General features: G+C 45.5%; 4 protein-coding genes across 4 annotated transcripts in view; all 4 read left to right on the top strand.

The window, feature by feature from the left end:
• Positions 1–21,422: 21,422 nt before the first annotated feature.
• Positions 21,423–38,859, top strand: Glod5 (glyoxalase domain containing 5). Its single transcript, XM_048335670.1, has 4 exons — positions 21,423–21,545; positions 26,878–27,015; positions 35,980–36,135; positions 38,558–38,859. The coding sequence occupies exons 1-4, from the start codon at positions 21,462–21,464 to the stop codon at positions 38,681–38,683; spliced, it is 504 nt and encodes a 167-aa protein (XP_048191627.1). The 5' UTR covers positions 21,423–21,461; the 3' UTR covers positions 38,684–38,859.
• Positions 29,569–30,106, top strand: LOC125344038 (S-phase kinase-associated protein 1-like). Its single transcript, XM_048336647.1, has one exon. The coding sequence runs from the start codon at positions 29,651–29,653 to the stop codon at positions 30,104–30,106; it is 456 nt and encodes a 151-aa protein (XP_048192604.1). The 5' UTR covers positions 29,569–29,650.
• Positions 38,860–62,485: 23,626 nt separating the features above from the next.
• On the top strand, positions 62,486–62,992 carry LOC125343329 (small ubiquitin-related modifier 2-like). Its single transcript, XM_048335672.1, has one exon. The coding sequence runs from the start codon at positions 62,486–62,488 to the stop codon at positions 62,771–62,773; it is 288 nt and encodes a 95-aa protein (XP_048191629.1). The 3' UTR covers positions 62,774–62,992.
• A 2,208-nt stretch (positions 62,993–65,200) lies between these two features.
• The window catches only part of Gata1 (GATA binding protein 1), a 7,994-nt gene continuing 2,615 nt past the window's right edge, over positions 65,201–70,579 (top strand). Inside the window, exons 1-3 of the mRNA XM_048335648.1 lie at positions 65,201–65,298; positions 69,320–69,555; positions 70,254–70,579. The exon at positions 70,254–70,579 is cut by the window's right edge and continues 52 nt beyond it. Coding sequence (XP_048191605.1) covers positions 69,339–69,555; positions 70,254–70,579 — 543 coding nt within the window. The 5' untranslated portion in view covers positions 65,201–65,298; positions 69,320–69,338. The remainder of the gene's footprint in view (positions 65,299–69,319; positions 69,556–70,253) is intronic.

Here is a 70,579-nt window from a genome sequence, read left to right as displayed (position 1 = left end):
TAATGCCTAGTGGCAAGAGTGCCTGCCTCATATACATGAAGCCCTGGGTTCAATTCCCCAGCACCACGTATATAGAAAACAGCCAGAAGTGGTGCTGTGGCTCAAGTGGCAGAGTGCTAGCCTTGAGCAAAAGGAAGCCAGGGACAGTGCTCAGGCCCTGAGTCCAAGGCCCAGGACTGGCAATAAATAAATAAATAAAATAACTAGGGCTGGGAATGTGGCCTAGTGATAGTGCGCTTGCCTAGTAGCATGCAAGAAGCCTTGGGTTCCATTCTTAGTACCACATATACAGAAAAAGCTGGAAATGACACTGTGGCTCAAGTGGTAGAGCATAGCCTTGAGCACAGAGAGGCTCAGGGACACAGCCCAGCCCAGAGTTCAAGCCCCATGACTGGCAATCAACCAATCAATCAATCAAGTAAAATAACTAGCATAAATCAAGCTGGAGGAGTGACTCAGTAGTAATTGTGCCTGCCTAGCAAGCATGTGGACATGAGTTCAAACCCTAGTACCAATTTTAAAAAATAAGAGTTCATAACCAATCATGTAACTCCCACTTGGCATATAGAGTAGGATGCCGGTGGATCACACTGGTAATCCTAGCTACTTAGGAGGCTGACATCTGAGGATCATGATTCAAAGCCAGCTTGTCCAGAAAACTCCATGAGACTCTTTTTTTTTGGCGGGGGGGCTGGAACTCAGGGCCTGTTCACTGTCCCTGAGCTTTATTGCTTAAAGCTAGTGTCTACCACTTTGAGCCACAGAACCATCTCTGGTTTTTGAGGTGTTAACTGGAGATAAGAGTCTTTCCTGCCCAGGCTACCTTTGAACCGTGATCCTCAGACCTCAGCCTCCTAAGTAGTTAGGATTACAGGCCTGAGCAACGAGCACCAGGCTTTCCTGAGACTCTTTATCTTCAATTAAGCACCAAAAGAGCGGAAACTGGAGCTGTGCTCAGGTGGTAGAGCACTAGCCTTGAGCAAGAGATGTCAGAGTGCCCAGGCCTAGAGTCCAAGCCCACACACAAAAAAGTTCTGCCACATGTATAGGATCACACTGAAGACTAAATCAAAAGATGAACAAGCCAAAGCATAATACCAATAAATGAATTAAATATATATGGAAAAGGCAGACTAGAGGGAGAGGCCAAGGCTGCAATTGGCTAAGAGACAAAAGTCATTCATTTTAACCAAGTGTGTGTGTGTGTGTGTGTGTGTGTGTGTGTGTGTGTGTGTGTGTGTTGTGAATGAGAATGAATTTGTTTTTGTCCATGCTAAGACAACATCATAAAGAAGCCTAGTTTTGTCTCATTTCTTTGCCAGTCCTGGGGCTTGAACTCAGAGCCTGAGCACTATCCCTAAGCCTCTTTTGCTCAAGGCTAACGCTCTACCTAAAAATTAATCTGTTGCTAGGTGCCAGTGACTCATGCCTGTAATCCTAGCTACTCATGAGACTGAGATCTGAGGACCAGAGTTCAAAGCCAGCCCATGCAAACTCACATTTGTAATTCTAGCTACTTAGGAGGCTGAGATTCAGAGAACTGAGGTTCCAGCCTGGGCAGAAAATCCAGTAACAGGGGCTGGGGATATGGCCTAGTGGCAAGAGAGCTTGCCTCGTATACATGAGGCACTGGGTTCGATTCCCCAGCACCACATATACAGAAAACAGCCAGAAGTGGCGCTGTGGCTCTAGTGGCAGAGTGCTAGCCTTGAGCAAAAAGGAAGCCAGGGACAGTGCTCAGGCCCTGAGTTCAAGGCCCAGGACTGGCCAAAAAAAGAAAATCCAGTAACAATTCTGGACTGAAGCCAGGTGCCAGTGGCTCACAACTATAATCCTAGCTTCTCAGGAGGTTGAGAACTGAGGATTGCAGTTCATACCCAGCCCAAGCAGGAAAGTCTATGAAACTCTTATTTCCAATTAACCACCAGAAAACCAGAAGTGACATTGTGGCTCAAAGTGATAGAGTACTCGCCTTGAGCGAAAGAGCTCAGGGACAGTGCCCAGGCCACGAGTTCAAGCCCCAGGATTGGCCCCCCTTCCCACCAAAATTTTGTGACCAAAGACAGCTCTAGGCCCAAAGAGTTCAGATATTTTGCACACAGGACACAGACACAGGAGAAATGGATAAGAAGTCACAACCAAAAGTATCATCTACACTCAAGCTGTAAAAATTACACTGTGGCCAGGCACTGTTAGACTCATGCCTGTAATCCTAGCTATTTAGGAAGCTGGGATCTGAGGATCAAGGTTCGAATCCAGCCTGGGCAGGAAAGCCCAGGAGACCCTTCACACTAATTAACCACTAAAAAGCCAGAAGTGGGACTATGGCTCAAGTGGTAGAGTGCTAGCCTTGAAAGGAAAAGTTCAAGGACAGCACCCAAGCCTGAGTTCAAGCCACAGGACTGGCACAAAAAGAGTTCATGAGATCCCCATTTCAGTCAGTAAAATCTGGGTGCAATGATAGTCATGCTTGTCATTCTAGTTCCCCTAAAGGGGTAAATATGAGGATTGCAGTCTAGGCCAGTCTGGGCAAAACTGAAACCTTATCCAAAAAGTAAATAAATCTCATATCACTTGTATAAAATCTAAATCTGATTTTTCCTTGCTTATTAAAATGAATAAAAATAGCTGGGGGGCTAGGAATGTGCTTAATGGTAGAGTGCTTGCCTAGCATGCATGAAGCCCCTGGGTCCAATTCCTCAGTACCACATAAACAGAAAAAAATCTAGAAGTGGCACTGTGGCTCAAGTGGTAACATGCTAGCCTTGAGCAAAAGAAGCTCAGGGACAGTGCTCAGGCCAGCCCTGAGTTCAAGCCCCAGGACTGGCACAAAAAAAATAGCCAGGTGCTAGTGACTCATGCCTGTAATCCTAGCTACTTAGGAGGCTGAGATCTGAGGATCTGGTTCAAAGCCAGCCTGGGCAGGAAGGTCCATGAGACTCTTTATCTCCAATAAACCACTCTAAAAATGGAAATGGCACTGTGGCTCAAAGTGGTAGAGCACTAGCCTTGAGCAAAAAAGCTCAGAGACAGTGTCCAGGCCCCATGACTGACTGACAAGAAGAAAGAATAAAAATAAAATAACAACAACAATAAGAATATGTCTGTGTCCCCCCCAAAAAGCTAGCAGCTACTGAAAGTATTGATGCATGCCCCACCAAGTGCCAGATGTTATACTGTGCTGTTGCACATACACCCAGAGCCTGATTCTATCCTGATAGCAACAGAAAGACTAACCCCAGTTTTGAGGTGATGATATTGAGATCTGGAGCAGATAGCAGCCTGTCCAGTAGGCACCATGTGTTCTGGGAGAGCCAGGAGACCTATTGGCACATTGGCAGCTGTTGTTCTCCAGGCCTCTCCAGGCAGGGGTCCATAGCACTTGCCTTCAGCAATCAGCTGCTGCTGCTTTTTTCTGTGCCAGTACTGGAGCTTGAACTTGGGGCCTCACATATTTGCTTAGCTTTTTCTGTTCAAGTTGGTGTTCTACCATTTGACCCACACCTCAACTTTGAGTTTTCTGCCGGTTCATAGGAGATAAAGACTCTTGAGGATTTATTTCTCTACTAGGGTTGGCTTTGAGCTGCCATCCTCAGATCTCAGCCTCCTGAATAGTTAGGATTACAGATGTGAACCATCAGCACTTGGTAGCAATCCACTTCTGACATGAGCTCCCCCAAGACTGTCACTAGATTGTCCTCTAATTTGTCCCCATCTTTGGCCTAAATTTCATCACTTCCTCCTTTTCCTGCATAGATTTGTTGGACAATTTCTAACGTGTACCAAATACTCCACATTTTTTTTGTCAGTGATGGGGCTTGAATTCAAGGCTGGATGCTGTCCCTGAGTTCTTTTGCTCAAGGCTAGCACTCTACCACTTTGAGCCACAGTGCCACTACCGATTTTCTGGTGGTTAATTGGAGAGGAGTCTCACAGACTTTCCTGCCCAGGCCGGCTCTGAACCATGATCCTCAGATTTCAGCCTCATGAGTAGCTAGGATTAGAGGCATGAGCCACTTGGCATCCTCCACATCTTTTTATTTCTCTGTCTTGTCATTGTAACCAACTGGTCAAATGGCAATCTGGTAAGAGTCTAGCTCCTTGATTTGCCTGTACCTACCTGGCAGTGGAAACAGAGCAGAACTTGCCCAGTAGAGAGTGAACTTACCCTAGAAGTCCTAACCACCAAGCTACCACAGAGGCCTTAGGCCCTGCCCACTGTCTCCACACATGTTGCGCTTCATTGACCTTGCTTGCCCTCTCCCCATCCACCTCCCACTCAAGTGCCCTCCCAACCTCCCAACAGTAGGTCCAGCCTCCTGCTTCACAAAGAAAAGAGAAACGATCAGACTGCATGCTAGCGTTTCCAGGCACAGAGCTTTTATAGCCATCCTACCTTCCACCAAGGCCAAGCTCGGCTCCTGGAACATTCTCACAAACCTCATAACCACAAAAGTTCTGTCCATTGTTGGCAGGGCACCAGTGGCTCATGCCTATAATCCTAGGCATGAGCCTTGGGAGGCTGAGATCTGAGGATCATGGCTTGAAACTAGCCTGGCAGAAAAGTCCATGAGACTCTTAACCTCCAATTCACCAGCAAAAAGTCAGAAGTGGAGGTGGGCTAAGCAAGAGCCTTAGGCTTTGAGTTCAAGCCCCAGAACTGGCACTAAAAAATTGAAAAAGGAAAAATGATCAGAGGACATAAAAGATAATTTATAAAACCTAAACACACCTTGCTTACAGAGAACAATGTTGAGCTTGTCTACAGGAGACATGTGAATAACACAAAAAAATTCAGTTTTAAAAACTTGGAAGTTGCCAGACCATCTGGGTGCAGCTCCTCAAGAGGCTGAGATCTGAGGATTGCAGTTCAAAGCCAACCCAGGCAAGAAAGTCTATGAGACTCTTATCTCCAATAACCACCAGAAAACCAGAAGTGGTGCTGTAGCTCAAGTGGCAGAGTGCCAGCCTTGAGCTGAAGAGCTCAGCAATGGCACCCAGACCCTGAGTTCAAGTCCCACGACTGACAAAAAGAAAACCTTGCCAGGCATTGGTGTAATCCTAGTTGCTCAGGAGGTTGAGATCTGAGGATCACAGTTTAAAGCTAGTCCAGGCAAACAAATCCTCAAGACTCTTATCTCCAGTTAACCAGCAAAAAGCTGGAAGTGGAGCTGTGGCTCAAGGCCTACAGTTCTAGTTTTGAATGAACAAACTAAGGGTTGACAGTGGCCAGGTCTAAGTTCAAGCCCCAGTATCAGGTGCACACATACAGATTCACGCATGCACACACACACACACACACACACACACACACACACACACACAATTCAGTCATAAACCAAGAGTAACCACAAACATCTATAATTCTTGGGAAGTAGAGGCAAGAAGATAATTTCGAGGCCACTAGGCTACACAATCAGACTCCTTCCAGAAATAAAACTAGTAATTCGTAGTAAACCTAGTCCCCAGTTACCCTACTACACACATACAGACACACAGACACACAGATATACCATATTCTTAGTCAGGCCAGGTCCAGAGTAGGCAGAAATCTGCCTCTGTTCCTATTATTCTCTTCTGGAAGGGAGGGGCTAGCCCAGAGGAGCATCATGAAAAAAACTTTTAATTTTTTTTTGTCCAAGATTGGGACTTGAATTTTGTATCTGGCACTTTTTGCTCCTTAGCTGGCACCCTACCACCTAAACCACGGCTCCACCCCCATGAATCTTATTTACTGGACTTGATGTATTGCTAGCCTGAAAGACAGATGCCAGCAACTTTGAATAATCCTTCCTTCCTTCTTTCCTTCCTTCCTTGCTTCCTTCCTGCTGTTGTGAATGGTGAGTGGCTTCTTAAATCAATATACTAGGATGTGATTAGCATTTTTTAAAAAGATGAGAAATAAAAAAGGTTTCCCAACACACTCTGTACCAGCCCTTGAACACAAGCCAATAATGCCAGTTTCTCTTACGGGTTTGCAAGTCGAAGTTCCTAGGCGGGATTCTAATTTACATGGCCTTTCACAGCCAAAGCACTGCCTCCGTAGCACCCAACTCAGACCCAGAGGCTACAGCGCATGTGTACAACCAGCAGCCAATAGGAACACGATCCGGAGGCGGAGCCTATTCTGTGTTCCGGAAAACCCTGGCATCTGGGAAAAACTTGGCTAGGCAATCTCTCGGTGACCAATGAGAGCTCAAGAAAGGAGTTAATCCCATTCACCACCTGGGAGCCAATCACCACTCAGCGCCCTTCCACCTTTAAACCCACGCCGGTAAACAGTGTAGCGCCAACCCTGGCAGGGCCGGATATGAAGTCATGGCCTTGGGAATTTCCAGGCAGGGTGAGACTTTAGACGAAGGTGGTATCCACCCAGGGCTGGGGGCCATCAAAGTAATGCTCTAGCGCGCGCTCGCACTCGTCTCTGCACTTTTTACATTTTCTTTTTTTGTCAGCTATGGGGCTTGAATGCATGGCCTGGGTGCTGTTCCTGAGCCTCTCTGTACTTAAAGTTAGTGCTCTACCACTTGAGTCACAGCATTACTTTTGGTTTTTGAGTGGTTAATTGAAGATTACAGTCTCACAGACTTTCCTGCCCAGGCTGGCTTTGAACTGTGACCCTCAGATCTTAGCCTCCTAAGTAACTAGGATTACAGGTATGGCCCAGCTTCAGTCTCATCTCAAATATCCCTTCTCCAGAGGCAAGTCCAAGTCCCCTGTCAGTCTGGGCCACATTACTCTACTCCTTTCTTTCTGTTTGTTCTTCCTCGCAGCGAAGTATTCTGTGACTATGTCTTTAAATGTCTGTTCACTGATTATCTGTTTCATCCCTAGAAGGATAGTCTCAGGCACACCAATATCATATGCACTGTTCTCTGGCTCATCCAGCTCCAGCACCTTGCTCACTGAGGGGCAACTTTATTAGATGGCAGTCATTTGTTCAAAGCTTTGGTTGCAGAGCTCTGGGGACAGGGGCCTTTCTCTTGTGGTATATCTCTTTTTCTGGATTCCATGAGCAATAAATGATAGCTAAGCTCTTACTGAAAAACACAGCGAGTAGAATCTACTGAACAAAAAGACTTTATCTTTTTCTATTTCTCTTATTATTTCTCTCCCTAGGCCTCCCTATTCCGGTCTTCCCAAGCGCTCTCTCTCCCTCCCTCCTTCCCTCCCTCCCCCCCCTCTCTCTCTTTCCCTCCACACATATGATGGTATCTTTCAAAATTGCCAACAAGCCCTCGCTGTGTACCCCCCCCCCCGGACTGTTTCATTCCCCAATCGCTCTGTATTACTTCGGGGAGCTGCAATGTTTGTGCATTACCTCTTTCCCACCTGCATGCCCTCTTGGTGTGTGCTACATTTAAATGGTTGAGTCAGGGCAATGCCGCTTGAATCATTCGAATTTCCGTTCGCGTGAACACAGCTAAATAGACTTTCAGATCTTCCTCTCACCCACCAGTCTTCCTTCCCAGCCTCCAACGCCCCCCCACCATCATTAGCGTCCAACCCCTCGCCAAGCCCCACCCAGAAATGGGCATTGATTGCCGAAGCCACAAAAGGAACTTGTGTGTAGCTGCATTTATTACAGGAAAATATTCTCACACAATCCCTCATCCCAAGGGATGTCTTTATCACCAGGATATAGTTCTGTGCATTCCTAAATTTCCATCATCTCTCCAGCGACTGAAATGGTCCTGTATATGATAGGTGTTCAAAAAGGGCTTATTGGGGTTGAAAGTATGGCTCAGTTGTTAGAGCACCTAGCCCAAGACACAAAAGCATCAGGTACCAAATTCGAGTCCTGGCCTTGAACCATAACTAACTAAATAAACAAGTAGATAAATAAAATGATAGCATGTTGAGTCATAACAAATTTGGCTTGGCAATTCCACTTGTGCTGTCACTCAATTCCCTCACCCCATTTTTTGGAGAAAGAGTTTTGCTATTTAGGCCATGGTGGCCTATAATTCCAGATTCTCCAGTGTCAGCATCCTGAGCGCTGGAAATACAGGTGTGCCCAACCACACCCAGGTGACAAAGCCACTTCTAAATATGTATTCTAAGAAAATAGAATGGGAGGGATTAACAGCTAAGGGGAAAGAGTGAATGAAAATGCTGGTTAGCTGTGAAAAAGATTAAGATTGTTACAGAGTTCTAGAGGTTCCACATATCATTTGTGGCCACTCACCTCAATATGCTAAACAAAGGGTAGTGGTGAAGGGTACTTGTGAATACAGGATAAGGACACCACTGGAAGAGGCAAGCCCACCTCCAAGGTATAGACTTTCGGGGCTGGGAACATGGCCTAGTGGTAAAGTCCTCGCCTCATATACATGAAGCCCTGGGTTCGATTCCTCAGCACCACATATATAGAAAAAGCCAGAGGTGGTGCTGTGGCTCAAGTGGTAGAGTGTTAGCCTTGAGCAAAAAGAAACCAGGGACAGTGCTCAAGCCCTGAGTGGCTCAAGTGGTAGAGTGCTAGCTAGCCTTGGACAAAAAGAAACCAGGGACAGTTCTCAAGCCCTGAGTTCAAGCCCCAGGACTGGCAAAAACAAACAAAACAAAACAAGGTATAGACATGCATATAAAGTTTAAATAGAGAAAGAATAGATGTATGCATAATTAAACAGGCCCAGGCAAAGTGCAGCCTGGTTGATCTTTTTCCCAGTTCTAGTTCTGAGGGGAAAAAATCACTAATGTCATCATTTGGGGGAGTAATTCAGTTCCCTCGAGTTGATGCCTCTTGCTCCAGGGTGCAGCCTTAATTATTACATTTAATTGTCTTCATTTTGTGTGTGGGGGTGTCCTTCAAGGCTCTGCTGTTTCTTAGAGGCAATTTCTGCCCCTTGTCATAAAGATGTTAATGCCAGTGACTTACATCTGTAATCCTAGCTACTCAGGAAGTTATCTGAGGATAGTGGTTGGAAGCTAGCCTGGACAGGAAAGTCTTGGAGACTCTTATCTCCAATTAACCACCTAAAAACTAGACCCTGTGTTCAAGCCCTACAACTGACAAAAAGAAAAAGGATTAGGTTGACGATCTGGAAATATCATCTAGCTGGGCCCTAAATGGAATCCCAAGTATTGTGTTTTTTGCTTTTTTTTTGCCAGTCCTGGGGCTTGATCTCAGGGCCTGAGCACTGTTCCTGGCTTCTTTTTGCTCAAGGTTAGCACTCTGCCAACTTGAGCCACAGCGCCACTTCTGGCTTTTTCTGCATATGTGGTGCTGAGGAATCGAACCCAGGGCTTCATGCATTCTAGGCAAGCACTCTACCAGTAAGCCACATTCACAGCCCCTTTTTCTTTGTTTTGTTGCAGTGCTGGAAGTGGGAGATGCAGCCCTACACAAGTATTCATACATAGGGAGGCAGAGGGAGACTGATGCAACAGAACTATTGAAGACACACACAAAAGCTGGGTGCCAGTGGCGCATACCTGCAATCCTAGCTACTCAGAGGCTGAGGTTTGAGGATCATGGTTTGAAAGCAGCCTGTACAGGAAAGTCTATGAGGCTCTTACCTGCGATTAATCACCGAGAGAGAGAGAGAGAGAGAGAGAGAGACCAGAAGTAAAGCTGTGGCTCAAGTGCTAGAGCCCTAGTCTTGAGCAAAAATGCTCATGGATAGTGCCCAGGTCCTGAGTTCAAGCCCCAGGACTGTCACACACAAATCAACTGTTGACCCCTAAAGTAGCTCCCACCCCCCCCTGGAAACATACCTCTAGGCAATGTCCTCCTCCTCCTCCTCCTCCTCCTCCTCCTCCTCCTCCTCCTCCTCCTCCTCCTCCTCCTCCTCCTCCTCCTCCTCCTCCCCCTCCTCCCCCTCCTCCCTCTCCTCCCTCTCCTCCTTGAATTCATTCAGCCTTAACAGTTTGGACTTTAAAGCCCAGCAGTCTATCTTGACTAATTCCTTCACTGATCTAATAGGGAAATGGAGACACAGAGAGGGTCAGAGATCTGTCCATGACATCTGAGAGAGGCTAGATGAATGAACACCTCTGCTTCAGGAATCCCTTGTATAGGGTCACAGTGCCCTCTACAGGGCAGAGTAGGAAACGCAAGCTAAGCGACTTCTATGCCTTCCCCTGCAAGTCTCTGTCATTCACCTGTGCATGGTGGCCTTCTTTTTTTGGCCCGTACTAGGGTTTGATCTCAGAACATGGGAGCTTTCCCTTACCTGTTTTTTTTTTTGCCAGTCCTGGGGCTTGAATTCAAGGCCTGAGCGTTGTCCCTGAGCTTCTTTTTCTCTCTCTCTCTCTCTCTCTCTTTTTTTTTTTGCCAGTCCTGGGCCTTGGACTCAGGGCCTGAGCACTGTCCCTGGCTTCTTTTTGCTCAAGGCTAGCACTCTGCCACTTGAACCACAGCGCCACCTCTGGCCATTTTCTATATATGTGGTGCTGGGGAATCGAACCCAGGGCTTCATATATACGAGGCAAGCACTCTTGCCACTAGGCCACATTCCCAGCGAGCTTCTTTTTCTCAAGGCTAGCACTCTACCATTTGAGCCACAGCACCACTTTGATCTTTTTCTGCATATGTGGTGCTGAGGAATCGAACCCAGGGCTTCATGCATGCTAGGCAAGCACTCTACTACTAAGCCACATTCCCACCCCTTTTCCTTAGCTTTAAGCTCAAGGTTGGTATTCTACTACTTGAGCCACAACTCCACTTCTGGCCTTTTGGTGGTTAGAGATAAGAGTCTTACAGAATTTACTGCCCAGTTTGGCTTTGAACTTCTATCCTCTGATCTCAGCCTCCTGTATAGCTAGGATTAGAGGTGTGAGCCACCAGAACTCTGCTCATGATGTGTCTTTTTTTTTTTTTTTTTGGCCAGTCCTGGGCCTTGGACTCAGGGCCTGAGCACTGTCCCTGGCTTCTTCCCGCTCAAGGCTAGCACTCTGCCACTTGAGCCACAGCGCCGCTTCTGGCCGTTTTCTGTATATGTGGTGCTGGGGAATCGAACCTAGGGCCTCGTGTATCTGAGGCAGGCACTCTTGCCACTAGGCTATATCCCCAGCCCTCATGATGTGTCTTTTGAGATCACTAAGTTTAGTTTATCCTGGTACAGAAGAGAAAACGAATGTAGAGAGGACGAGGGACAGAAGCCAAATTACACAGCAACACCAACCCCGAAGCAGAGCTAGAAGTTGGCTCACCTTGCCTCCCACCATTTGGTTTTACAACAGATACTTTCCATTGCTCTCTTTCGGTTGTGGCCCCCATTCTCTGCCTCTCTACTGCCCCATCCTCACTCTCTTCAGATGAGTATGGAGATCCCTGTTTTATGGAGAAGTTCCTCCCCCAGATTAAAGGGGTTCATTATGATTGGTCTGCTAGCAACTGTTGCTTTCTCTAGAAATTGGTATGGGGGGGGCATTTGATGCAGCTTTGGCCAATCTGATATAAATGATAATCTATGGGAAGGGTGTGAATCTGTTCCTGCTTCCCCCTCCCCCCCAAACCCAAACAATGCCTTATTAGGAGAAGGCCTTTGTCCTGGTCCTTTCTTCTGCATTGGATAGAGATGTGCATTATGGAAATATAGCATCTGTCTTGAAAGACAAAAGTCTGCATAGTGAAAGATAGTCAAAACTAAAGAAGAAAGGAAACTTCATGCACAACACAGCGCTTAAGTCTTCCTTCCTTCCTTCCTTCCTTCCTTCCTTCCTTCCTTCCTTCCTTCCTTCCTTCCTTCCTTCTTCCCTCCCTCCCTCCTTCCCTCCCTCCCTCCCTCCTTCCCTCCCTCCCTCCCTCCCTCCCTCCCTCCCTCCCTCCCTCCCTCCCTCCCTCCTTCCTTGCTTGCTTTTCTTTTTTTTGTCAGTTATGGAGCTTGGACTCCAGGGCTAGGTGCTGTCCTTGAGCTCTTTTGCTCAAGGCTAATGCTCTACCACTTTGAGCCACAGTGCCACTTCTGATTTTCTGGTGGTTAATTGGAAATAAGAATCTCTCATGGACTTTCCTGCCTGGACTGGCTTTTGAACTATGACTGTTAGCTCTCAGCCTCTGGAGTAGCTAGGATTACAGGCATTCTTTTCTTAGTCTAAGAGTGGGACTTACACTTTTCTTAGTCTAAGAGTGGTACCTGACACTTTTCCTCATTGGCTAGCACTCTACCAACTGAGGCATGCCTTCAGCCCCATTGAGTTTCTCCTATTTTAATTTAATTTAATTCCAAAGGTGACATACAGAAGGCTTATAGTTACATAAGTAAGGTAATGAGTACGTTTCTGTTGAACAGTGTCTTTTTTTTCCTTTTTGGTTGGTTGTGGGGCTTAAACTCAGAGCCTGAGCACTGTCCATGAGCTTTTTCACTCAAGGCTAGCACTCTACTACTTTAAGCCACAGCCCCACTTCCAGTTTTCTGGTGGTTAATTGGAGATAAGAGTCTCACAGACTTTCCTGTCTGGGCTGGCTTTGAACCGAGACCCTCAGACTTCAGCTTCCTGAGTACCTGAGATTACAAGCATGAGCCACTAGCAACTGGCTCTTTCTTTTTCTTTTTTCTTGGGGACAGTACAGAGCCTTAAACTCGGGGCCTCTGAACTCAAAGCCTCAGGCTCTTGCTCATGCTTTCTCTCAAGCTGATGTTCTACCACTTGAGCCACATCTCCACTTCTGGCTTTTCATTGGCTAATTGGAGATAAGAGTTTTAAGGCTTTTCCAGATTGGGCTAGCTTTGAACCTCACTCCTCAAATCTCAGCACTCTAGTAAGACTTTCTATTACCTACAAAGGGAAAAAGCCTTTTTCAAATAGTCCTTCCTTACCTTCATTTCTTCCTTCACTTTTGGTGGGACTGAGGTTTAAACTTGAGGCCTTGCACTTGCTAGGAGCTGTACCACTTAAGGCAGGGCCCCTCCAGATCGTTTTGCTTTCAGATTATTTTTCAGGTAGGGTGACAATTTTTGCCCAGGGCTGGCCTTGAACCTTGATCCTCCTGATTTCTGCCTACCAAGTAGCTAGTATTTCAGGAGTGAATTAAGGCCCCTGATACGTTATTTTTTGAGGCAAGGCTGTGATTCTTCTACTTATGCTTCTCTGTGGACCTGGGGATGGCAGACACATGCTACTTTACCCATTCATTGGTTGAGACGGAGTCATAACTGACATGTTTAGTAACCTATCAGCCAAGTGCCCGTCCCTGTCTCCAGGGATTCAGGTATCCCCATCACCTGGTAGAGGGCTTCACCTTTCCCCACCATAACAAGATGCCAGACCGTAAGTGGACATGCTCAGGTACCAGCAGAACTTCTCCATCTAGGGAAGACAGGCCTCAACCTTCCATATAAGGAATATTTAGAGGCTACTCAGAGGCTGGTGATTGGAGCCATTTAGCGAGTTAATTAAGGCAGAATCAGAGCATTCTCTATATGCAAATTGTTCCTAAGGCTATGACATCTGCATTTCTCTGGAGCAGAGCCCTCTTAGCTCACTTTGAGCTGGGCATCTGCATTCAATGAGTGGCCCCTCACATCGCTAGGCTTTTCAGCACTAGTTGGAGAACTCCCTCCACCCTCCACCCAGCAAGAGGCACCAGAATGGCTGCAAGAAGTTACTGACACTCAGCTTCCCTACTTCACTGAGTAGCTAGAATGATAGCCATAAGGGGCACCCCAGCTCCAGGTGGCTGTTTGGGGGAAAGGTTGTGGGGATGGAGCCCAAGGTCTTGTACATGGTAAGTAAGTGCTGCGCCACTTAGCTCAGGCAAGCCCCCAAATGCCAATCTACATGACTAAGTTGTACCCATGCTCCAGAGTGTGTGACCCAGCATAGTGCTGGGAACACAGTTGTGTGGAGCTCAAAGTGGCAGAGTGCTAGCCTTGAGCTGGAGAGCTGAGGGACAGCACTCAGGCCCTGAGTCCAAGTCCAGCAATGGATCAAGAGAAATGCCAAAGGTGCATTTACCTCAGAATGGAAAAGTCACTCCTGGGACAAAAGTGATGGAGCATCCAGAGGCAGTAAGCCACTGCTTGGATGGCAGAGATGGTGTCAGATCCTAGAGTCACTCCTGTTTGGCCTTTCAAAAGTTAATCAAACCCGGGAAGTCCTAGAAGAATAGTTCGTAAGCATGCCTTTCTAATACCCATGTCTGTCTACTGGGAAGGAACTTGTCAGTCATCTCTGATAGTGGGTAGTAAAGGTAAGATTGTCAAATGGGAGGATAGTTCAAAATTCCAACCCCCTGCATCTGCTCAAAGCTCTAACTGGCAGTAAAAATTCTGAGTTGGCATATCTGTTCAGGAAAGGAAACTTGTGTACCTGAGATTGTGTCCTTATTGAGACCTACCTGAGGCCTACAAAAGTAATTTAGGCATTGTTAGGTTACCAGAGATCCATTTCCCCAGCCAGTCAGGAAAATGCTTTTGCAAACTAAAATGTTAAAAGGTTACACTGATGTAGCCCAAAAAAGTCCGTATAGTTGTTAAAAGTTAAATGTTGAATGTAATTTCCAGTTTGAAGTAAAGCTCCTAATAGACATCTAATCCTGCCACCTCTTGGTAAAGTAGACTAAGGTTATAGGTTCCTGGCTAGGTAAGGTCAATGCCCCTCAGCCAGCCTGAAGAAGTTACAGAAGATGAATGATCTTTGCCCATCAGCTCCCTTTAAAAGATGAGGCAGGATAAAGTAGGGAGCCCCTTCTCCCCCTGCTGTACTCCCACTTCCACCCTCCCTTCTCAAAGAAGCCTCAGGCACTAGATGTCCTCTTCCCCACTGAATTTGTTGGCAGGTAGGGTGTAGCTAAAGGTTTATCACCAGGCTCTTCTGGGGGGGGGGGGTCTCCAGGCCACCGGAAAGCGCCCAATCAATTTGTCTAAGGTAGGGGAAGTTAGATAGGCAATGGATGAGTCTCCAGCAGCCTTTTTAGAAAGGCTGCTTGGTGCTTACTGTACTTATACTTCCGTAGATCTAGAGGCTGAGGAAAATTTAAAAAGCGATTAATGTAACATTTGTGGGACAGGCAGCTCCAGGCATTAGAAAGAATATTAGCACCCGGTAAGTGCCATACCAGAGGACAAATGCAGCTGGCGGAGTAGCCGCCAAGAGAAAGAGGGAAAGAGGAACAGTGCCAGGAGCCTATTGGGAGATAGACTTTACTGAGGTAAAAACAGGCAAGTTTGGATATAAGTATCTGCTAGCTTTTGTAGACACTTTGTCAGGATGGACGGAAGCTTTCCCAACCAAGTGGGAAACAGCACAGACAGTAGTGAAGAAGCTGCTAGAGGAGATAATTCCCAGGTTTGGACTCCTGGTAGCCATAGGGTCAGACAATGGCCCCTCTTTCATCACTCAGGTAATGCAGCTATTAGGTAAATCATTGGGGATTAATTGGAAATTACATTGTGCCTATCACCAAAGTTCAGGTCAGGTAGAGAGGAAAAGAGACCTTAACCAAATTAGCCCTTGAGACTGGCGAAAACTGGACGGCCCTCCTACACCATACTTTAAGGGCATCATACCTTATGAAATAATGTTTGAGAGGCCTCCTCCCTTATGCCCTAAGCTTGGTTCTGAAGCAATAGCTAAATTGTCTAACCAACATTTGCTAAAAGGCAACCAAGAAAATATTAGGGGATTTCACTAGTCAGGCCTTAGGATAAGCTTCTTTAACCAGTCTGTGCAGAAAGTTGCAGGCAACCCAGAAGAAGGCATAAAATTCCATTGGAGCCACTGAGAGACACTGCTGCCTGTTGCTGTCACATCCCCTCCCATCCCATTTGGGTTAAGATGAAAGACGGCCTGACAGTCATCTGGAGCCATCTATAAACTTCTCACTGCTCAAGTAGATTTGGACATCAAGGAATGCATGCATCCATTGATAAGCTGAAAGCATGGGATGATATGAGTCTTTGTTTAACTGGTCCCCTTGGCTGACATCGTTAATAACCTCAGTAGCAGGACCTTTGATGTTGGTAATATTTATTTTAATGGTTGGTCCTTGTATTCTTAACAGGTTCACTACATTTGTAAGAGATTGTGTCAGTACGGTACAGCTAATGAGGCTCAGGTCTCAGTATCAGCCCCTGGACACAGAAGACATAGAAATGTATAATAATGAGGCCATGATTGGCCCCCTCAGTAACCAGTAGAAGAGGAGGGAATGTTAGGGCTGACCTGAAAACTGTAATAACTAAATATAAGTTTTAGTGTTAAAATTATAGCAGCTTCTAAACCCTGGTGATGACTCCATGACAGAGGGCTGCACCCCGCCCGTGAGACTAGTTTCTTATAGTTTGACATTTAAAATTGTAGGGAGCACTTGTTCCCTTCTGTACCTGGGTAGCAACCATGGTCATGGACAGTAAAAATGATCATAGTCATAGACTATAGAAATAACCATAATAGTAGTAGAAATGCCATGGTAACTGTCAGGTTGGTTTACTTATGATTGAGTACTGGATTGTTTTAGCCCGCTCAAGCTTGCTTAGTGGTAATGGGAAAACATGGTCGCAATTGTTAAAATAAAGTTGGTACAAGGTCAGCCTGACCGCAATATTCTGCTTCTGTAAATGGCTTGCTTAACCCATTTGTGACTTGCTCTACCCCATGCACTAACCCCTGCATCAGTGCTATGTGACCACCTGTTGTCAATTCCTGATATCCAGGCCAGTTCCCGATATCAAAGCCAGAATAGTAACTGAAAGGGTAGATAGCCAATAGAAATAGGACAAGACTTGCTTGCTAAATGCCATCTAATCAAGAATCTGCCAAGTTGGAAATACCCTGCCCCTGTTGTAATCACAATAAAAACCCTGCCTATCTGAGGCTCGGGACTCTCAATCCAGATCCACTGTGTCGGTGACGGTTGGGAGTCCAGGCTCGAGCTTACAATAAAGACTCTCGTGCGTTTGCATCAGTATTGGCTCCTTGGTGGTCTTTGGGGACCAGAAATCTAGGCATAACAGCACATTTATTTTTCTGTCTGAGATTAGGTCTCAAGCTCAGTATCTGATACTGTCACTCATTTACTGGCACTCTACCACCTGAGCTACATCTCCATCCTCAAAGGTTGGCTCGTGTGTGTGTGTGTGTGTGTGTGTGTGTGTGTGTGTGTGTAGAAGCACCTATGTGAGTAGAGAATGGGACCCCATGATACCACTCACATTAAGTGGGACTCTAGGAGCACATATTGTTGAAGGTGTGTTACCTCATTTATGATATCTCAGGGATAATTTCTCCAGTATGTATGTATGTATGTGTGCATTTGTTTGGTTATTTTTTTTGTGCTGGTACTGGGGCTTGAACTCAAGGCCTGAGTGGTGTTGCTTACCTTTTTCAATCAAGGCTGGTGCTTTATCACTTGAGCCATACCACTACTTTCAGCTTTTTGCTGGTTGATTGGAGATAACCGTCTCAAAGACTTGCTTGCCTAAGTTCTTGTTGTTTTCTTTTGGTTGGTTGTGGGGCTTGAACTCAGGGCCTGCCACTTCTGATTTTTTTAAGTGGTTAAATGGAGATAAGAGTGGTTAATTGGAGATAAGTTTGGGCTGACTCCAAACCGCGACCCTCAGATCTCAGCCTCCTGAGTAGGATTACAGGTGTGAGCCACCAGCGCCTGGCTGTCACTGATTTTGTAGGCCCATCCCTAAGTCTGTGTGCAGAGGAGCGTCTAAGAGCCTTTCCGACATAGGAGCCAGTGGCTCACTGCATTACACTAGAAAGGGAGATGTCACCTGCCCCCTCAGGCTCCTCACGCCACTGAGTTCACAGACAAGGAAGGGAGTATAGGTGTCAGCTGTGGTGAGCACTGAGGAGATTTGAGTGTCACCATGTCATGGAGGTTCTGGAATACATGAGATCGCTTAGAGGCCTGGTGCCAATGGCTCACACCTGGAATCCTAGCTACACAGGAGGCTGATATCTAAGGATCACAGTTCAAAGCCAGCCTGGGCAGGTAAGTCTGTGAGACTTATCTCCAATAAACTACTCAGAAAAAGCCAGAGTGGCACTGTGGCTCAAATGGTAGAGCACTAGCCTTGAATACAAAGAGGCTCAGGTACAGCGTTTGGGCCCTGAGTTCAAGTTCTAGGACTGGCAAAAAAGAAAAGAAAAGCTTAGGGACAGTGGCCAGGCCTTTGGTCCTGCAACTAAGGTTAATGGAAGAGTAAGAACCCAATAAAAGCATTACTAGAAGTGTCCTGTGCCTTTCAGGAGTAAAAGTTTGCATCACCCCACCAGATGAAGGACTACAGCCCACTGACGTGTTTGCTGAGGGCAAAGGATTATGGAATGAGTGGAGGAAGAAAGCAGTCATGAGCCAGCTAGGCTGATGATGGCAAGCTAGGTAGTGATGGCACAGGCCTGAAATCCAACCACCTGGAAGGCAGAAGAAAGAGGATGGCAAGTTTGAAGATGGCAAGTTTGAGGCAGGTCTAGGCAATAGAGGAAGACACTGTCCAAATAAACAAATATATAAAGTAGCTAGGAATACTATCTACAACCAGGAGACCATGTAGAACCATGGTTTGTAAGTGTTATGAGTACTTCCCTTTCACTTATTTATTTTTGTGCTGGTCCTGGGGCTTGAACTCAGGGCCTGAGCACGGTCCCTGAGGTGTTGAAGGGGGGAAATGAAGAGCCAGACTCCACTTTACCACACGAACCCCACTTTACCATGTAAACCTGAGATAAGCAGGCCCTGTGAGCAAACCCAGGGCAAGCTTATTAGGGCCCAGCCGGTCGAGAACTCTAACCACCCCTAGAATGCCTCGAGCCCTGAGCCAATCAGATTTGTACTCGTAATCTTGCTTGCTTAAACACCTGATTGCTGTAACTTTGTCTTTTGCCTTTATAAGCTCTGTGTAATCGCAGCTGGGCGTGGCCTCCTAACCTCGGCTGTGTCGGTGGGTAGGACCAGGCCCGAGTTGCAGCTCGCTTGAATAAAGCCTTGCCTTGCTATTGCATTTCGGAATGTCTGAGTCTCGATGGTCTTCTTGGTGGTGGTCTCGCGACTTGGCACAACAGTGTTTTTTGTTTTGTTTTGTTTTGTTTTGTCACTTGTGGGGCTTGCACTCAGGGCCCGAGCATTGTCCTTAAGCTTTTGTGTTCAAATCTAGCCATAGATCCATTTCCAGTTTTCTGGTGATTAATTGGAGATAAGAATCTCCTAGAGGGCTGGGGATATGGCCTAGTGGCAAGAGTGCTTGCCTTGTATACATGAGGCCCTGGGTTCGATTCCCCAGCACCACATATACAGAAAACGGCCAGAAGTGGCGCTGTGGCTCAAGTGGCCTTGAGCAAAAAGAAGCCAGGGACAGTGCTCAGGCTCTGAGTTCAAGGCCCAGGACTGGCCAAAAAATATATATGTACAAAAAAAAATCTCCTAGAGGGGCTGGGAATATGGCCTAGTGGTGAAGTGCTTACCTCATTTACATGAAGCCTTGGGTTTGATTCCTCAGCACCACATATATACAAAAAGCCGGAAGTGGCGCTATGGCTCAAGTGGTAGAGTGCTAGCCTTGAGGAAAAGAAGCTCAGGGACAGTGCCCACGCCCTGAGTTCAAGCCCCCAGATTGGCAAAAAAAAAAAAAAATCTCATAGAGGGCTGGGAGTGTGGCTTAGTGGTAGAGCGCTTGCCTAGCATGCAGAAAGCCCTGGGTTTGATTCCTCAGGACCACATAAACAGAAAGGGCTGGAAGTGGCACTGTGGCTCAAGTGGTAGACTGCTAGCCTTGAGGAAAAGAAGCTCAGGGACAGTGCCCAGGCTCTGAGTTCAAGCCCCAGAATCTTCACATCTCAGCCTAAGGAGTAGCTAGGATTACAGGTATGAGCCACCAGCACCTGGCTATACTCCATTTTTCTGCCAGTACTTAAGTAATGTTAAATTTCTACATCCTGGCATTTAGGTTGTGGAGCATGGAGAAGAGTAAAGGTGGCTCAAGGCCTTTGCCTGCTGCTCTGGGGAGTGGTTTAGTGCAATTTTGGTTGTACACAGGATAGCTGTATGTCATTAGAAGAAGAATCATTTACCAAGATGCATGAATACCAAGCTGACAAGGAGTGGACTTTGACAGTTCCCTTTCTGTGTGGACTTGAGGAATCTTGATGAATCATTATTTCTGAGTGTGTCTGGGAGGCAGTTTCAGGTGAGGTGCCCCTTGAACCAATGGAGTAAGCAGATGGCTCTCCCTCATTACCCTGTCCACTAAAGCTGTGTACTGAGTGAAAGGGTGGAGGATGGGGAATTGGATCTCTCCCACTTGACTGTTGAAGTAGGACATGTTCTCTGCCGTCATCTACACTTCTAACACTTACCCTCTGGCTCAGTGATACATTGCATTCTGGAGCACAGAACTCAATATCTTAGGAATGTTGGCTCATGAATCAGGTGTGGTGGTGAATGTCTGTAATCCCAGCTACTTTGGAAGCTGAAGCAGGAGAATCACTTCGGTCCAACAGTTCAAAACCAGCACCCAAGCCAGATACTGGTGGCTCACACCTGTAATCCTAGCTACTGGGGAGGCTGAGATCTGAGGATCAAGGTTCAATGCCAGCCCATGTAGGAAAGTCTGTGAGACTCTTATCTCTTGTTAACCACCAGAAAACTGGAAGTGGAGCTGTGGCTCAAGTGGGAGAGTGCTAGCCTTGAGCAAAAGAGCTTAGGGACAGTGCCCAGGCCCCAAGTTCAAGCCCCAAGCCTGACCAAAAACAGCAACATTAACAAACCCAAAGAAGAGGTTGAGGATATGGCCTAGTGGCAAGAGTGTTTGTCTCGCATACATGAAACCCTGGGTTTGATTCCTCAGCACCACATATATAGAAAATGGCCAGAGGTGGCACTGTGGCTCAAGTGGCAGAGTGCTAGCCTTGAGCAAGAAGAAGCCAGGGACAGTGCTCAGGCCCTGAGTCCAAGCCCCAGGACTGGCAAAAAAAAAAAAAAAAAAAAAAAAAAAAAAAAAACACCAAAGAACAACAACAAAAAATCTAGTGCCTACAGCATAGTAAGCCCTACCCTCCTCTGTCTCAAAAAAGGTGGGGGGGCGGGGGGAGGAACCATGTTATATATTTATCCCTTATACTTTTACTTTCAAAGTCCCAAGGGTTTTGTTTTGGTGTAATGAGGATAAAACCAGGGCCTCTAAAGCATGGTGCTGGTCGGGCACCTTTGGCTCACATCTGTAATCCTAGCTACTCAGGAGGCTGCGATCTGAGGGTCACAGTTTGAAGCCAGCCCGGGCAGAAAAGTCCCCCTGAGACTCTTCACTCCAAGTAACCACTCAAAAAAAAAAAAAAATGGAAGTGGCGCTGGGGCTCTAGTGGTAGGGTGCTAACCTTGAGCCAAAGAATTCAGAGGCAACACCCAGGCTCTGAGTTCAAGCCCCACAACCCACAAAAAAAGAAAAGATAAAAAGAAGCATGGCACTGCCACTGAGTTACACCTCTGCCCTTGTGTTGGTGCCACCTATCTTCGTCCTTCATTTGTGCCCTCCCATTCCTGCCCTTTGATCTCTGGGCTCAGAGCCAAGATGCCCAGGCCTACCATGCTACACTGCACCTCGGTCCTTCTGGCTGTCGGAGTGAGGATGTGGGGCCAGTCTTTGCAAAGTCAGGTGAGCGCTGGGGGGTCCTGGGGACTCAGGTATTATCAGGCAAGCTGGGGATCCTAGTTCCCCAGGGTTTCCTGTGGCACTGAGCACGGTCTTGCGTGTTGTTGACTTCCTCTTTCAGACAAGCAGAGGGCAGCAGAGCCCATGGATAGGCCTGGCTGGGCTGGAGCTGAGCGGGGCTGCGTGCACGCGTCCGCGCGGGCGGTGTAGGGGTGGAGGGCGGAGGGCCAGGGGGCTCTGCACAGCCAAGTCCACAAGCGACCAGTGGAGAGGCTCAAAGGTGGCTGGTCAACAATACTCCTGAGACTGTCGTGATAGGGCAGGAGGTGGGGGAGCTGCTGGCAAGCACAGTGACCTTGAGGTTTGCCAGAAGCTTGGGGGAGGAAAAGCTGTCAGCCCGAAGTGGCCCTTGAAGACAGTGCTAGAGGAAGAGACTCTAGCCCTGTGGAGGAAGCTGAAGGAGAGAGGTCGTTGTGGCCGGGGCACCCTGACTATACCTATGTATAGGTATATAAGTACAGGCAGAAATAAAATAGGCAGAAATCTTTCTGGGTAGTTCATAAAACATGGCCTGGCACAGTGTATGGCTTTTTATTATCTCTGTCTTGGTCATCTGGTTTTTTGTTGTTGTTGTTGTTTGGGGTTGTTTTGGGTTTGGTTTAGTTTTTGGTGCTAGCTTTGGAACCCAGGAACCCAGGGCCTTACACCTGCTAGGCCAAGCTAGTGCTACACCACTCAAGCTATGATCTTTTATTTATTTATTATGTATGTATTTATTTAGACTTTAAAATAACAGGCTCCACACACACACACACACACACACACACACACACACACACACACACACACAGGATCTAGCTCTGGCCTCCAAATCCCACACTTCCCACCTTCCTTCCTGTTTACAAAAGCCATTTCCTAAGTTTGGGATGTGGCTCAAGTGGTAGAGTGCCTGCCTTGCAGGCACAAGGCCTGAGTTCAAATCCCAGTACTGCAAAAGAAAAAAGGAGGGCCATTCTGTTAGTCCTTTGACAATAGCAGGAAAGTATAAAGATAAGAGCAAAAAGTAAGAAATGCAAAGCAAACATACAATAGAGAAAATTTGGGGTTGGAGGAGTGGCTCAGCCAATGAACAGATGTGTAAGATATTGAGTTTGAGTTCCAGTCTCTGAATAAACAAAACATAAAAGAAGAAGGAAGAAGGAAGATATCACTGTATCTCATTTGAGTACCCTGGATATGGTATATACGTGTATTAGAACTAGGGAAGGGAAAGGGAATACCAAAATCGAGAGACAAAGGATAAAAAGACAAACCATTCCAAAAGCAATACTTGCAAAACCATTGTGTAAAACAACTGTACAACTCATGGGGGGAGAGGGAAAAAGGGAAGGGGAGGGAGGGTAAAAATAAGGGAGGAGGTAACAAGTTGAACAAGAAATGTACTCACTGCCTTACATATGAAACTGTAAACCCCTCTGTACTTCACTTTGACAATAAAGAGAAAAAAAGAAAGGAGAAAGAGGGAGAAGGAGGAGGAGAGAAGGGAAAAAAAGAAAGAAGAAACAGCAGTAGCAGCAGTAGCAGCAGCTGGGCACCAGTAGCTCACACCTATAATCCTAGCTACTCAGGAGGCTAAGATCTGAGGATCGTGGTTCAAAGCTAAATCAGGCAGGAAAGTCTGTGAGACTCTGGTCTCCAATAAACTACTCAGAAAAAGCTGGAAGTGCTGCTGTGGCTCAAGTGGTACAGTGCTAGCATTAAACACAAAGAGACTCAGGGATAGAGCTCAGGCCATGAGTTCAAGCCCCAGAACTGACATAATAAAAAATCAATATTTAAAGTTGGTTCTTTGAACAGATTAATAAAATAGTAGTAACTTCCGTTCTTGCTTCAGAAATTTGGAGAAAAACATAAACGATGGCTATCTGGAATGAAAGAAGCACTCTTGCAGATTCTGCAGACAATAATGGGTTAATTGGAGTTTTTGAACATATAGCTTTATTTTCAGTAGGGCCCAGATGGCACTTGTTTACTCCTTGTACTACTCCTGTGTCCCTTGTGCATTTTATGTCAGCAGCTTTGCTAATGCCTCCTCTATTCATGAAAATAGAACCTCAGTATTTTTAAGCTCCAGTTCAGTGAAAGAAAATTAAAATGTATTTGTTTCAATGGAATTATGAGACTGGAAGGGAAAAGACTAAAACATCGTAGAGTAGAATAAAAAGGAATAAAATGGGATCCAATAGAAATAGGAATAGAATAGAATAGAATAGAATAAGGCAGAGCCAAGTTTGGCCAGGCATTCATGGCTCATACCTGTCTTAGCTACTCAGGAGGCTCAGATCTAAGGGTCAGAGCCTGAGAGGAATAGCCTGAGAGACATTATCTCTGATTAACCAGTTTTAAAAAACATTGCTCAAGTGGTAGAGTGTCAGCCATGAGCACAATCAGTCAAGTGAGAAAGGCCCTGAGTTCAAGACCTACTACCTGCAAAAAAAAAGAGGCAGGGCTAGGGATATGGCCTAGTGGCAAGAGTGCTTGCCTTGTATACATGAGGCCCTGGGTTCGATTCCCCAGCACCACATATACAGAAAATGGCCAGAAGTGGTGCTGTGGCTCAAGTGGCAGAGTTCTAGCCTTGAGCAAAAAGAAGCCAGGGACAGTGCTCAGGCCCTGAGTTCAAGGCCCAGGACTGGCCAAAAAAATAAAAATAAAAAGGCAGGGGAGGGGGGAGGTTACAAGGATGGCCTTATGAATCACAGGCAAAAAACAGTAGTGGCTAGAAGGTCAATATGAGTGTATATATAGAGATTGAGGGGTGTGGATTTTAAGAACAACACATCAACAACCATCTTACATAGCACTTGATATGTATCAAACATTTTCCCAAGCTCTTTAGTTTTTTTTTAATTTATTTATTTTTGTGCTGGTGCTGGGGCTTGAAATCAAGACTTGGGCACTGTCCCTGAGCTTTTTTGCATAAGGCTAGCACTCTATCACTTGAGTCACAGCTCCACTTCTGGATTTTTGGTGGTTAATTGGTGATAAGAGTCTCACAGACTTTCCTGCTGGTTTTGAACTACAATCCTTAAGATCTCAGGCTCCTGAGTAGCTAGGGTTACAGGCATAAGTCACCAGTGCCTGGCTAAGCCCTTTATAATACAACTCTTTTTTTTCCTTTGGTCCATCATTGGGTTTGAACTCAGGGTCTGGGTACTGTCCTTGAGCTCTTTTGCTCAAGGCTAGTACTCTACCAATTGAGCCACAGTTCCACTTCCGGCTGTCTTCAGGGAGGAGAGGCAGAGGATATAGGAATGTCACAGACTTTGCAGCTCAGGCTGGCTTTCAACTGCAATGCTCAGATCTCAGCCTCCTGAGTTGCTAAGATTGAAGGCATGAACCATTAATATCTGGCTTGAGTTTGGTTTTAAATTACTGTCATCTTTGTAAACTACAGGTACATTATTATCTGGTAGCTGGGAGCTGGGAATGTGGTAGAGTGCTTGCCTAGCATGCCTGAAGCCTTGGGTTAGATTTCTCAGCATCACAAACACAGAAAATGCAGAAGTGGGCTCTGTGGCTGAAGAGGTAGAATGCTAGCCTTGAGCAAAAAGAAGCTAGTGACAGCACTCAGACCCTAAGCCCAAGCCCCAGGACTGGCAAATAAATAAACCCTGTAGCAGATGTAATATAAGGGTAGAGTACTATAGAATGCACGTTAAGACCCCAGTGTAGTGCTGCCATGTGTGTAAAGCTAGCACTTAGGAGGCCCAGATAGGAGAATTGAGAGTCTCAAAAGAAGGCCGGGTGCAGGTGGTTCACACCTATAATCCTAGCTACTTATGGAGGCTGAGATCTGAAGATCCTGGTTTAAATCAGCCCAGGCAGAGAAGTCCCTGGTGAGACTCTCTCCATTTAACCACAAAAAAACCGGAAGTGGCACTGTGACTCAAAGTGGTAGAGCACTAGCCTTGAGCAAAAGAGTTGAGGGACAGCACCCAGGCCCTGAGTTCAAGCCCCATAAGAAAAAAGAATGTAGGGGTCTGGGGATATGGCCTAGTGGCAAGAGTGCTTGCCTATTATACATGAAGCCCTGGGTTCGATTCCTCAGCACCACATATATAGAAAACGGCCAGAAGTGGTGCTGTGGCTCAAGTGACAGAGTACTAGCCTTGAGCAAAAAGAAGCCAGGGACAGTCAGTGCTCAAGCCCTGAGTTCAAGCCCACGACTGGCAAAAAAAATAATGTAATTGAAGAGAAGGAGTTCTGGAGAGAAATGGACAGTGGAGGAGTTGAAGGAATGGCTCAGTTGGTAAAGCACTAGCAAATGAATGATACAGCATCAGGTACCAAGTTGGAGTCCCAGTCCCGAGACTAAAATTTGAGTCCCAATTTAAAAAAAAAGAAGAAGGAGAAGTGGATAGGAGAGGAAGTATGCCCTCCATGTGAGTTTCAAGGTGACTCAGTAAACATACATGCCAAAAAATTCTATTTTATTTGAGATGCCCCTCCTCCTGCAGGGCGCTGTCGTTGCAGCTGCACTGAGGAAAGAGCTAGGGAAATTGGCAATGGATAGCTAGTACTTAGGGTTGGCCTCTTGGCAAACTAAGGAATGCTTGCTCTGAGTTTCCACTCCCGTCTTTAATTTTCTCACTCTAGAAATAGCAAGTGAGATAGCCACTTGTGGTTCACACCTGTAATCCTAACTACTCAGGTGGCTGACATCTGAGGATTGTGATTCAAAGCCAGCCCAGGCAGGAAAGTCCTTGAGACTCTTATCTCTACTGGACTATAAAAAAATCTAGAAGTGGATCTGTGGTTCAAGTGGTAGAGCATCAGCCTTGAGAACAAAAGCTCAGGGACAGAGTCCAGGCCCAAAGTTCAAGCCCCAGGACTGGCAAAAAAAAAAAAAAGAAAAAAGAAATAGAAGAAATAAGAGTGGGTATGGCAAACACGCTCATATTTAGGAATCCATACCTGGGCAATAAGACTTTACTGTTTCTCTTATTTTCAGTCTTGGGGTTTGATCTCAGGGCCTGGGCTCTGCCTCTCAGCCTTTCTGTATTCAAGACTAACATTCTACTACTGGAGCCACAGCACCACTTCTGGATTTTTCTGTTTATGTGGTACTGAGGAATTGAACCCAGGTCTTCATGCATGCTAGGCAAGCACTCTACCACTAAGCCACATTCCCAGCCCCAAATGTTTCTTGGGGGCCTTTCATCCTTAAAATAGGGTTAAGGATTCCTTCTAGTGTTGGGAGGTGGTGGAAGGAGACAGGGAAACATTGCTGATGGCAATGTGAGTTTTTACTTACTGTATTTTTACCTTCTAGTCATGGAGGGCCAACAGTCACACACCTTCCAAGTGTTTTATCCATAGACTGGACCACATCGTGATGACAGTAAAGAACATTGAAGACACCACCACATTCTATTCCAACATCCTGGGAATGGAGGTCATAACTTTCAAGGTAACCACTTCCTCAAATGCCAACTACAGGTGGATTCAAATTTGATGATAACACTAAAATATAACTTAAGGGCTGGGAATGTGGCTTAGTGGTAGAGTGCTTGCCTAGCATGCATGAAGCCCTGGGTTCCATTCCTCAGTACCATATAAACAGAAAAAGCTGAAAATGGCGCTATAGCTCAAGTGGTGTTGCGCTAGCCTTGAGCAAAAGAAGCCAGGGACAGTGCCCAGGCCCTGAGTTCAAGCCCCAGGACTGGCACCAAACAAACAAATAAAATATAACTTAAAGCCAGGCACACTGGCATACACCTATAGGAGGACTGGGAGTTCAATGCCAACCTGAGCTACACAGCAAGACCCTGTCTTAAAAATTACATAGATAGGGGCTGGGGATATAGCCTAGTGGCAAGAGTGCCTGCCTCGGATACACGAGGCCCTAGGTTCGATTCCCCAGCACCACATATACAGAAAACGGCCAGAAGCGGCGCTGTGGCTCAAGTGGCAGAGTGCTAGCCTTGAGCAAAAAGAAGCCAGGGACAGTGCTCAGGCCCTGAGTCCAAGGCCCAGGACTGGCCAAAAAAAAAAAAATTACATAGGTAGGGGCTGGGGATATGGCCTAGTGGCAAGAGAGCTTACCTCGCATACATGAGGCCCTGGGTTCAATTCCCAGCACCACATATACAGAAAACGGCCAGAAGTGGCGCTGTGGCTCAAGTGGCAGAGTGCTAGCCTTGAGCAAAAGGAAGCCAGGGACAGTGCTCAGGCCCTGAGTCCAAGCCCCAGGACTGGCCAAAAAAAAAAAATTACATAGATAAAATAAAACATAACTTAAAGATTGGAATGTAGCTTAGTAGTATGCTGATTTCCCAGCGTGCTTAAGATCCTTAGTTCCACCCAGCACACTAAAAAAAAAAGGTGAAGTGGAGAAATATAACTTAACTCTAAAAACAAAGCACAGGAAATGGGGCTGAAAATGTGGCTTAGTGGTAGATTGCTTGCCTAGCATGCATGAAGTCCTGGGTTCGATTCCTCAGCACCACATACACAGAAAAAGCCGGAAGTGGCGCTGTGGCTCAAGTGGTAGAGTGCTAGCCTTGAGCAAAAAGAAGCCAGGGATAGTGCTCAGGCCCTGAGTCTCAAGCCTCAGGACTGGCAAAGAAAAAATAGGGAATATGAGAAATACGATAAAAGAATCAATGAAGGAGATTCCAAATTCTAAATAGGGGAACTTTCAGAGAGAAGGTGGGGAAAGACATGGCTAGGAAGTAGAAAAATGTTTTGGTGAGGAGGGCCATGTGGGGGATGTGAGTGAAGGGAGGAAGGGTGAGCAAATGTAGTCATTATAGACATGTACATTATATAAAAACTGGACTAGATAACTTGAGGGTAGGGATAGGAGGGGAAATATAGGAAAGAATGAAGGAATGATTTACACTGTCCAAGAAGCCTTGTACTCATAACCTAACTTATGGAACTGTAACCTCTTTGTACAACTACGTAACTATTTTAATTTTTGTTGCTCATGGGGCTTGAACTCAGAGTCTGGGCACTGTCCCTGAGCCCTTTTGATCAAGGCTAGTGCTCTACCACTTTGAATTACAGCTCCACTTCCAGGTTTTTTTTAGTGGTTAATTGGAGATAAGAGTCTCACAGAGACTTTCCTGCCCAGGCTGGCTTTGAACTGAGGTCCTAAGATCTCAGCCTCCTGAGTAGCTAGGATTACTGGTATGAGCCACTGGTGCCCAGCAACTACTTAATAATTTTTTAATTAAAACAAAATAAAAAGTTCAAAAAGAAAAAAAGGGTAGGGAAATCTATCATAGAAATACTGCAAGAAGCTGGACATGGTAATGAACGCCTGTAACCCTAGCATTTGGAAGCTGAAGTAGGAAGATTGAGAGCTAGACTATGTAGTGAAACCACATCTCAAAAAATAAAGGAAGATAAAATGTGAACAAAAAAATCATAATAAAGGAAGGGTCTGGGAATGTGGCTTAGTGGTAGAGTGCCTGCCTAGCATGCATGAAGACCTGGGTTTGATTCCTCAGCACCACATACACAGAAAAGGCCAGAAGTGGCACTGTGGCTCAAGGGGTAGAGTGTTAGCCTTGACCAAAAAGAAGCCAGGGACAGTGCCCAGGCCCCAAGTTCAAGCCCAGGACTAGCAAAAAGAAAAAAGAAAAAGAAGGAAGGGAAAGAAAAAAGAAAGGGAAGAAGAAAGAAGGAAGGAAGGAAAGAAGGAATGAGAAAAAAGAAAAAAGAAAGAAGGGACTTTGCCATCTTCATATAGAAAGAGTTATTCAATTATCCAGAACATCATCACTTAAATATTCCCTTACTGAATTATCAAACACATTATAGTGGCTGGCTAAGGGTGGGGATGGTAATAGAGAACTGAGAAGAATGAAATGCATAAATAAAAGAAGATGGGCTTTGCAAGGGCCAGTGATGATAATCATGCAAAAAAAAAAGCGCCTCAATTTCCTGTACTTCACATGTTAGAATGAAATTTGCAAACATCTAGGATTAAGAAAAAGTCTAGAGTGGCCTTGTCTTCGTCTTTCTCTTCTCCTTGCTCAGATGGAGCTCAGCTCCCGGCAGACTCCTGGTCTGCCATCTTTTCGAAACCAAACACCATGCCTTCAATTAAGTTACAGAGTTCTGATGGAGAAATTTTTGAAGTTGATGTAGAAATTGCCAAACAATCTGTGACCATCAAGACCATGTTGGAAGATTTGGGAATGGATGATGAAGGAGATGATGACCCAGTTCCTCTACCAAATGTTAATGCAGCAATATTAAAAAAGGTCATTCAGTGGTGCACCCACTACAAGGGTGATCCTCCTCCTGAGGATGAGGAGAACAAAGAAAAGCGTACAGATGATATTCCTCTTTGGGACCAAGAATTCCTGAAAGTTGACCAAGGAACACTTTTCGAACTTATTCTGGCTGCAAACTACTTAGATATCAAAGGTTTGCTTGATGTCACATGCAAGACTGTTGCCAATATGATTAAGGGGAAAACTCCTGAGGAGATTCGCAAAACTTTCAATATCAAGAATGACTTTACTGGAGCTGGGGATATGGCCTAGTGGCAAGAGTGCTTGCCTTGTATACATGAGGCCCTGGGTTCGATTCCCCAGCACCACATATACAGAAAATGGCCAGAAGTGGCGCTGTGGCTCAAGTGGCAGAGTGCTAGCCTTGAGCAAAAAGAAGCCAGGGACAGTGCTCAGGCCCTGAGTCCCAGCCCCAGGACTGGCCAAAAAAACCCAAACAAACAAAAAAACAAAGAATGACTTTACTGAAGAGGAGGAAGCCCAGTGGTGTGAAGAGAAGTGAAATGTACCTGACACTGTAACACTATAAGAATTGTTCCAAATACTAGTTCCACTGCTCTGTTTATAATTGTTAATAATAGACAAACAGTAGACAAATGCAACAGCACATCAATTGCATTAGCATAATATTGTCCTCATTGCATGTGCAGTTTGAATACACATCCCAAACTTACGACTGAGTTTCTTCTAGTCCAAGCAAAAGCTTCTCTTTTCTTTACTCAAAATAAAACAAACAATTGGGTTCTCTGTGGAAAGTGGCATTTTAGGATTTCTCTCTTTCTGTAGAGCAATTTCTGCCTAGTTTATTGACTAGTTGACTTTGGTTAAGCTTTTAGAAGTTGGCATTGTAAATAAGTTGCAACTAATTTCTGATAGAATTAACAAAATATGTCTCTATTCACAAATTGGAACTGGAAAAAGGCTACTTGAAGTTAATGTTCTTAGTGGGGTTTTTAGGTTGACTCTAGCCAGGACAACTGGTATGTATGAAGCAGGGCTCTTAATTGGACCTGAGGACTCTCTTTCCTGTTAATTTTTAATCTTCCCAACTTTGAATATGTTGCTGGAGACTCAGTTACTACCAAGTTCATGTGGGGTTTTTTGGGGGGGCGGGGGAGGGAGAAATGTAACTAGACAACTGGTAGGCTTTTTGATTAAAAATACTTAATTCAAAAAAAAAAAGAAAAAGTCTAAAAGGGGCAGGGGTGCTAGGTGGCTGTATACATGCTGACAAAAGAATGAAACAGATTCCCAGCAGATTTCTTATCAGCATAATCAGATTCAGGAAAGACACTGAAGTTGTTTCCTGAGTGGTTTAAAATTTTATTGCTTTGGTGGTGCTAGGCCCAATGCCTTTCAAAATGAAATTAAGCCTTTGGCTGATACAATCAATGGCTATAAGATCAACCTATAGTGATGGTTGTGGTGGTTGATGCCTGTAACCCTAGCTACTAAGGTGATGAGGTCTGAGCAACTCAGTTTGAAGCCAGAAAAGTCCCTGAGACCTCTTTTTCTTTTTGTTGCTCGTGGGGCTTGAACTCTGAGCCTGGGCACTGTCCCTGAGCTCTTCAGCTCAAGGCTAGTGCTCTACCACTTGAGCCAGAGCATCACTTCCTGTTTTCTGGCGGGTAATTGGAGGTAAGATTCTCACGCACTTTCCTGCTGGGGCTGGCTTTGAACTGAGATCCTCAGATCTCTGCCTACTGAATAGCTAAGATTACAGGCCTGAGTCACCAGCACTGGGCTCCTGAGACCTCTTCCTCATTTTTTTAATTGATTTATTTATTGCCAAAATGATGTACAGAGAGGTTATTGTTTCATACATAAGGCAGTGCATACATTTCTTATCAAACTTGTTACCTCCTCCCTCATTTCTCTCCCACCTTCCCCTCTCCCCAATTCCCTTCCTCCCTAAACCCCTTCTTATCTCCAATTAACTTTCAAAATGCAGAAGTGGACCTGTGACTTAAGTAGCAGAGCACCAGCCTTGACCAAAAAAGCTAAGGGACAACACACAGGCCCTGAATTCAAGCCCCAGTTCCCACACCCAAAAAGAGAGGGGGGGGGACAACAAATACTGAGAGGTGCAGAGGAGAAAAGAGACTTGAAGAAAACAACAGGGCCAGGCGCCGGTTGTTCATGCCTGTAATCCTAGCTAATCAGGAGGCTGAGATCTGAGGATCACAGTTCAAAGCCAGCCTGGGTAGGAAATTCTGAGAGACTCTTATCTCCAATTAACCACCAGAAAACTCGAAGTGGAGCTGTGGTGCAAAGTGGTTGAGCACTAGCCTAGAGCAAAAGAACTCAGGAACAGTGCTCAGGCTCTGAATTCTAACGACTGACCAAAAAATAAAGAAATGAAATGAAAAAAGAAAACAACTGGGAACTGGAAGCTGGTGGGTCATGCTTGTAATCCTAGCTGAGGATTGCAGTTCAAAGCCAGCCTCAGTGGGAAAGCCTATAAAACTCTAATCTCCAGTTAACCACTAAAAAATCCAGAAGTGGAGCTGGCTCAAGTGCTAGAGCAAAAAAGCTCAGGGCAATGAGTTCAAGCCCCAGGACCGGCATAAACATGCAAAAAAAAAAAAAATCACAACAGGGTGATATGTGTATCTATGGAAAAAAAAAACCTCCTCCATACTGCAAAAATAAATAAAGGTTATAATAATAGTAAATGCATGAGTTATAGAATAACTTATAAATGATCCAAAAGAAGAACTTAAATGCTGCTCCAATTCTATTGGGAGGGGTAGTAATTAATGTACATGAACAAAATTCTCATTATTATGACGGAAAATAACTTTATGGATTGTATTTGGAGTAATATAGGAAGAAACTCAACAGACATATAGCTAAATATGACAGTTTTCCTTTTCTTTCCTTAAACAAGCAGTCAGAGATAGGCAGTGAGAAAGAGGAAATGAATGAGCACAAAGCGTCAGCCCAGTGTGACAGGAAGACTGAGACCTCTACTGTTTCACTGTGAAGTCCAGCTAACGTGGCCTTCCCTTCTATAAAGGCTTCCTGGCAAAGAATGCTGGGAACTGTAGGATTCTCTGTGTGTGTGTGTATGAGAGAGAGAGAGAGAGAGAACACATGAGTGTGCATCTAGGGCTTGAACTCAGGGCCTGGGCACAGTCCCTGAGCTTTTGTGCTCAAGGCTAGCACTACCACTTGAACCACAGCTCCATTTTGGCGGATTTTTTTTTTTTTTTTTTGCCAGTCCTGGGCCTTGGACTCAGGGCCTGAGCACCATCCCTGGCTTCCCGCTCAAGGCCAGCACTCTGCCACCTGAGCCACAGCGTCCCTTCTGGCCATTTTCCATATATGTGGTGCTGGGGAATCGAACCGAGAGCTTCATGTGTAGGAGGCAAGCACTCTTGCCACTAGGCCATATTCCCAGCCCCACTTTGGTGTTTTTGGTAATTAAATTGAGACAAGAGTCTCAGGAGTTTTCCTTCCTGGGCTGGCTTTGAACTGTGATCCTCAGATCTCTGCTTCCTGAGTAGTTAAGATTACAGGCACGAGCCACTAGTGCTGTGCTTGTAGGAGGTTTTTTGTTTGTTTTGTTTTTGCCATTCCTGGGCCTTGAACTCTGGGCCTGGATGCTGTCACTAAGCTCCTTTTGCTCAAAGCTAGCACTCTACCACTTGAGCTACAACACCACTACCAGCTTTTTCTGTGATTAACTAAAGAGTCTCACATACTTCCCTGCCCAAGCTGGCTTTGAACAGTGATCCTCAGATGTCAGCTTCCTAAAGTAGCTAGGATTACAGGCAAGAGCCACCAGCACCTGGCTGGATTATTTGTATGGTACTGAGATTACAATTCAGGTCCTCTTGCCTGATAGTCAGGTACTCTAAGATCTGAGCTATGTTTCACACCCCAGCCCTTTATGCAGTTATTTTTCAGGCAGTCTTTCCTGATTTTTGCCCAGCTCTACTGATGGAGTAACTGATATTACATAATCATGCTCAGGCTCAGATTTCTTTTTGGCTTGAACTGAGGGCCTCATGCTCCTTGGCTTTGTTTGCTTGGTTGGTGATCACCACTTAAGCTATACTACCTTCCTTGCCTTTGTCTGGTTATTTTGGAAATGGAGCCTCTCAGACTTTTCTTCCTTGGCTGGCTTCAAACCTCAATCCTCCAGGTCTCAGCCTCCTGAGTGGCTTATTTACAGGTAAGTATAACTACACTCACTGATCCTTGGATTTTTTTGCCAGTCCTGGGACTTGAACTCAGGGCCTGGGCACTGTCCCTGGCTTCTTTTTGTCCAAGGCTAGCACTCTACCTCTTGAGCCACAGCGCCACTTCCGGCCTTTTCTGTTTATATGGTGCTGAGAAATCGAACCCTTTCACTGTGCATTTCAGGCTAAGATAGAACTCTAGAGCCTCCTTCCAAAGCCTCTTGTGTATTGGGATTGTTCCTGTAATCCTGGGTGCTACCATGCCCTGCTTAAAATGTAATTTTTTAAAGTTGGGTCCACAGTTGACTCTCCTGGAATTTGAGTTGTAAGAAAAAAAAAGGAACTATTCTAGAGCTTGAGGTAGGATAATCACTTAAGCCTTGGAGATCTGGGTCACCTTGGGCAAAATAGTAAGACCTCTATTGAAAACAGAAAGAATGGAAAACAAAAAAATACCATAAAGCCAGCACTGGAGGCTCATGCCTAGCTACTCTGTTTTGTTTTGGTTTTTTGCCAGTCCTGGGGCTTGAACTCAGGCCCTGAGCACTGTTCTTGGCTTCTTTTTGCTCAAGGCTAGCACGCTACCACTTGAACCACAGCTCTACTTCTGGCTTTTTCTGTGTATGTGGTACAGAGGAATTGAACCCACGGCTTCACGCATGTTAGGCAAGCACTCTACTGCTAAGCCACATTCCCAGCCCCTAATCCTAGCTACTTTGGAGGCTGAGATTTGAGGGTTGAGGTTTGAAGCCAGCCCAGGCAGAATGCATGAGACTCGTATCTTCAGCTAGCTAATAGAAAGCAGGAAGTGGAAGTGTGGCTCAAGTGGTAGAGCACCAGCCTTTGGGCATGGGGGAAGCCAAGTAAGAGCACAAGTCCCTGTGTTCAAGCTCCAGTACCAACACACACACACACACACACACACACAAATAGAAAATGCTGGGCACTTGGTGGCTTATGCCTGTAATCCCAGTTACTCAGGAGGCTATCTGAAGATCAAGGTTGGAAGTCAGCCAAATGCCAGTGGCTCACACCTGTAATCCTAGCTACTCAGGAGATTGAAAACTGAAGATTTAGGTTCAAAGCCAGCTCAGGCATAAAAGTCCATAAGATTCTGATCTCCAATTAACCACCAAAAAGCTGGAAGTGGCTCTGTGGCTCAAGTGGTTGAGTGCTAGCCTTGAGCAAAAAAGCTCTGGGATTGCACTCAGGCCATAAATTCATGCTCCCTGAAAGGTTTAAAGCCAGCCTGGGCAGACAAACCCAAGAGACTTATCTCCAATTACCCAGGAAAAAGCCAGAAGTGGAGGTTTGGCTCAAGTAGTAGAGCACTGGCTTTGAGCTGACAGAACTAAGCAAGAGTGTGAAGCCCTGGGTTCAAGCCCCAGTAGAGGGAGGGAGGGAGGGAGGGAGGGAGGGAGACAGTAAAAAGAACAGGGGAAAATATATTTTAGAGAGACAAATTGCTATCTCTGGGGGCTGGGAATATAGCCTAGTGGCAAGAGTGCTTGCCTCATACACATGAAGCCCTGGGTCCGATTCCTCAGCACCACATATATAAAAAACGACCAGAAGTGGTGCTGTGCTCAAGTGGTAGAGTGCTAGCCTTGAGCAAAAAGAAGCCAGGCCCTGAGTTCAAGGCCCAGGACTGGCAAAAAAAAAAGAAAGACTAGAGCTTACCTAGCATTTGTGAGGTCCTAAATTTTTTTTAAACTACTATCTCTGCCTTGGGTGGAGATGGGGGACTTTGAGAAGAAGCATGTACATATATACATGGCTTTAAATGCAATTGTCTCTAGGATAAGACTTGGGTGGGGAAGGGGCTGTTGTTTAGTAGCCTTGCTCTGCATTTACAAAGCCTCCTTAGGCTAGGTGGGGGCTTATGATCACACTCACCTTGGAGGTTTAACTCTAGGTTGTTTTCTTGCCTTCAAATAGGGAGACCGGAAAGCACTGTGTTTTGGAGATCAGAAATTTAACCTTCATGAGGTGGGAAAGGAATTTGAACCCAAAGCTGCTCACCCAGTTCCTGGCTCCTTGGACATATGTCTGATCACTGATGTGCCTTTGGAGGAGTTGATTGAACACCTCAAGGTGAGTGGGACATCACTCATGAAAGGTTCTTCATATGCTGGGATAACAGAAGCATGACCCAGGGAGGTCCTCCTCAAACCTCACTAGTGACAGAGTTCATCAGTCCCCATGATGCCTGAAAACAATTAGTCTCATGTTATCTATCTTGTTCTTGCAACCAAATGGATTGAAGAAGGAAATTTAGCCAGTCACTAGTGGTTCACACCTGTAATTCTAGCTATTCAGGAAGCTGAGATGTGAGGATCACAGTTCAAAGCCAGACTGGGCAAGAAAGTCCGTGAGACTCTTGCCTACAATTAAGCACCAAAAAGGTCAGAAGTGGAACTGACTCAAGCAGCAGAGCACTAACCTTGTGCAAAAAAGCTCAGGGACAGTGCCCTAGGCCCTGAGTTCAACCTCCAGGATTTGGGAGTGGGGAGAAAGAAGGAAGGAAGGGAACTTGACTGGGAATATAGCTAGCTAGCTGAGTGGTTGAGCACTTGCCTTAGCAAGGCCCTGGCTTCTATCACCAGCACTAAACAAAAAAAAAAAAAACAACAACATAAAAGGAACCTTTACATGACTCTTGTAAAAAATTATACTTGAATTGTTTCCCATTTAATGCATTTTTTTGTCAGCCGTGGGGCTTGAACCCTGGGCCTGGGTGCTTTCCCTGAGCTGTTCAGCTCAAGGTTAGTGCTCTACCACTTTGAGCCACAGAACCACTTCCTTTAATGCATTTTTTTGCCAGTCGTGGAACTTGAACTCAGGGCCTGAGCACTGTCCCTGGCTTCTTTTTGCTCAAGACTAGCACTCTATCACTTAAGTCACAGTGCCACTTCTGGCTTGTTCCATATATGTGGTGTTGAGGAATTGAACCCAGGGCTTCATGTATACAAGGCGAACACTCTACCACTAGGCCATATTCCTCCCCCCCCCCCCCATTTAATGCATTTTTATGTGGTGTGCTGGTATTGGAGCTTGAACTCAAGGCCATGGTACTCTTCCTTAGCTTTTTCACACAAGGTTGGCACTCTAACACTTGAGTCATACCTCCATTTCTATCTTTTTGCTGGTAAATTGGAGATAAGAGTTGCATGGACTTTTCTGCCTGGGCCGGGTTTGAACTGAGATCCTCAGATCTCAGCCTCCTGACTAGTTAGGATTACAAGCTACTGGCTTCCAGCACATAAATGCATGTGTAGAGAGAAAATATTCCAGGTGTGAGGGGGCTCTCTTGAAATCCCAGCACTCAGGTAGAGACAAGAGGCCAGGCTAGAGAGGGAGGAAGAGACCCAGAGAAACAGATGGGTTGGAGAGGTGACCCAGTTGGTAGAGCAATAGCCAACGAGTGAAAGCATTAGTTTGAGTCCCAGTTTCAGACTGAAAAAGCAAGAAAGAAAACAGAGCTATAGAAACAGAAAGAGGGAGGGAGGGAGGGAGGGAGAGAGAGAGAGAGAGAGAGAGAGAGAGAGACAGACAGACAGACAGACAGACAGAGACAGACAGAGAGAGCGAGAGAGAGAGCACATTTTATCTTGGCAGGGCATCTGTGGCTCACACTGTAATCCTACCTAGTCAAGAGGCTGAGATCTGAGGATCCTAGTTCAAAGCCAGCCTGGGCAGGAAAGTCCATGAGACTCTTACCTCCAATTAACCACAAAAAACAGGAAGTAGAGCTGTAGCTCAAGGAGTAAAACACTATCCTTGAGCACAAAGCTCAGGGACAGAGCCCAGGCCCAGAGTTCAAGCACTAGGATTGGTGCACACACGCACACGCGTGCGTGCACACACACACACACACACAAAAGGTGGGTTGTGGGGAGTAACTGTGAAAAGAAGTTTCAGGCTTGGCAAGCAGCTCAGTGGTGAGACACTTGCATGACCCACAGAAAGCACTGGGTTCCATTCCCAGCACCACAAAAAAACGAGCAGAGACTTTGGCCCAGACTGTCTGGGTTTGAATTCTGGTTCTGTTGCTGCTTATTGAATAACACTAGGAACTATACTTATGTCCATTTTACAGACCAAAAAACTAAGGTACTGGAGAGTTAGGCACTTTGCCCAGGACCATACATCTTGAACAGAGTGATGGAGAAAGAAATAAAGCCAAAAAGATAGAGAATGTTCTAGGTATTTCCGGGCCCCTATTACGGATTCATTACAAACTCACACTTGTAATCTTGTGCTCAGGAGGCTGAGATCTGAGTATTGCTCAGCCTGAGCAGGAAAATCTGTGAGGCTCTTATCTCCAATAAACTATCAAAAAAGCCGCAAGTGAAGTTGTGGTTTAAGTGGTAGAACGCTTGCTTTGAGCAAAAAAGTTCAGGGACAGTGCACAAACCTGAGTTCAAGCCCCAGGACAAGCACCAAAAAACAAAATAAAATTTAGTCTCACATCTGGACTGTGACAAATGGCTTTTGTTTCCTCTGTCCACCTCAGGCTTGTGATGTTCCCATTGAAGAGGGCCCAGTTCCCAGGACAGGAGCAAAAGGGCCTATAATGTCCATCTACTTCCGAGACCCAGACAGAAATCTGATCGAGGTCTCCAACTATATCACCTCTTGATGGATGCTGACACTCCTCCGTTCCATTCCTCTCCCATCCTTCCTGAGCTGCAATGATTATGGATTTTGACACTTCATACATCCTGCAAGAGGAACCTGAAATAAATTTGGGACCCAGTAAATATGCGCATCCAGATGGCCAATCCAGACTACACCAATAAATAAATAATTTCTCCATATGAGCTTCTCATTCTTGTGGCCTCAGCATCATCTCTGGGAGTTTGTCTAGGAGATAAGTTCTCTAAAATTTTGGAAGGGTGTGACCAGGATGTAACATTTCTCAGAGAATCAAATCTAGAGCTGATGCCTTGGAATTCAAGGCCCCAAACAAATTCATTCTTGTTGGTATCTGTCCTTGTGCTTGCTTGATTTCTCTTTCTTTCCTTCTTTCTCTCTCTCTTTCCTTCTTCTTCCTTTTTCTCTCTTTCTTTCTTTCTTTTTTGATGATACTGGAGTTTGAACTCAGAGCCTTGCACTTACTCAGCTTTATTCATTGGTCATGGAGCTTGAACTCAGGGTTTGGATGTGTCCCTGAGCTTTTGTGCCCAAGGCTAGCACTCTACTACATTGAGCCACAGGTACAATTCCCTTACTCAGCTTTACTTGGTAGGCTGACACTCTACCACTTGAGCTATGTCTCCAATCCTGCTTTTTGCTGGTTAGTTGGAGACAGTCTATCAAACATTTTTGTCTGAGTGTCTTTGAACTCTGATCCTCAGATCCCAGCATTCTGAATAGCTAGGATTATGGGTATGAGCCACCAGCACCCAGCCTTTTTTTAACCTCCTTCACTTGTTATTTGCTGTTTCCTCCACCCCAGGATTTCTCCAGTTCCTATTGGACCCTCCAGGACCATCCCTAACCAGACCCCTCCTAGACAGCCTTCTTTTAGATCTGGTAGGTCTACACTTATCACAATTGGCTCAGCTCCTGACAGAGTAGGTGGGACAAGGTCAAGTTTCTTCTGTTTCTGTCCCCCTCTACCACCACCACACCATTCAACCACTCAATCAAATACTCTGTGTGGTGTGTGTGTGTGTGTGTGTGTGTGTGTGTGTGTGTGTGTGTGTGTGTGTGTGTGTGGAGAGAGAGAGAGAGAGAGAGAGAGAGAGAGAGAGAGAGAGAGAAGGAGGAGGAGGAGGAGGAGGAGGAGGAGGAGGAGGAGGAGGCAGGAAGACATGTAGAGTTCAGAAATAAGAGACTCAGGAGAATGAGTCAGGAGAAGAGGAAGGAGGAGCACAGGGATTCCTGAGAACCCAGCAACATGGAAAAAATGATTATACATCATGACCAAGTGGGATTTATCCCAGAAACACAAAGTTGGTTCAATATATAAATACTAGTTAAAGTAAGACATTTTCTAGCTGGGCACTGGTGACTCACACCTGTAATCCTAGCTGCTCATGAGGTTGAGATCTGAGGATCACAGTCCAAAGTCATCTCAGAGAGTAAAGTTCATGAGACTCTTTTCTTCAATCAACTACTAAAAGAAGGAGAAGAAAGAGAAGGAGAAAGGAAAAAGTAGGAGAAGCAGCAGCAGGAGGAAGTAGAGCTATAGCTCACATAGTAGAGTGCTAGATTTGAGCAAAAGAGGCTGAGAGACCAGGCCCTGGGTTCAAGCCTCAGGACTGGCACACACATAAACACATATACAAAACAAGGACATATGATCCTAGGAAATGCAGAAAAAATCGTTTACAAAAGTCAATACCCCTTCATGATAAAAGCACTCAACAAACTAGAAATAGAAAAGAACTTCCTCAACATGATAAAAAATAATCTTCAAAAAGCCACAGCTACCATCATACTTATGATGAAAGACAAATCTTCCCCCAGATTTTAGGAAGAACATAAGGAGTCCTCTCTTCTGGCCTCCAGTCAACATTGTACTTGAGGTTCTAGCCCTCAGTTAGGCAAGGAAAAAAAGTGAAAGGCATCCAGATTGGAAAAGAAGAAATAAAATTCTCTCACTTGATCTTGTACACAGAAAATATTTTTAATTTAATTTTATTGTCAAGGTGATGTACAGAGGAGTTACAGTTACATATATAAGGTAGTGAGTACATTTCTTGTCATACTTGTTACCCCCTCCCTCATTTTCTCCCACCTTTCCTTCTCCCCCCAATCCCCCGTACACAGAGAATCTTTTTTTTTTGCCAGTCTGGGGCTTGAAACTCAGGGCCTGGGCACTGTCCCTGAGCTTGTTTTGCTTAAGGCTGGCACTCTACCACTTGAGCCACAGCACCACTTCCAGCTTTTTCTGGATATGTCGTGCTGAGGAATCGAACCCTGGGCTTCATGCATGGTAGGCAAGTACTCTACCACTAAGCCACATTCCCAGCCCACACAAAAATTTTAAGGAATCCACAGAACTCCATTAGTACAGAAGAACACAGATTTGATGGAATACTAGATCTCACACAATTTAATCATATACTTGAGCAATGAACAATCCAAAATGAAATTAATAATTCCATTTCCATTATATGATTAAGCACATTATTTTAATCCTATTAGGAGCCGATATTAATGTTTAGCCTAAGGGACTGGAGACATGGCTTAGTAGGAGAGGGCTTGTCTAGCAGGCCTGAAGCTGAACATTTGACTCACAGCACAGCAAAATAAAATTAGCATTTATAGCAGCATCAAGACCAATAAAATACATAATCAAATTCACAAAAGATGGGCAATACTTGTCTCTGAAAACTACATTGTATTATTCTAAGAATCTATAGGAAGATATAAATCAATGAAAAATATCACATGCTTATGGATGAAAAGACTTTATAGTATTAAGATGGCTACAATCCCAAAATTGATCAACAGACAAGGCAATCTCTATCAGCATTGATGCTTGTTGCTTTAAAGAAATTGACAAACAATCTTTTTTGTTGGTGGTGGTGGTCATGGGGCTTGAACTCAGGCAGGGCCCTGGGCACTGTTCCTGAGCTTCTTTGTGCTCAAGGGTAGTGCTCTACCACTTGAGCCACAGCTCCACTTCTGGCTCTTTTTTTTTTTTTTTTTTGGCCAGTCCTGGGCCTTGGACTCAGGGCCTGAGCACTGTCCCTGGCTTCTTCCCGCTCAAGGCTAGCACTCTGCCACTTGAGCCACAGCGCCGCTTCTGGCCGTTTTCTGTATATGTGGTGCTGGGGAATCGAACCTAGGGCCTCGTGTATCCGAGTCAGGCACTCTTGCCACTAGGCTATATCCCCAGCCCCTTCCGGCTTTTTCTGTGTATGTGGTGCTGAGGAATCAAACCCAGGGCTTCGTGCATGCTAGGTGAGCACTCTACCACTAAGCCACATTCCCAGCCCTACCTAAAACAACTTTGAAAAGAAAAACAGGAACTGAACATTCATGGCTCATGCCTGTAATCCTAGCTATTCAGGATCAAGGTTCAAAGCCAGCCTGGGCAAACTAATCTGAGAGACTCTTATCTCCAACTAAAGAGCAAAAGGCCAGAAATGGAGGCTTGGCTCAAGTGGTAGAGTGCCAGCCTTGGGAAAAAGTGAAAAGAACAATGTCAACCTTCAGCGGTTCTGGTGAACATGTGCGAGAACAAGGACAAAAGTGACCTCAGGAGACTCCAGACATAATCTCTTCCAGCTTTAGAAGAGCTATTGAGCTCAGGGCTTCCTTCTCCAGACTGGCTCTCAGATGATTTGTTCCTGGCCTGTCTCAGTACACCTGCCTTCCTGCTCAACTTCAAGCACAATTCCTACCCCCTCCTTCTCCTTTTACCTCTCCTCTCCCGACTCTCCTTTCTCTTCTCTACCCAGTGGGCATGGTTCAAGTCAGGACACAAGACTTTGGTCTCCACACCAAATACCCTGTGGAGTTAAGGGGCACAGGGAGACCTCCCCAGGACCAAGCATGCCAGGTTAAAAATCATCCACAAAGGATTACTCTGTTATTTAAAAGAGGTTCAAGTCCCTACTACCATGTGATGGTGGATGTTCAGACTCATAGATGATGGCTAATTGCCTCAACTTCTGTTTTTCCTTTTGAGAAAAGGAATTACTAAGCCAGGTGTGCCAGTGGCTCCCACCTGTAATCCTAACTACTCTAGAGGCTAAGATCTGAGGATCACAGTTTAAATCCAGCCTGGGCTGAAAAGTCACAGTGAGCCTCTTATCTCCAATTAACCACCAGAAAACCAGAAGTGGAGCTGTGGCTCAAAGTGGTAGTACACTAGCTTTGAGCAAAAGAGGTCAGAGACAGCACCCAGGCCCTGAGTTCAAGCCCCATGACTGACAAAGAAAAAATAATCACTGACTCCAGACGCAATCCAACTGAGCCAACTAAGTTCTTTCAGAGAAAGATCTCTGTAACCTCAGCCTTTCCAATAACTCTCCCTTCCTCCTCCTCCTCCTCCTCTTCCTCCTCCTCCTCCTCCTCCTCCTCCTCCTCCTCCTCCTCCTCCTCCTCCTCCCCCCTCTTCTTTTTGGGGGCTAGTCCTGGGATTTGAACATAGGGCCTGGACACTGTCCTTGAGCTTTTTTGTGTAAGGCTACCACCCTACCACTTAGGTTACGGCTCTACTTCCAGCTTTTTTTGCTGGTTAATTGGAGAAAAGAATCTCACAGACTCTCCTTCCCAGGCTGACTTTGAACTGTCATCCTCAGTTCTCAGCCTCCCGAGGAGCTAGGACTGCAGGCGTGAGCCACCAGTACTCAGCCTTCTTCTCCTCCCCTCTCTCTCCTCCTTCTCCTCCCCCTCCTCCTCCTCCCCCTCCTCCTTCCTTTCCCCCTCCTCCTTCGATAGCTTGCTTGTTCTTTGTGTCCAGACAAAATAGGATTTCTACAAGGTTACAGACCTTGAATAGATTCCCAAGAGCCCATCCCTTACTTTCACAGGCCACCCACACCCTGTTGTGGCATTCTGTACAGGAGCATGTGCGAAGAGCAACATCACAGTCAAATAAACACTTTTTCCTCTTCCTAGTCCTTACATCCCTCCTCAGGACCACACACCATGTATACAAGGCAAGCACTTTACCACTAGGCCATATTCCCAGCCCCAGGACCACACACCATGAGACACAAATTTTCAGAAGGCTAGTTATGGGACGCACTGAAAGAATTCCAAAGAATGATTACAAGGTCCTAGCAATCACCAAGGAAAAAGATAAGAATCCAGTCTTATTTGTCATTATGTCATATTTCTTTTGGTGGTTCTAGAGTTTGAACTCAGGAGTCCACATTTGCTAGGTGGAAGCTCTACCACTTCAGCCTCACCTAGATCCATCCAGTCATATTTCTAAACATTCTGACAGACACTTAAAATATATGTGTATGTGTGATGTGTGTGTATATGTGTGTGTCTATATATGTGTATATGATTTGGTATACACACACATATCAAGTCAGGCACTGGTGGCTTGTGCTTGTGATCCTAGATACTGAAATCTGAGGATTGCAATTTGAAGACAGCTGGGCAGGATAGTCTATGAGACTCTTGTTTCCAGTTAATCACCAAAAAGCTGGAAGTGGAATTGTGGCTCAAGTTGTAGAGTGCTAGCCTTGAGCAGAAAGGCTCAGATACAGTGCCCTGATCCTGAGTTCAAGTTACAGGACCAACACACACACACACACACACACACACACACACAGAGAGAGAGAGAGAGAGAGAGAGAGGAGAGAGAGAGAGAGGAGAGAGAGAGAGAGAGAGAGAGAGAGATGTATATACTTTAACTAAGCAAATGGGGAAGCCCTGATAGTTGTGGGTTTCATTACCCAATCTGTCCCAGACATTAGAAGATTACAAAAATTAGAAAAGGGACACCAGTCTTCTGTAGCAACTCTGGTTTACAAAGCTTTAATGGCATTTAATAATAGAAGTAAGATGGAAGAAACTAACCAGGATAAATGATTGGATTTTAAATTTTAAAAAGCCAAGTCAGCACTGGTGGCTCACACCTATAATTCTAGCTACTCTGGAAGCTGAGATCTGAGGCTGGTTTGAATCCAGCCTGGGCAGGAAGGTTCATGAGTCACTTATCTCCAAAAAACTACTCAGAAAAGGTTGGAAGTGGTGCTGTGGCTCAAGTGGTAGAGTGCTAGCCTTGAGCAGAAAGAAATCGGGACAAAGCTCAGGCCCTGAATTCAAGTCCTAAGACTAGAACAAAAGAAAAGGGAAGAGAGGGGAAGAGAAGGAAAGGAAAAATTACTGTGTTCCTATTGAGATCAAAGGAAGGACTGGGAATGTGGCCTAGTGGTAGAGTGCTTGCCTAGCATGCATGAAGCCCTGGGTTCAATTCCTCAGCACCACATATACAGAAAAAGTGGGAAATGGCACTGTGGCTCAAGAGGTAGAATGCTAGCCTTGAGCAAAAAGAAGCCAGGGACAGTGCTCAGGCCCTGAGTTAAAGCCCCAGGACTGGGAAAGAAACACTTATTTGTTGAGATCAAAGGAAGACACTATTAGGAGAGGAACATAAAGGCACAATGCCTCTGTGCATCCGATCATATGAAATAATATTTAGCAAAATGAACTCCAGGAAATAGAAATGAGGTGTTATTTTCCTTTTTTGCTGTTTTTGTTTTCTTTCCTTTTTGTTTTGTGTGTTTGTTTATATATCTTTGGGAGTGTTAGGGGAGGCACAGAATTGGAGGGACAAAGGGTGAACAAATGAAGCAATGGTACTCACAGAACACTATGTTGAAAATGAACTATACAACTTGTGGGTAGGGATAGGAGGGAAAAACTGGGAGAGAGTGAGGAAAGGGATGATACTGTCCAAAAAGAAATGTACTCTTTACCTGACTTATGCCACTGTAACCCCTCTGTACAATACCTTTATAATAATTTTTAATTAAGGCATCAAAAGAAGCTTAGGGATAGACAGTGCCTAGGCCCTGAGTTCAAACCCCAGGACTGGCAAAAAAATTAAGCCAGACACTGGTGTTTCATGCCTGTAATCCTAGCTACTCAGGAGGCTGAGATCTGAGGCTCACTTTTCAAATACAGCTCAGGCAGGAAAATCCATTAGATTCTGATCTATCATTAACCATCAGAAAACCAGAAGTAGAGCTGTGGCTCAAAGTGATAGAGTGCTAGCCTTGAGCAAAAGAGCTCATGGTACCCAAGCCCCATGAGAGACAAAAAAAAAATTTTAATTAAAAGATTACTGTGTTCCAACAACAAATGTTGGCAGGGCTGTGGGGGGAAAAGGAACCCTTTTGCACTGTTGGTGGGAGTGTGAACTAATACAACTACTCTGGAAGGCAATTTGGAGGTTCCTCAAAAAGCATAGTATAGAATTTCCCTATGATGCAGCCATACCACTTTTGGGCATCTACTCAGATCATTACAAGTCAGGATATGATAAAGACACTTGCTGGGGCTAGGAATATGGCCTAGTGGCAAGAGTGATTGCCTCATATACATGAAGCCCTGGGTTCGATTCCTCTGCACCGCATATATAGAAAAGGACAGAAGTGGTGCTGTGGCTCAGGTGGCAGAGTGCTAGCCTTGAGCAAAAAGAAGCCAGGGACAGTGCTCAGGCCCTGAGTCCAAGGCCCAGGACTGGCAAAAAGAAAAAAAGACACTTGCACATCCATGTTCATTGCTGTCAAGTTATGGAAACAGCTCAGATGCCCTAGAATGGACAAGTAGATAAAAATGGGGTACATATAACACAATGGAAACGTATTCATCCATTAGAATAATATTATGTCATTTAAAGGGACATGGATGGACCTAGAACAAATCACTGTGAGGTAAGCCAAGCTCAGAGAGAAAAATAGTGCATGTTTCCTCTCAATGTGGAAGCTAGATCTTAAATATAACTGGACATGATAACCTATCCAGGACTCTAGGCATTCACACACATACAGAGTAAAGGAGGACACCCTTAGGGGAGGAATTCAAAGTATAACTTCTCTGAAGATTTAAAATATTATTCCAGGAAGTAGAAGCATGGGTTTTTGTTGGTGGTGTTGGTTTTTTGTTTTTTTCTTTTGGGATTTTTTTTAATGGGAGTTGGACAGAAAGGGGTGCAGAAAGGGAGGGAGAAAGGGTGAACAAATGCAATCATGCTATTCCGATACACCATGTCAAAATGAGCTATGTAGCTTTGCTTGTGGGCAGGGGTGGGAGGAGGAAACCGGGGGAAAGTGAAGTAAGAGGTGACTGTGTCCAAAAAGAAGAAACAGACTGAATACCTGACTTGTGAAATGGTAACCCCTCTGTACAATACCTTAATAATAATAAAATTGTATTTTAAGTGATTACTGTGGGGCCTGGGAATGTGGCCTAGTGGTAGAATGCTTCCCTAGCATGCATGAAGCCCAGGGTTTGATTCCTCAGCACCATATACACAGAAAAAGCCAGAAGTAGCACTGTGGCTCAAGTGGTAGAGTGCTAGCCATGAGCAAAAAAGAGCCACGGACAGTGCTCAGGCCCGGAGTTCAAGCCACAGGACTGGCAAAGAAAAGGATTACTGTGTTCCAATTGACATGCTGAACTACTTGTAAATCATTTGAAAGATAATTTTGAAATTTAGCTGCATGCTGATGGTTATGCTTATAATCCTAGCTACTCAGAAGGCTGAGATCTGTGGATCACAGTTCAAAGCCAGCCCATGCTGAAAAATCTGTGAGACTCTTACCTCCACTAAGCTACCAAGCCAAAAAATAAGCTGGAAGTGGAGCTGTGTCTCAAGTGGTAAAGCACTGGTCTTGACAAAAGAAACTCAGGGACAATGCCCAGACCCTGACTTCAAGCTCCAACATCAGTACCATAAATAAACAAAATAAAATATAAACAAAAATAAATTGACCCAAAATATTACTGTATTCCAAAATAAGAGAAATATAGTACAGAATTAAAAGTGTTAAAATGAAATGGGATTCAATAAAGAGAAAAACTATTCTCAGGTCTCTATGCCTCAAAATGCTCTCAATACTCAAAGGAAATTACAACAGTTAAAATTCAAATCCATTACTTCTACTTCACGACTGGTGGAACTGACCTTCTGCATGCCCTGCTGGGCACTGGTGGCTCACACCTGTAATCTTAGAAACTCAGGAGACTAATTTCTTTTTTTCTTTTTTTGGGCCAGTCCTGGGCCTTGAACTCAGGGCCTGAGCACTGTCCCTGGCTTCTTTTTGCTCAAGGCTAGCACTCTGCCACTTGAGCCACAGCACCACTTCTGGCCATTTTCTGTATATGTGGTGCTGGGGAATCAAACCCAGGGCCTCATGTATACAAGGCAAGTGTTGTGCCAAGTCGCGAAACCACCACCAAGAAGACCACTGAGACTCAGACATTCCGAAATGCAAAAGCAAGGCAAGGCTTTATTCAAGCAAGCTGCAACTCGGGCCTCATCCTACCCACCGACATGGCGGAGGTTAGGAGGGAGCCCCGAGCTGTGATTACACAGGGCTTATAAAGGCAAAGAACAAGGTTACAACAATCAGGTGTTCAAGCAAGCAAGATTAGGACACAGGTACAAATCTGATTGGCTCAGGGTTCAATTCTAAAATGGGGTTCACGTGGTAAAATGGGGTTCACGTGGTAAAATGGGGCCTGACTTCAAAGTCTGGCACTTCATTTCCCCCTTTTTCTTTTTGGTACCTTGCGAGCCAATCATGGCTCCATTCTGTCCATTTCAATGGCTTGCATGTCTAGGGGATGATATAGAGGTAAGGCATGGGCCAGTAGGGCCCAATGTAGTAACCAAAGGGCCTGTCACCATTTCTTACAAGAATAGTCTCTGTACCTCTGTTTTGCATGTCTCTAGTTTATCCTGCCTCATCTTCCCAAAAACAACTCTGGTCCCTTGGTTTAAAGGGGGGCTGATGGGTGAAGATCATCCATCTTCTGTAACTTCTTCAGGCTGACTCAGGGGCGTTGACCTTACCTAGCCAGGAACCTATAACCTTAGTCTACTTTACCAAGGGATTGCAGGATTACTGCAAACTGAAAATTAACTTTCAGCTATACAGACTTACCATTAGTTGTATAGTGTTTAGTATCCAAATGTAAGCAACAAAATAATACATAAACTTCTCAGCTGTGCTCTAAGGGTCGGGTGGCTATACCCATATTCCTGAGCAAGCCGAAAACTACCTAAAATAAGGGGGTCACCTCACTTTGGAGTGAGCTGCCAAAATAACATCAACACTAGCCAGGGTAGTAAGGAAAGAAGGCAAAAAGAAAATTATAACAATATTCAGTCTAACTTTCTTTTCTTGAGGCGAAGGCGAAGCGGCTGAGTTGGGTGCTTGGAGACCTCCCATGTTCCACCACGGTAGTTGTCATCCAGGGCAAAGGGGTCAGCTGGCCTGGCGTGGAAGCAATGAACCCAAGTGGCAATGCCGTCTAGGGTCCCTTCCACCATGGTTCTAAGGATTTCAGTCCCCTGGTCTGAATAAATGGGGGTAGGGACAGAAGCAGAATCATATAATGCCTTAAGTTGGGGTCACATTCTTGTGCACGAGCTGCAAATAATCGAGTTTACACAAAAATTCAGCATCATCCAAATCAGCCAGCAATTCAGTCTGAAGGCTAGGGATAATGGGCGGGGGGTACCCGTACATTATTTCAAAACGAGTAAAGCCAAGCTGATAGGGAGAATTTCTTACTCTAAGCAGAGCAAAAGGAAGGAGTGACACCCAGTCTGCGCCAGTCTCTAAGGCCAGTTTAGTTAAGGTCTCTTTTAGAGTCCGATTCATTTTCTCTACCTGTCCTGAACTCTGGGATCTATAAGCACAATGCAATTTCCAATCTGTCCCCAGTGCTGCGGCTATTCCCTGACTTACTTTTGAGACGAAAGCCTGTCCATTGTCTGACCCAATGGTGGATGGGAAGCCATACCAGGGTAGGATTTCTTCCAGGATCTTCTTAGCCACTACATTCGCAGTCTCACGCTTTGTTGGATAGGCTTCAACCCATCCTGAAAAGGTATCTACAAAAACTAGCAAATATTTGTAATTTCTGTGAAATCTACTTCCCAATACACACCTGGCCTATTCCCACAGAGGCGAGCTCCTTTAGTAAACTGTTGATTGGGGGCATTGGCAAGCTGACAGGCCTTGCAATTTTTAACAATATCTTCAATAAGTTGATCTCCTTGTCTAATTTTCACTTTGGTTTGTCGGAGCAAGTCCTGCATTTTTCGGGTTCCCATGTGAGAAGCTCAGTGGATTCTCTTAAGGATCCCCTTACCCAGCCCTTGTGGCAGGATAAGTTTCCCTTCACAAGTTTTCCACCAGTCATTGTTTCCTTCTCTGTCCAGGGGTTTTGTGGGTCATGGGAATTTTATTTATCCACTCCAAGCCTTCTTGGAAATACTGGGGTACAGGAGGCAAAGCTCGTGGCCCTGGGTCTACTAAAGTCTGTTCCCAGGAACTCTGACTTGTCTGGATGATTTAGGCACAGGGATTTTCAGCGCAGTCTGCGTGCATCTGACAGCCAATGCTTTCTCTCTTTTAATATGAAGCCCAGATGGGTGACTTCAGGTTTAAAATTTGTGCCTTTTAACATTCTAGTTTGTAAAAGCTTTTTCCTGACTGGCTGGGGAACTGATCTCTGATGACCTAAAAAGTTACCTTTGCAGGCCTTTAACAGATCTCAATAAGGACACAATCTCAGGTCTACAAGCTTTCTTTCCTGAACAGATGTATCAGCTTAAAATTCTCACTGCCAGTCAGAGCTTTGAGTAAATGCGGGGGGTTGAGATTTTAATCTATCCTCTCATTTGACAAACTTACCCTTACTAACCACTATCACAGATGACTGGCAAGTTCCTGCCCAGTAGACAGACATGGGCATTGGAAAGGCATGCTTATGAACTATTCTTCTAGGACTTCCCGGCTTTGATTAACTTTTGAAAGGCCAAACAGGAGTGACTCTAGGATCTGACACCATCTCTGCCATCCAAGCAGTGGCTTACTGCCTCTGGATGCTCCATCACTTTTGTCCCAGGAGGAGTGACTTTCCACTGGACTTGGACTCAGGGCCTGAGCGCTGTCCCCCAGCTCTCCAGCTAAAGACTAGCACCCTACCACTTTGAGCTCCACACAACTCCATTCCCAGCACTCTGCTGGCTGATTAGAGACAAGTCTCTCACAGGGACCTTTCTCTGCCCCGGCTGGCTTCGAACCGCAGATTTCAGATCAGTGAGTCTTACAAGAGGCCACTTTACTCCAATTAGAAGCAACAAGGTGGTCCACACAGAAGTAGTTTTTAAGCATGCTCCCTTACGTGGAACTTATTAAGGGCCAGTATTAGATCCTGACAAACTTGTAGGAATCACCTGTGCTTCTCTGTGGGCCTGCTGGAAACTTAGAAAAAACCTACAAAGAAGCTGGAATGGCAATTAAACATTTTGGTAGCCATAATTCTCCTTTTCTCACTTTGCAATAATTATTTAGGACAATTTTACTTCCAAATTTCTTATCTAGAAATGTATTCTTGATTTCCAAAGCCTTTTTAACACTAACACAACACTTTAGTTTTTATCTGCATCGGAAAAACTGAAGCTCACAGGCATTCTGAAACCAGGTGCCGCCCTTTGCCTATGGGCTGCTTGTTTCAAAAGAGCCTCTTTTTTCTTTTCTTCAGTCCCAGTTACTGCATGGCATGAAGACCTTTGAATTTTTCCTTAATGCAAGAATTACAATTAGAAATACTTATCCATTCAGCTTTCCATTATATTAGTGAGAAACACTGGCCCATTTTGCCATTTCTTCCTACATACATAGAGTTAATGAGAGTTTACTTCTATCCCCATTAGTTTAGTATATATATATATGTCCTTTTAAATCCAAATTTCTGACACTTAGCTCTGATTTTTTTTTTAAATTTTAATTAAAGAACCCTGAGAAATCCTTTAAAGCATTTGGTAATGCCCAAACTTGATGACCATTTGAATTTAAACTTAAACTTAGTTTTGCATCAGACTGCAGTCTTGAACATGTTCACACTCACACATGCACACACACATACATACATACATTTTCAAAAGATCTTAAAGCGCGCTGAATACGCATCGGCCGTACATTTTAAGACAAAAACCTTTAACAAATGATTTTAGCATTCTCCAGCCTCATTTTCCAGGGCTTGATAGTTTTAGTAAAACATTTTTAGTCTTAGTAAAACATTTTAGCACACCAAACAATTTTCTGCTTAAGAAGGCTGGGTGGGGGTCCCCCTAGAGTTCTTTTTTGCGGACACTCTCACTGATTGACTGATTGTGGGCTGTCACCTGTACATCTTTCCAGTGAGCTAAAGTCAAGTCCAGGGGAGTGGAAGGAACGTTCCCCATCATCCGTTTGTCAGTCAGGCACAGCACAAGAAAGAAACACACAAAAATAATCAAAAGCATAAAGACCAGACAACACTTACAGACAGACTTAGGGAGCCGCGGCTTACAGGTTCGACTGTGTCTCTCCTGCCCCTGTGAGGGGGCAGACCACACAGTCTCACTGTGTCTCTCCTGCCCCTGTGAGGGGGCAGACCACACAGTCTCACTGTGTCTCTCCTGCCCCTGTGAGGGGGCAGACCACACAGTCTCACTGGGTCTCTCCTGCTCCTGTGAGGGGGCAGACCACACAGTCTTGAGGCTCTCTCTCTCCTGTTCCTGTGTAGGAGCGGAACAGACAACCCCAAAAATAGAGTGGAGTGGATGGGCGCCCATTAGAAGGGCCTCCTGGTCCAGTCCTTCAGGTTCAGGGTGGTAGTGGGAAGCCTGAGCCCCCTGTGGAGGGCTTGAGTCCTCCAGGACTGCCCATACGAGCGTGTCCACTCTGGCTGGTCCTTCACTACCTACAGGTTCAGATTCAGGCGGCTGGTCAAAACAGAAAACAAAACTACAAATCACACAGACACAGACACACAGAATGAACAGTGCTGTTTTCTTACCTTTGGAGTCTGGGGTCTCGGGGGTCTCTGAGGCCACCCCGGAGGAAACCCCAAATGTTGTGCCAAGTCGCGAAACCACCACCAAGAAGACCACCGAGACTTAGACATTCCGAAATGCAAAAGCAAGGCAAGGCTTTATTCAAGCGAGCTGCAACTCGGGCCTCATCCTACCCACCGACATGGCGGAGGTTAGGAGGCAGCCTCGAGCTGTGATTACACAGGGCTTATAAAGGCAAAGAACAAGGTTACAACAATCAGCTGTTCAAGCAAGCAAGATTAGGACACAGGTACAAATCTGATTGGCTCAGGGTTCAATTCTAAAATGGGGTTCACGTGGTAAAATGGGGTTCACGTGGTAAAATGGGGCCTGACTTCAAAGTCTGGCACTTCAGCAAGCACTCTTGCCAGCCCCTCAGGAGACTAATTTCTGAGGACTGCAGTTTGAAGCCAACCAGGGCAGGAAAGTCTGTGAAACTCTTATTTCCAATTAACCACCAGAAAAGCCAGAAGTGAATCTGTAGCTCAAGTGGTAGAGTGTTAGCTTTGAGCAGAAAAGCTCAGGGACAGTGAGTGCCCAGGCCCTGAGTTCAAGCCCCAGGACTGGCACACCATACACATACATAAAAAGAGGTCAAAGCCAAGAAAGATAATAGTGCTAAAAATATTTGGGTGCCAGTGGCTCATACCTGTAATCCTTGCTACTCAGGAAGCTGAGATCTGAGGGTCACAGTTTGAAGCCAGCCTGGGCAGGAAAGTCTGTGAGACTCTTACCTCTAATTAAGCACCAAAAAAGACCAGAAGTGGAACTGTGGCTCAAGTGGTAGAGCACTAGCCTTGAGCACAAAAGCTAAAAGGGCTAAAAAGATAGCCAGTATTTTTGCTCTTGTTCACCATGGTCATCCAGGATGCAGGGGATCTCTAAAAGGACCCTGAAACTCTGATACCTTAACTGTCTTTCAAAAAAAAATTGTTACTGTAATGTGCAGAAGGGTTACAGTTACATATGAGTACATTTCTTTTTTTCCCTTTTGACCAGTCCTGTGGCTTGAACTCAGGGCCTGAGCATTGTCCCTTTTTTTTTTTTTTTGCCAATCCTGGGGCTTGGACTCAGGGTCTGAGCACTGTCCCTGACTTCTTTTTGCTCAAGGCTAGTACTCTACCACTTGAGCCACAGCACCACTTCCGGATTTTTCTATATATATGGTGCTGAGGAATCGAACCCAGGGTTTCATGCATGCTAGGGAAGCACTCTATCACTAAGCCACATTCCCAGCTACATTTCTTTTTGAACAGTGTCATCTCTTCTTCTCTGTCCTCCTGACCAATAAGGTAGAAGAACCTGCAGAAGTTGGGCTTTTCCAGTGCATATCTGCAAAGAAAGAGAGTCACCAGAGGGAAAATGTCCACAGCATCTCAATGGAAGCCACGTGATCAGCTAGACCCTGATATATCCTGGTACATGGTACAAGTGGTAGTGTGAAAAGACTAAAGCTACACACACACACACACACACGCGCACGCGCGCGCGTGACACACACGGATATTGAACCTTCAAAGTCCCTTAACGGCCGGGTACTGATGGCTCATGTCTGTAATCCTAGCTACACAGGAGACTTAGATCAAAGCCATTCCAGGCAGGAAAATCTGTGAGACTCTTATCTCAAAAAACAAAACAAAACAAAACAAAACTACTCAGCAAAAGCTCAAAGTGGCACTGTGGCTCAAGTGGTAGAGTGCTAGCCTTGAGCAAAAAGAAGCTCAGGGACAGAGTCCAGGCCCTGAGTTCCAGCCCCAGGACTGGCAAAAAAAAAAAGTTCCTTAACATTAAAGGAATAGAGTTAAATGAATTAAGGGACATAAAGGAATAGAAAACTGAGGGGAAATGGAACAAACAGGGTTAGAGGTCCAAAATTATCACCTCAAAACTTCTCATATGTTGGATGCTGGTGACACATGCCTGTAATCCTAGCTACTCCAGAGGCTGAGATCTGAGGATAGTGGTTTGAAACTAGCCAAGGCAGGAAAGTCTGTGATACACTTATCTCCAACAAACTACTCAGAAAAAGCTGGAAGTGGTGCTATGGCTCAAGTGTTAGAGTGCTAGCTTTGAGCAAGAAGCTCAGGGACAGGGCCTGGGCCTTGAGTTCAAACCCCAGGACTGGTACCAAAAAAAAAGGAAAAATCTAGCCAGGTTCTAGTGGCTCATGCCTGTAATCCTAGCTAACTAAGGAGGCTGAGATCTGAGGATCACGGTTTGAAGTCAGCTAGGGCAAAAAAGTCCCCAAGATACTCTTATCTCCATTTAACCACTCAGAAACCAGTGGTGTCACTGTGGCTCAAGTGATAGAGCACTTGAGCACAAAGAAGCTCAGGGACAATGCCCATGCCCTGAGTTCAAGCACCACAACAGATTTTTTAATGGGAAATGTAGGTGCTGGGAATATGGCCTAGTGGTAGAGTGAAGCCCTGGGTTTGATTCCTCAGTACCACATATATAGAAAAGGCCAGAAGTGGTGCTGTGGCTCAAGTGGTAGAACACTAGCCTTGGGCAAAAAGCTCAGAGACAGTGCCCAGGCCCTGAATTCAAGCCCCAGAACTGGCACAAAAAAAGGGTAAAATCCCTGTTCTTTCTGGGGAACCAGCCTGATGCGTCCTCAGTGCTACTCCCCATTCCAATCTCCCCATCTAACCTTCATCCACTCAACTTAGCATACTGTTCCTCTGTCCCAATTTCTTCTCCCTTGTTAATAAGTGAAGAACCCTGTTCTTCAATAACCATTATTTTATTGTTGTAAGGTGAGAAATAATAGAAGCCACATTTTGAGAGGTTGAATCTTGGGAGTCTTTACTGGAGCATTAGCTTGCAGTCTAAAGGAAGCCAATTGTTAAAAAGGCCTGCAGCCCACAAATACACTTAACACGGTTAGGAAACAGGCCAGAGAGGAAAGATAGAACAAAAACAATACCAACAAACCAATTCCGCTCCAATAGAGAGCTGAAGTGGGATGTTATAGTGAATGGAGAACAGCCAGGAGACAGGACAGTAACACTGAGACACGTGGCATGGCATGATGGCGCCTGAACTGGTCCAGGCCTAAATGGGGTCAGCTCAGGGGACAGGGTCAAAGGAAAACTCCCAGTTCCAGGCACTGGACTGACAGGTTTTGTAACCTATCAGCCAAATGCTCACCCTGGTCTCCAGGGATTCAGGTATCCCCATCACCTGGAGGGGTGGGGCTTCACCTTTCCCCACCATAAAGACAAGATGCCAGACCATAAATGGACATGCTCAAGTACCAGCAGAACTTCTCCATCTAGGGAAGACAGGCCTCAACCTTCCATATAAGGAATACTTAGAGGCTACTCAGAGGCTGGTGATTGGAGCCATTTAGCGAGTTAATTAAGGCAGAATCAGAGCATTCTCTATATGCAAATCTTTCCTAAGGCTATGACATCTGCATTTCTCTGGAGCAGAGCCCTCTTAGCTCACCTTGAGCTAAGCATCTGCATTCAATGAATGGCCTCTCTCACTTCTAGGCTTTTCAGCACAGAGGCATCAGGATGGCTGCAAGAAGTTATTCACACTCAGCCTCCCTACTTCATTATTATAATTCTTCTTTGTACCTCTGCTGGTGTAGTAATATTGCTGTGACATGGGTCTTGTGACATGCTATAGTAACTTGCTATGTGCATGACCTACACTAGTAAGTCATCATAATCCAGAAAAGCTCAGTTTACTGGGGAGATTAGTTTCTTAGACCTTAAGAATACTTTGAAACTCCCACTAAAAATGCCCTAGGTGTTTTTTTTTGTTTGAGTTTGTTCCAGTCATGGGGCTAGAATTCAGGGTCTGGATGCTATCGCTGAGCTTTGTTGCTCAAGGCTGATGTTTTAACACTTGAGTTCCATGTCTGGCTTTTTGGCCAGTTAATTAGACTAAGAGTCTTACAGACTTTCCTGCTCAGGCTGGCTTTGAAATGCAATTTTCAGATCTCAGCCTCTTTAGCTCGGATTACAAGTATGACTGCCTGGCTAAAAATGTCACAGTTTTAAAGGGAAAAAAGCTTTGCTTGGGCTCGGAATATGGCCTAGTGGCAAGAGTGCTTGCCTCGTATACATGAGGCCCTGGGTTGGATTCCTCAGCACCACATATACAGAAAATGGCCAGAAGTGGCGCTGTGGCTCAAGTGGCAGAGTGCTAGCCTTGAGCAAAAAAGAAGCCAGGGACAGTGCTCAGGCCCTGAGTTCACGGCCTAGGACTGGCCAAAAACAAACAAACAAACAAACAAAAAAGCTTTGCTTTTCCATAGTTAATGCTACCTAAGAAGAACCTTAAGGTAAAGGGATCAATTTTACAAATTCTTGATTCTAAAACAATGAGTCTAGGAAGTGGAATGAAAAAGCTAAGGGGGCTGGGAATGTGGCTTAGTGGGAGAGTGCTTGCCTAGCATGCATGAAGCCCTGGATTTGATTCCTCAGCACCACATACACAGAAAAAGCCAGAAGTGGTGCTGTGGCTCAAGTGGTAGAGTGCTAGCCTTGAGCAAAAAGAAGCCCAAGGACAGTGTCCAGGCCCTGAGTTCAAGACCTAGGACTGGCCAAAAAAGAATAAGGTTGGGACACATTGCTCAGCCATAGAGCACCTAATAGGTATAAAACCATGAGTTCAAAACTCATTGACACTTTAAAAAAAAATTGAATAGAGGGGCTGGGAATGTGGCCTAATGGTAGAGTGTTTGCCTAGCATGCATGAAGCCCTGGGTTTGATTCCTCAGCACCACGTAAACATAAAAAGCTGGAAGTGGTGCTGTGGCTCAAGTGGTAGAGTGCTAGCCTTGAGCAAAAAGAAGCCAGGGACAGTGCCCAGGCCCTGAGTTCAAGCCCCAGGACTGGCAAAAAAATTGAGCAGAGCTAGGTGCCAGTGGAGCACACCTATAATCTTAGCTACTCAGGAGTTGAGATCTAAGGATCGAGGTCCAAAGCCAGCCCAGGCAGAAAAGTCCAAGACTCGTATCTCCAATAGCTACTAAAATAATTTGGAAATGGAGCTGTGGCTCAAGTAGCTGGAGCACTAGCTTTAAGCAAAAACAAAAACAAAAACAAAACCTCAAGGACAAAGCACAGGCCCTGAGTTCAGCCTCAGCACCAGCACCAAAATTAATTAATTGATTGATTAAAATTTTTTAAATGAATAGAGATTGGCACAGTGGTTGAGGCAGAAGGATTACTTGAGCCCAAGAGTTAGAGGCCAGTCTGTTCAACATAGTGAGATTTCAGATATTTTTCTCAAAACAAATAAACAAAAAAAAAAGCCAACACTAGTGGCTCACTCCTGTAATCCAAGCTATTCAGAAGGCTGGGATATGAGGATCATGGTCTGAAGCCAGACTGGGCAGAAAAGACTGAGACTCTTATCTCCAATTAACAAGCATAGAGCTGGAAGTGGAGCTATGGTTCAAGTGTTAGAGCACCATCTTGAGTGAAAGCAGGAGAGTATGACGCCCTAAATTCAGGACCTATTACAGACACACACACACACACACACATACACACACTCACGCACACACGCACACAGGCACACACAAACACACAAAAGCAACATAAAGACAATTTAACTGTTAAGCAGAAGTACTGTTGATAATTTACGCTTAATTTTTTTTCATTGCTGAGGATGGAACCCAAGGCCTCTAGAATGAATACTAAGCACAGGCTACACCACTGAGCTACACCCACAGCCCTTTCAGTTTTGTGTGCACAATATTTTTTATTTTTGCCAGTCCTAGGGCTTGCAAGGGCTGGGCACTGTCTTTGAGCTTTTTTGGCTCAAGGTTAGCACTCTACTATTTGAGAGACAGTGCCACTTGTGGCTTTTTCTGTTTATGTGGTACTGAGGAATTGAACCCAAGGCTCCATGCATGCTAGGCAAGCACTCTACCACTAAGCCACATTTCCAGCCCTTGTGTGTACAAATTTATTGTTTTTGGTGTCTCGAGGCAGAATTTTGCTATGTAGCCTAAGTTGGCTTTGAACTCATGATCCTCCTGCCTCTGGAGTGCTGGGATCACAGGTGTGTATCCTACCTATATAATTTATTTTTTTTGCCAGTCCTGGGGCTTGGACTCAGGGCCTGAGCACTGTCTTTGGCTTCTTTTTTCTCAAGGCTAGCACTCTACCACTTGACTCACAGTGCTACTTCTGGCTTTTTCTGTTTATGTGGTGCTGAGGGAATTGAACCCAGGGCTTCGAGCATGCTAGGCAAGCATGCTACCACTAAGCCACATTCCCAGCATAACTTAATTTTTCACTCTTACTTTTATTTATTTATTTATTTATTTATTTACTTGCTTGCTTACTTACTTATTTATCCAGTACTACAGTTGGAATTCAGGGTTTCATGCTAACTTGGCTTTGCTTACTCAGCTGGCACTCAACCACTTGAACCACTTGCTGTTCTAGCCCGTTTTATTTCCCCTTTGGAGATGGAATCTTGTGAACTTTTCTGCCCCAGCTATTTTTGACCCATAATCCTCCAGCTCACAGCTTTCCTAAGTAGCTAGGATTACGAGCATCAGCCACCAAGGTCTAGCAACTTAAAAGTTGTCTTTAATCAAAAGTTTGACCAAAACTACTTTTAACCAGCTTGTTTAATATGTTATTTTCCTGTATCATTAAATAAGGACACCGTGTGTGTGTGTGTGTGTGTGTGTGTGTGTGTGTGTGTACGTTATAATACACAAGCGGTTGTAAACTAGTTATCCTACTATACTGAAAAATGCTAAAATGTATTCCTCCTCTCTAATTGTATTAGGTACTGGCTACTTGGCCCTTCTACTACTCCCCCGTCCCAGCCTCTAATGACTGCTATTCTACTTTCCTTCTATGAGGTCCTTTTGTAGATAACCAAGAAATGAACATTTTCAAGAAGCCAGATGTGCTAATTATCCTGACTTGACTGTTACACATTAGCATACGTGTCAAGCAATCATGCTGTACCCCCTGAAGTATTTACAATTATTACCTCCCAAGTAAAAATAATCCTTTTTTTTTAAAAACCAACCACATGTGGTTCTGAGGTCAAACGTATGACTTCTGAGCAGGCTTTGGTTGCTGCTTCTCCTGGTGGTATGGACATGAAGGTGAGTTAGGCTCCCGAAGGTGTCCGAATGCCCAAAAGACAATGGGCTTGGATCAAGCAGGGGCTTCAGAGCCCTGGAGGATGCCAAGATGGAGGGACCAGTCAGGGAAGGCTTCCAGGAAGAGAAGACATTGGAGTGGGTCTCAAATGGCAGTCTGACAGAGAGGACTTTGTGTCCGGACACCCCACCCCTGCCCCCGCCCTTGGCTCCCCAAAGCCTGGCCTGGCCCCCGCTGATTCCCTTATCTACGCGTTTCCAGCTGCCTCCCTGATGGCTGAACTGTCGCCACAGACTTCTGGGCCTATGCCCCCTCCACAGGGATGGGGGAGGGAATAGGGTAAGGCTTGGCCTCAGAGACACCCCACTCCCCACTCTTTACTTCCTTTACTGAGCCCTTTGTCTTCTGTAGGAATGAAAAAACGGGGTATGAGTCCAGGACCAAAACCTAGACTTAGATATGCTTCAGTTTGCCCCTCCTGATGAGGAGCCCTTACTTGCCGTCAACATTACAAGTCCAGTTGCACAACAATAATAATAATAACTGGGGGCTGGGGATATGGCCTAGTGGCTCTTGCCTGCCTCATATACATGAGGCCCTGGGTTCGATTCCCCAGCACCACATATACAGAAAATGGCCAGAAGTGGCGTGTGGCTCAAGTGGCAGAGTGCTAGCCTTGAGCAAAAAGAAGCCAGGGACAGTGCTCAGGCCCTGAGTCCAAGCCCCAGGACTCACCAAAAAAAAAATAATAATAATAATAACTGGTATGAGGAGAGAATGGCCATTTACACAGTATGCCATTTATGAAGGATCAGGCAGGCCCTAAATGGTTACAGTCTAAATGTACTAAATGGTTACAGTCTATGTGGAGGAAGGGATTATACCCATTTTCCAGGTGAAGCAACTGAGGCTCAGAGAGTAGATTGCCCAAGAATCAGGCAGTCAATTGGTATAAGACCCAAGATAAGGATGTGTACTTACTCCTGGTTTGAAAGATTGGAGTGATTGCACACATTTACACTACATGGAGCTGGGTGAGAATGGAATAAAATTATGCCTGTGCCTGTTAGTGTATTTGTGCAGAAAAATACCAGTATCAGAATTACTGTTTTATTGTTCTTCAAATTATAATAAATAGTAAATAGTTTTAGGGCTTGGGGATGCAGCTCAGTAGTAGAGTCTTTGATAAACAAGAAGCGCTAGGCTCCATCCCTATCATTGTCCTAATCAAATATTATTAGTTTTAGAATTAGCAGTAATTACAGTATTTTAAAAAATTATTTGTATTGTTATTATCAAGGTGATGTACAGGGGCTGGGAATATGGCCTAGTGGTAAAGTGCTTGCCTCGCCTACATGAAGCCCTGGGTTTGATTCCTCTGCGCCACATATAGAGAGAAAGCCAAAAGTGGTGTTGTGGCTCAAGTGGTGGAGTGCTAGCCTTGAGCAAAAAGAAGCCAGGGACAGTGCTCAGGCTCTGAGTTCAAGCCCCAGGACTGGCCAAAAAAAAAAAAGTCTCATGAACTTTCCTGCTTGGGTTGGCTTCGAACTGCTATTCTCAGATCTCAGCCTCCTGAGTAGCTAGGATTACAGGCATGAGCCGCAGGTGTCCAATATGAGTACATTTCTTTTTGGACAATGTCAGACCTTCCCTTGCCATGACAGTATTAATGTTATATTAGAATTAGTATTAGATTAATATAACTATTAAAATGTAGATTTGTGCTAGTATGGATTAAGCATTTAGTATCAACTTGGTATTACTAGTAGTATCAACCCAAAACATCAGAATTAGAAGCAGTACTAAACCAGGGAATAGTGGTTTACACCTGCAATCTTAGCTATTCAGGAGGCTGAGATCTGAGAATTGAAGTTCAAAACCAGCTATGGCAGAAAAGTCCATGAAACACTTATCTCTTCAATTAACCAGTAAAAAACAGAAATGGAGCTGTGGCCCAAATGGTAAAGCACCAGCCTTGAGTAAAAAAGTTAGAGAGAGCATAGGCCCTGAGTTTAAGCCCCAGTAATAGCACACAAAAAAAGCAGTGCTAAGTGGTGCTGTGGCTCTAGTGGTAGAGTGCTAGCCTTTAGCTCAAAGAGGTTCAGGGATAGCCTCCAGGCCCTGAGTTTTAGCCCCACAACTGACAAAAACAAACAGAAAAAGCAGTGTTAGTTAGAAAGGGCCAGGACCCTCCCTTGTATACAATAGGCACTCAGCAAATAAATTAGAATATCAAGCACTGAAATTTTAGACTCAAATGAAAATACTCAACAAAATTAGAATAGTCGAAGGTTTTTTGGTGCCAGTCCTGGGGTTTGAAGTCAGGGTCTAGGCTCAAGGATAATGCCCTACCACTTTTTGGTAGTTTTTAATCGGAGCTAAGAGTCTCACAGACTTTCCTGCCTGGGCTGGCTTTGAAGCAGGATCCTTTTATCTCAACCTCTTAAACTGCTAGGATTACAGGCATGAGCCACTTGTGCCCAGCTAGAAGAGTTGAATTGGGGCTTTTTGTTGTTGTTTTGGTTTGGATTTTTGAGGTCTCAGATTCAAGGCAACTAAAACCACTTCGCAGTGATTAAAACTCATTCAGTCTCCCAGTCGGCCTGGAGAGAGAGTAGGTGCTGTTGTTACCTCCATTTTTACAAATGGGGAAAGAGGCCTGGAGGAATGTTGGTGAAGATCTATGAGGTTCACCGCTGCCACCTCCTCCAGCCGCTGTGGTGCTGCCTGTGTGCTCATTCGGTGCGGACCGGGGGGCCTCTTTTGTGAGGCAGCATCTGAGGAGACTTGGGGCTCGCCGATGACCGACGAAAAGCCCAAGGAAGGAGTCAAGACTGAGAACAACGATCATATTAATTTGAAGGTGGCGGGGCAGGATGGTTCTGTGGTGCAGTTTAAGATTAAGAGGCATACACCACTTAGTAAACTAATGAAAGCCTATTGTGAACGACAGGGTTTATCGATGAGGCAGATCAGATTCCGATTTGATGGGCAGCCAATCAATGAAACAGACACACCTTCACAGTTGGAAATGGAGGATGAAGATACAATTGATGTGTTCCAGCAACAGACAGGAGGTGTCTACTAAGAAAGGGGACCTGCTACTTTGCTCCAGAACTTTGTTCTTATAGACCAAGAATACATTCTTAATTAGAAAACTGCAATTTGGTTCCACCACATCCTGACTACTACAGTATAGTTTTCTCTATTCTTTCATTTTCCCCTTCCCCATTCCTTTATTGTACATAAAGTAACTGGTGTATGTGCACAAGCATATTACTTTTCTTTTTTCTTTTTCTTTTCCTTTTAAAAAAAAAAAAACAACAAAATGGCCAATGGTATATTTTGATGGACACCAAATGAAGATGGGATGGTGAAAAATACTGGTTCTGTGAAAATATCCCCCTTCTCCATTAGTGGCATGCTCATTCAGCTTTTATCTTTATATTTCAGTAAGTTATTTTGCTCTCACTGTTTTAACAAAAAAAGAAAAAAATCCTTGCATACCTTGTTTGCTTGGAGAATTTTAATGTTTTCATATATCATTGTAAAACCAAGGACAATTTTATAACATTTTTTATGTAGCTGTTACACATTGGGCAATCTGTCTTTAAGTAGGGGTAAATTACTCTTAAAAAAAAGAATCCTAGATAGTTTTCCCTTCAAGTCAAGCATCTTGTTGTTTAAATAAACTTCTTGTTTAAAAAAAAAAAAGATCTATGAGGTTTATGAAGAAGGGTGGGCTGACTGGCAAGCATGTGGCAGTACCCTGCCTTCTTATTGAAGAAGGTTCAACACCCAGAGGAACACATAGCAGGTGGTGGACAAATAGGAAGCTAACCTCAGCTTAGCTTTTTCCTCAACTCTCCTATTTTGCCTACTAGTACAAGGAAATGCAGACAGGTAGAATGAGAATTGTCTTCTCCCTCTAGGATGGACTGGAAAGCAAGCTGACCCCACTGACTTGGGGCTCCATGCTTGCCCTCTGCAGATCTCCAGTCTCCCTAACTGTAGAATGGATGAGGAGAGTTCCTGGTCCCATAGAATTCCAGGACCATGACAAGGGAGTCTTATGCCCTTGCCCTATGGAGACTGCAGTTCGACACCTACTGTGTGCATAGGTCAGATGCTTTTATACAGTGAAAGGCTCAGTGTGAGGCACTATGATAGTGCGAGGCACTGTGGTAATATTCAGGGGAAGTCCGGCAATGCAAAAGGGTTGGGACTGGATTTAGGGCTCAGTGACCCTCTGAAGGAGGAGGGTGAATCCCTCAGAGCAGGCTCAGGGCAGAGCCAAATAAACCACATCAGTCCATATCTCCAGCTCCCCTACACAAGGACCACCTGCCACTAGTACAGGACTTTCCCTGGACTGCCAACTAGGCTCTCAGACTGAGACTGGTCTATGAATATCTGTTTCAGAGCCCTTCTACAACATCCTCTGTCTGATTTCTTGGTTCTGGTTTCTTCACTTGTGTACTCAGCCTCTGTCATTTTCTGGTTCTCTTTTACCTATGGTCCATCTGTATCACATTCTGTCTTGGGCTCTCTCCAGGCCTCTCTTCTTTCAGTACCATCTTGCAGCCTTCATCCACCTCTCTTTTTGTTCTATGTATCATGTGCACTCTGTCTCATTTTCATGTCTGCCTCTGTCTTCATCCTTTCCACACCCTATCTCCTGCCTCAAAGATTTACAGGACAACTTGCCCTGGGTAGCACCTCAGTTTCCCGCCTCCAGTGCAGTATGGCGGGCAAGTACAGGCCAATGTCCCCGAGTGCCCGCCCACACTGTTCCCTAACCCCAAGTCAGCCTGTTACTGCAGGCACCAACAGCCACAGTGGCCTCCATCTGATAAGGGTTATCTGCTGCCCCAGGGCAGGCTGGAGCTGGCGTAAGCTCCAGGCATGAGCCCCAGTCACTGAGGGACAGTGTCCTGGCCTCCTGCTGGCCCTGAACCTGGCCTAGCCCAGGAGCCTGACTCCTCAAAGTGGCCCACAAGCTCTGTCTCAAATTCTATGAAACCTTTCTGAACCTCATTCTTGTCACCTTGGAAATGGGTATAAGCCCCATCCATGCCCACCCTGTGGCCAGGAAGGAACATATATATATATATATATATATGTATATATGTATATATATGTGTGTGTATATATATACACATATATATACACACATATGGATCCAGCGCACACATAGCTGGGCACAGAGTGGGAGCTTTTCTCACTGAAAAGCTCTGAGGAGTCAAGAACCTCTATCTGCTGTCTGCATTTATCTTGATTGCAGCCCATGTCACTTAGCTAGACCCTGAACTCCATGGAAGTCCAAAGCAAGCTGGGTCCAACAATCCACAAGGTGGACAGGTAGGGTGGAGGGCCCCCAAGTGTCCAAAGAGGCCCCCCCATAAGCAGGGGCACGCCCCCTCCCCTACACCGCCCCACCCACTGGGGCACCAGCCACTCCCTGGGGAGGAGGGAGGAGGGAGAAGAGAGAGAGGGAGGGTGGGAGGGAGGAAGGGAGCCTCAAAGGCCAAGGCCAGCCAGGACACCCCTTGGGATCACACTGAGCTCACTACATCCCCAAGGTGGCTGAACCCTCTGCACCAACCAGCCCAGGTCAGTCTCAATCCCCCTGAAAAGCCCCAGCAAGGAAACCCTAGCTTGCTGTCCCTAGACTTTTGGCTAGTTCTCCACACTGTCCAGGCTGCCCTACGCACTGCTCCCCCTAAAGTACTGGCCACCCCTGAATCCTTCCACAGTTTCTCACATCCACTGCTGTCTTTGCAACCTCATTTTTACCTCTCACCCCATCCTTCTCCGCCTTCTACCTACTCCTCCCTAGAGAGCTACGTGACCCTAAGCCTTTAGCTTCTTATGCCTCAAGCTCTGCATTCCCTCGAGATCAAGTCTACCCACCCCCATATGCCTTTACCCCAGAACTGCTACCTTTACCTCAAATTTCATGTCCAGTTACTCAAACTTGTCTCCCTGAGTTCTCCAGAAAACCCTTACTTTTGCTCCTCCAAAGCAATTTCTGTTCTCAAATGCCTTATACACTACACAATCCCCTTATCTCTGTTTCGAATTCTTTCTAGCCCCCCAAAACTGTCTCAGACCTGCCTAACCTAGCTTCATTCTCTTACCCCATTCTGCCTCACCAACCCAATATCTGCTCCCTGTCCTCCTTGCTTTCATCTCCCCAAACCACTTCTTTCTCCAGCTTCTGACTGTTGGCCAGAATGTTGATTACTCTGGACACTAACTCTATTCTCCCAAATGAACCTTCATGTCTGCCTTTCCTAAACCCTACCCTAGATCTAAAACCTGTTTGCCCCCTAAGTCCCGCTGACTCTGCCTTTTTTCTGCTCTAATTGTATTTTGACTTTTCCATCTCCTTCTGTGCACCTATCATTTCTAACCATTAGCTACATTATTGCCTTCTCAAGGTGATCTCTGCTTCCTAAACTTTACCTCTTTATATTTTTTCTTTTTTTGCCAGTTCTGGGACTTGAACTCAGGGCCTGAGCACTGACCCTGGCTTCTTTTTGCTCAAGGCTAGCACTCTACCACTTGAGACACAGCACCACTTCTGGCCTTTTCTGTGTATGTAGTGCTGAGGAATCAAACCCAGGGCTTCCTGCATGCTAGACAAGCACTCTACCACTAGGCCACATTCCCAATACCCCTTATATTTTTTCTATGACCCTTGTCCCCACAAAATCCATCTCTGACCCTAATCTACATTTCTACCTTTCCAGCTTTATATCTGACTCTCACACTTCATCAGATTCCCCAGTCTCATCTGTCTTCTCAACCTATCTCTGAACCCAACATGGGTCTCCAATTCCCAAATTGGGTTCTGCTTCTTAAATCCCATATTTGCTTCCCCCAAACTCCACAGCTATAACCCACATCTTTCTCTGACTCAATGACACATCTCACCTTCAGACTCTACTTCTAACCACCCCAAGCCTCATATCTGCCCCTTCCGGTCCCATGAGACCCTCAGCAGAGGGTTGGGACATGAGTTACCTGGGGCGAGGGGCTGGGCCGAGGGAGAGTAGAAGAGAGACTGGAGGGTGCTGCTGCCGCCTGTGCCTCTGGTTGGGGCAGTTGCTTTTTCTAGTGGGGTAGCTGATAAGGAGCTTTCATATCCCCCAAACTTGAGATAAACTTATCTCTGTCCAGAGAGTGATAACTGAAGTGGGGGTGGGAGCTGCCACAGGAGGGGTGGGCATCCCTGGACTCATCAAAGTGTGAGGGTCTAGAGGGAAAATATTGGGGGGGGGTGAGGATGAAGGATGAGGAAATACATGGTAACAAGAGATGCAGAGTGCAGAGGAGCGAGAAGGGAAGGAGAAACAAAACATGGGAAGACACCTAAAAAGAATGAGACAAAAGATATGAACAAACATAAAGGAGAAACAGAGATAGAAGCTCTAAGGGAGACAAAGTAACAGTAGGAGAGAGGAAGAAGCAGGAGCAGAAAATGAGAGAGAGGTGGGGGAGACACACCGACAGACAGACAGACAGATAGACAAAAAGAATAGGGAAGACAGAGACAGAATCAGAGACAGAGATGGTGCAGGGTCAGACAAGGAAGCAGGGAGAGACAGGAGAAGTATGGAGCCAGGAAGAAGGTGGTGACAGTGGTGATGGGCACATCCATGGATTGTCTCTTTCTCCCAGCATGGACTCCAACTCTGGATGCAGCCCTTGGCCTAGCTACACAATAGGATAAGGGGCTTGTCTGAAGGTTGCCTTCTATTCCATCTGTCACCCCACTACACAGAGAGGGCACAGAGCAGACAAATCCACAGATAGGTCCCTTGACTCCTTCTTGGGGGTTTTGTGTGACAACATGTATTGCAGGATATGGAAGAGTAACAGAGATCCAACAGCTCAAAGAGAGGTAAAAGAGGTAGAGGGAGATAGAGTGACAATGTTGAAGAGATACAGAGACATGCAGAAGGAGATGAGGGAGAAAGCAAGAATAATAACAGGAGTGCTGAGAGAGACCCATACAGAAAGAGACAGAAATAAAGGTGGATAGAAATAAACGTGAAAGGACAAATGAGGGAGGGGAAATATGTATTCACAGAGCAGGGGGGAGGGGCGGTTGTGCAAGTCTATCACAAAAACATAGGAAGATGGGGGAGAAACACTTAAGGAAGATTTGAAGGGAAACAAAGGAAATGAGACCCAGGGATACAAACTGGCCAGACAGAGACAACAAGCCATTTCCGGAGATCTTAGTTAAGCCTGTTACCACCTCGAATAGAGCAGGTAGGGAAACTGATGCCTGGGGATGGTGGTGGGACCTGAAGATACCTGGAAGCATAACTGAGGCACCTTTCCCAGGGGGGCAGGGTATGGGAGGAGTACCCCCAACCTGTCACCCTCCTTAGAGGAAGCCAGTAGCCGTGGGGTGATTTCAAAAGTTGGGCGGGGATGGCAGAGATAAGCAGTGGGGGTTACTGACCCCCCCCCATGGGACAGGGAGGAACTAAGGGGGCCCTCAACAGAGATGGGGGTGGGGGAGTGAAGCCGGAAACCATGGGGTTTCTGAGAAAGTCTGAAGGCAAGATGCAATAGATAGGGATGGATTTGGGGAACACAGGAGGGTGACCCCAAGGTCCTGGGGGGATTGCCCAAGGGTCTATAGGGATGGTTATACTCCCAATCCCACCCCACTTAGACTCTTACAAAGGAGTAGGGGAGGAAGGATAGATAACAGAGAGAGAATAAGAGGAAATGGAGGAAGAGGGGAGGAACAGGAAAAAAGAGGGAGAAAAAGGTAAAGGAGGATAGAAAAAAAGGAAAAGGAAAGGATGAAAGAAACAGAAGAGGCAGGAGGTGAGGGTAAAAGGAGAAAAGGAGTGGAGAGGAGATCAACAAGGGGAAGAGAGATAAGGTACATGAACAAGGGAGGCAGAAATGGACAAAGTAGAAAAGGAGGGAAAGGAAGATAGAATAGAGAAAGGAAGAGGGAGGGGAGAATGAGGATGGAATGGAAAGAAAAAAGAAAGAGAGGGAAATGAAAGGAGTTCAGGGAGAGAGAGGAGGAAAGATAGGAGAAAGGGAAGTAAGAGAAATGGGGAGGAAGGAAAGAGGAGAAAAAAAGTGAAATGATGGATGGTAAGTGGATGACAGGGAAAAAAGGAAATACTAGTGAGGCAAGAAAAGAAGAGGAGGATGACAGGAGGAGAGATAGGAAGTGAGAGGAAAAGGAAATGTAAGAAGGAAGGAGAGAGCTGGGCACCAGTCTGTAATCCTAGCTACTCAGGAGGCTAAGATCTGAGGATCGTGGTTTGAAGCCAGCCTAGGCAAGAAAGTTCATGAGATTCTTATTTCCATTCAACTACTAGAAAACCAGAAGTGTTGCTGTGGGTCAAAGTGGTAGAACTCTAGCCTTGAGTGAAAAAGAGCTCTGGGACATCGCCCAGGCCCTGGGGTCAAACCCCATGACCGACCGAAAAAAAAAAAAAAAGGGAGGATAGGAAGAGGAGGGCACTTGGGCATTTGGCAAATGGGAATGAGGAATATGGAGACAAGGAGATAGGCTGGGAGGAGGAGTATTTAGAAGGAAGAGGAGCAGTCAGAGCTCTGCATCTCAGAGCTCTTCCTGCCTTCACAGGTTAAACATCACCATCCCCATGGATTTCCCTGGCCTAGGGGCCCTGGGGACCTCGGAACCCCTGCCCCAGTTTGTGGATCCTGCTCTGGTATCCTCAACACCAGAGTCAGGAGGCTTTTTCCCCTCTGGGCCTGAGAGCTTGGATTCAGCAACTTCTTCAGCTCCAAGCACCGCTACGGCTGCAGCCACTGCACTGGCCTACTACCGGGACACTGAGGCCTACAGACACTCTCCAGGTAACTGTTGGGTTGCTGCCTTGGCATGGTCTGGGTGTGGTGGGATTGCCACGGAGATCTTTAGCTGGGTTAGAATCCCACTAAGAGGTCATCTTGGGGATGCCGGGACTAGGAAGATGAATGTGCTGACCCCTCTCCTACTTAAGTCTAGACTGAAAGGCCAATACTCCTCCGTCCGCCATGCTGCGGCAAGCGTGTCAAAAAGCATGGTCGGAAGTGTGTGCTAGCTGGCCTCATTGCCAATTATCTGTGGGCTACAAATCCCAATCATTCTCAAAGCCCATTGGAAATGATTAGCAGAAGGGTTGGGGCTATGACTCAAGCATAGAGCCCTTGCCTAGAAAGCACAGAGCCCTGGGGCTGGGAATGTGGCTTAGTGGGAAAGTGCTTGTCTAGCATGCATGAAGCCCTGGGTTCGATTCCTCAGCACCACATACACAGGAAAAAAAAAAGCATAGGGCCCTGAGTTCAAATCCCATTATTGCGAAAAACAAACAGGAAACGGTGAGAGGGTATTGTGGTTACTACCATGACAAGTAGGGCTCAGGATCTAAGGCTCAGTGTCAGCAGCTGTTCTGGTAACTTGCGGAAAGTTTAGAAACCTAACCACGATGTAGGGCTAGTGCACACCCTTGGGCCTTAAAGGTAGGATGGCATTAGATTGATCTCCCCACCTCTTTCCTCCCTATCCCCAACAGTTTTTCAGGTGTACCCATTGCTCAACTGTATGGAAGGGATCCCCGGGGGCTCACCCTATGCTGGCTGGGCCTATGGCAAGACAGGGCTCTACCCTGCCTCAACTGTGTGCCCCAGCCGCGAGGACGTCCCTCCTCAGGCCTTGGATGATCCAGATGGGAAGAGCAGCACCACCTTCCTGGAGACCTTGAAGACAGAGAGGCTGAGTCCCGACCTTTTGACCCTGGGGACTGCACTACCTTCATCGATCCCTGTCTCCAGCAGTGCTTACGGGAGTCCTGAATTTTCCAGTCCCTTCTTTTCTCCCACTGGAAGCCCTCTGAATTCA

Source organism: Perognathus longimembris, chromosome 28, assembly GCF_023159225.1.
Source record: "Perognathus longimembris pacificus isolate PPM17 chromosome 28, ASM2315922v1, whole genome shotgun sequence".
Lineage (NCBI taxonomy): Eukaryota > Metazoa > Chordata > Mammalia > Rodentia > Heteromyidae > Perognathus > Perognathus longimembris.
This window is presented reverse-complemented; position numbering and strand designations above follow the sequence as displayed.

Excerpts from the sequence above, each read along its gene's own strand:
- LOC125343329 (XM_048335672.1), top strand. The coding sequence starts at position 62,486 with ATGACCGACGAAAAGCCCAAGGAAGGAGTCAAGACTGAGAACAACGAT.
- Glod5 (XM_048335670.1), top strand. The coding sequence starts at position 21,462 with ATGCCCAGGCCTACCATGCTACACTGCACCTCGGTCCTTCTGGCTGTC. Across the intron at positions 21,546-26,877 it reads GCCAGTCTTTGCAAAGTCAG|TCATGGAGGGCCAACAGTCA; the intron begins GTGAGCGCTGGG and ends TTTACCTTCTAG. Across the intron at positions 36,136-38,557 it reads AGTTGATTGAACACCTCAAG|GCTTGTGATGTTCCCATTGA; the intron begins GTGAGTGGGACA and ends TGTCCACCTCAG.
- LOC125344038 (XM_048336647.1), top strand. The coding sequence starts at position 29,651 with ATGCCTTCAATTAAGTTACAGAGTTCTGATGGAGAAATTTTTGAAGTT.